At 32.4% G+C, this 71,217-nt stretch overlaps 1 protein-coding gene across 1 annotated transcript; it reads left to right on the forward strand.

Annotated features, from left to right (window-relative positions):
* The first annotated feature begins 16,778 nt into the window (after nucleotides 1-16,778).
* Nucleotides 16,779-42,341, forward strand: MS3_00004380 (uncharacterized protein). The gene is made up of 5 exons (XM_012942623.2): nucleotides 16,779-17,226; nucleotides 34,395-35,090; nucleotides 36,486-36,582; nucleotides 37,900-38,239; nucleotides 41,675-42,341. Exons 2-5 carry the CDS (start codon nucleotides 34,490-34,492, stop codon nucleotides 41,858-41,860), a joined length of 1,224 nt encoding a protein of 407 aa, XP_012798077.1. The 5' UTR covers nucleotides 16,779-17,226; nucleotides 34,395-34,489; the 3' UTR covers nucleotides 41,861-42,341.
* The last annotated feature ends 28,876 nt before the right edge of the window (nucleotides 42,342-71,217 follow it).

A 71,217-nucleotide genomic window follows, 5' to 3' on the forward strand; every position in this document is an offset into this window, starting at 1 on the left:
AGGCTAACATCTTTAAAACTCTTTGTCATATGACGTTATTTCCTTTATGTGTTTAGATCTGCAGTTGATATTTAATTTTAAAACATGATGTAGATAATTAATGTATTCTCAGACATGTTATTTGAACACATAAATATTGGTACAAGAGGGCACCAAATATATATGTGCCACACCATATTTGTGTGTGTTTGGGCTGTGATACTGCCCGGGTGCCCAGACCGAAGCAGGTGGTTTTCTTAGGGGGCCACACCCCGAGCCTTTGACCTAAAGGTTTGATCCACAAGGCAGTGGGGCATCGTAAGGAGATACAGTCCCGTGGTACCCGGTGACCAACAATTAGTTCATACGCCATTTGTTCCCTCAGGATACTAGAGCCCATTTGCACCATTGATTTCAGATCCGGTTAAAGCGCCGGACATTCACTTTTCGTCTTCTCATTTTCGTAAACAACACCTCTGCCACGAGAAGGCAGTGATTAGAACTTCCCTTGCAGAGGTTATATACGCATGGCTGTGTGAGAGTATTTTGAGAGGAAGGGCGGGTCCACCCCACTCTCTGCTATACCAGGGCATTTTGGGGCATTCTCAGACATATCATCTCAATGCATGTTAATCTATTAAGCTAGGTTAAAAATCCTTGTATAAAAGAATTGATTTGTGTACAGATCATAACTTGTTATGAAAGCGTCTAGTAACTCAGAATTTAAGTGTACTTACTTCTAAAACTAAAATAAAATTAAAACCTACTATAGTTGGTTAATGAGCAAAGCTTTTTATATGGCGGGTTAGTGTTACATTAACGAATTCATAAGTTCATTCTCCACTAATTCTAATGTGAAGAAATGTTTACACCTTGAAATGATGAATAATTATTTAATGTAGTTTAATAACTAGAAACGTATAGCATAAATTTCGTTTAGATCTAAGTAAATGCATTTCACATCATTCAATTGGGTTAAAAATATCAAAACAATATTTATCTGATTATATGCGTTGGAAAAATCAATATGAGGTTTGCACAAATAAACAATTATAATTACCATCCTTTATTTAGCAAAACACACTGATAAATAAATGTACACAATCCAAATATTCTTTACAATATATATATATATATATATTTGTAATGATACATTTTAAACAAAGATTTATTCACTAGTTGAATTCATGAGTCAATTGAAGCTAGATCACCATGGAAAATCTAGAAGCACTGGACGCCGTTTCGTCCTATTGTGGGATTCCTCAGCAGTCCCCACCACGATCCCGCCTCGCAAGATTCTAACCCAGGACCTGTCGAACGCACGAACGCTTAACCTCTAGACCACTGAGCCGGCATCCAACGGTGTTAGTGTTTAACTTCAACCAAACCATGAAATTGCGCCACCATCTCGAATCCCGCGAGTTGGGATCGTGCATGCACATTGCTGAAGAGTCCTGTACTAGGAGGAAACGTTTAGCTTCAATTAACTCATGAATTCAACTATTAAATTGCAATAATATTCACAAAACCACCTTCAGATTATAAAGATTTATTCTGCATCAAATTGATAATTAGTTTCACATAAGAATACAAAACAGTATGAACAAATTGGAATTAATATAAATTAAATCATGATATATTTAACAGAAGTTTGAGAATTAGATCGGACATAGATCTAGATAAGGGAGTTAAATGGGAAAAAATTTACTCTATGTTTCTATATGTGTTAATAAAGCATTTTGATCTTCATCAATAAAGCTTGTGTATACTAGACAATAAAGCATATCTACTATCTTTAAAAGAATTAAATGAAAAATATCCGTTAAACAACTAAATGATATTCAGTATATGTAACAATATTGTTTTAGAAAATATGTTTGTTTAATCTACGGTTAATATGACTTTATGCTTGTAAATGGATACTTCTGGATTTTTGTTGTTGACTAATTTCAGTTGTATACAAATGCTTTATAACAATAAACGTTTTATTCATCTCGAATGTTTTGGATAAAGTTTGAAAACCCTTAATCATAAATGACATGAATTAAATATTCATTTCTAGGTTACACTAAAACGAAATGTGGTTGGTTATTTAACAATTTCAAATACAATTGATTTGTATACAAATATTAGTAACGATCCAAGTATTCAACAAGATGGATACCAAAGACGGCAATTCACTAAAAAAAATTACGATTTAACTAGATTTGAATCACGACAAATTAGATAATTAAATAAGAAACTGCTTTATTTTCCTCTACTACGCTTGCTCTTACGATATATATATACAGAAGAATTGTATTCTTACGTAGATGAAATTACATTGAGGAAATTTATAGTTGAAATTTTCCAACTTTAAAAGGCTAGTCATGACGCATCAACGTTTACACAAATTATTCAATAAATAGAAGTTGAGATCGTATTAGTTAGGTTTCAGTGTTGCCTGAATTATACGTAATAGTAAACTCATCGTCAGTTCAAATCAATTGACGATGTGATGGATCTTTTTCAATACTGAACAGCTGTACTCTATTTATACGACAAATTACAGAACTAGGATTTAAGCATGTATTCGCATGAAAATAAGACTAATCTTCTGTGTCCAAGGAATTGATACTAAATGAATTAAAACCATGGGTAAGTTATGAATATATATAGAACCAAGAATCTAGTCAAATAAGATAATCAAAATAAATTTACAGACAATGACAGAACAAATGTCAGCAACATTCAGTCAACACAAATGTCGAAAAAACAAGCTATCGACTATATGTGGAGAAATGTGGACATCACACTTTCATCTGATCTCTGTACTGATAATGTTATCCAGAAGGACAATTAAAGCTCAGAGAACTGAACTTCATCAAAATGATTCACCTGAATTAAAATTCTCTTTTATAACCTTTTTCTTTGTTCTAAGCAAAGATGGATAGTGGCTAGCAGTGGAATACAGGATGCGCATTCCGTCCTATTTAGGACTCGTCAACTGAATGTACATGCATCACAGAGGTGATGTTTACTCTGGAACGTGAACTTAATATCGTTATGATCAATGAAGCATATGACAGATTCGAGCAAAAACGTTGATCGTTTGCACATCACTCTATGATTCGTTCTCCTCCCCATGTATATATATGTACTCATATCCTATTATCAGTCTTTGCTTTGCCTTGCTGCGCCCTTATGCGATTTGATTATAAAGTTTCCTATGTATTTGCTCGTATATACATATTCTTCTCTCTGCTTTAAATTCGCTTGATGTGCCTATATCTTTGTGATCTGCGCCACTCGCCGATAAACTGCAGTTGCCGATTCTCATTGCCTTCTGCTTTCAAACACCGTTGAAATTTACATAATAACGGTTATAAGGCTGATAGATTGACGAGGCAAAGCCACTACATATTTTCCTGCTGCATATTAAATATAAATAATATTTATAATGAACTAATTGTTTGATGGCTTCAGGATGTTATCAGAAGTTACAAAAATATATTTGCTTTCAGATTTAGTAAAAGAAATGGTTATATGACTAATTTGCTCTTCATAATTTATTTTATTCAATTCATCTAACTGGAGTGTTCTATTCGTGTATTTATCATTTTATAAGTACATATTGATTTAGCTCAATATCGATTCGATATGACTACCTCCCCTAAATTTTCCCCCGGTGAACAATGAGTATTTTAAAGTTATATGCCCAGTTTTTTCCAGTAAATATTAAAACAACATTTTTTCAACCCCAAGTCATTTACTACTCCTCACCATTAAATACAGAATATTTCAAAAATTCCAGAGAAATAGCAGTTTTCTTCATTCATTTCAAAGGAATTAGTACTGAGTTTTTTTCCCAATTGACAAAGTTAATTTGACAAATAAACTGACTGGCGTCATAATCATTTATTAATTTAACATTATAATGGTAGCCTATCTACGACATCGTTTTGACATTTCAGTCATATGAAAATTAGTACAGTCGTTTTTTTGTTGTTGAATAATTCACAGGAATACAGATTGTAGGAAGCAACAGCCTGAAGATCGAATGACTATTTATGTTAGATACATAAAAAAATTATCTAACTACTGCTAACTAAATGGTACAAAATAACTGCCAACCGATTAAAAAAACACTCATTTATCTCAGTAGTTGAAATCATGAGTCGATTGAAGCTAGACCACCATGGAAAACTTGGAAACACTGGATGGCCGTTTCGTCCTAGAATGGGACTCCTAAGCGGTGCGCATACACAATCTTCCTCGCGAGATTCGAACCCAGGACCTACTAGTCTCGAGTACGAGCGCTTAATCGTTAGACCACTGAGCCAGCATCCAACGGTGTGAATGTCTAACTTCAACCATTTATCTGTTCAAAACGATATTTAAAAAGTATATTTCAGTTATTTCTTTTTAAAATGGTTGTATAGAAATGAATGTAAACATTTTTCCTATTGAGTAATAAAGAAATGTTATAGAAAACAAAAACACAACCGAATCTCAACACGTGAGGTTTTCTATTGATCTACTTTTGTTCGAGTAAATAGTTAAATCATTTAAAAACCAATTCTACTTCGGCTTCAATAACATCAAATAAATTAAAACAGAAGATGATGTACTTATTGAATATTCAAGAGAATTTCAACAACCAAGTTTCTCTTAGTTCTACACTGTTGATTTAGTTTGTTGTTTTTTTTCCAAAATTTGATCGTGTCCATATCAACTTGATTATGATGATTGAATGATACTATATATTTCAACAATAACGTTTTAATGTAACTCAGCTCCAAATTAGAAAACAAAATATAGTTAAATCATTTATAAAGAAATAATTTATGAAATAATCTGATCTGTAATGTAAACTAACATGATATAAATGGGATAACATCAGTGAATTGGGTCAATATAGTAATTGTCAATGATTATAGAGCTCTACGTTGAAGATTACTCTTTAAATAATGTTTTACTATATATACCAATGGTCAGAATGAATAAACGGAATTAATTACTGACGATAAACAACATTAACAGTAATATCAGAAGTAAGAATGTTATCAGACTAATCAAGATTATTGGCTCCATAATATTGCCAATTAAAGTTATTAGAAAAAAGTAAAAACGTGTATATCACCGGGATACCATCGGTTTTTTCTAAATATATCAACATTTAAAAAGAATTTATATGAAATGTTCGTGCTGTTCAATAATTGACATACAATGTACAGAGCAATCTAGAAGAAAACAACCTAGATACTTTATTTCTTTAAGAATCTTGAAAAAAATATGAAATGGTCACAATGTAATATATAATTGCTTTTGAAATGTCTTTCCAATCATTCAAATGACTTTCAACAATAGTAGCCCATAATTCAAGTAAATAGTTTAGAATATTCTATTTCAACTTGTTTTTTTTTAATTTTTATAACATTTGCAGCAGCCTGATAATTCACCTCCACAAGAAATGCAGCATCTTTGACACTATATCCATCTTCAATAACTTTTTTATTGGGGTTGTGTCTCTTCTCATTTGAAATTAGATTGTTTTTTTTCTATTCATCTCTAACATGTAAAGATTATGACAAAATTTCGAAAAACGCGGACAAACTTTCTTTTAAAAAATAATGTTTCATTATTTTAAAAAACCCTATTGAAATTTAAAACAAAACGAGTTGAAATACTATAATGCAAAAAAAAATCATTTAATAATGTGCTTTCATGATTGTATTTTAGTATGTTGATCATTGAACGGATTGTTTGAAATGATTGAATAAGTGGTATAATTTGTTTTGTTTTGTTCGATATCATTTCCTACACATTGGGTGATTACAATTATATAATTCACCCTGTATTGTTCAGTTGTTTTAAATTATCAAGTCAAATTCCAAAAAAAAGTGTTACTTATAAAATGCTAAAACTGTTACCCTAGGATATAAACCACAAATACCACATTGAAATGTAAGACACATAGAATGTTATTGGAATAGATTATAAAATCATTTGTTGACTTTTTAATATCATATCATCTTTTAAAGTAAAATAAATTCCCATGGTAACATTAATGTACTATATGACTTCATCTATTAATACGTTCAATGAACCAGCTATTGAAATAAAACAGTATAATTAGATAATATGGTTCATTTATTGAACTGAAAATTTATTAGTTTATTTTACTAGTGACTATCATAAGTTTTAACCTTGTTAACATTGTATATCATAGCGGGTTTATTAAAACGTCATGTGTTCCTTCTCTCTCTATGGAGAATATAAAACATTTCCATAGTTTAATTGGTTGGATAGTGCCATATTGAAAATAATTATCAGGAATTACAAACAATTTACATCCTTCCGACTTATAATTTCTTACAGTTCACTGTCAACCACTTGCGAACTACTTACAAATAATTATCATTTGAATTTGAGTAGTTTTTGAGACAATTTTGATTGTAATATTCGTAAACGTACAGATGTTTTCTTGCTGAAAATTTTGTTATCTGCTTCCATTACAGTGATAAGTAAGCCACGCCAGCTTATAAACTGATATAAATTTAAGGGATAACATTCGAAAGAACAATTAAAATAGTCTTTGGTCATCTTAGAACATTAAATAGATCTTCATCACCGAATAATCTTTGAGTAGCGTTGATTGACATTTTTGTCAAGTCCTTAGTACTGATCGAGTTCTGTCGGTCAGGTTGAAGTTGGGTTACTAGTCTGTGATTCGATGTCATATGTAGGTAGTTAAAAATAGCCAGCAGGAACACCTAAGGATAGGTTTTCATTCTGTTACTATTTGTCAATGAGTCATACCTTCAATGTTGCGTAAAATAATGCTCATTTTGAGACTTGAACTAGCTGAAACGGCAGCCCTGAGCTGTTATTTATATACTCTGTTTTATAAACTGAGTCCGAAATGGTGTTCTACATATAAATACACGTATAAATATGAATAAAGGATATTAATAGTTTTGACTTGAATTACCTAGTTAAATATATTTATAGTTTCAATGGAATTTCCTCTTCAGAGTTGGATGGCTTCATTGTTCTTCTGGATAGCATTATCAGTATAAAAATCAGATGGAAGTGAGATATTCACATTTTTCCACATGTAACTGATAACTTGTCAACATTTGTGTTGACTGAATGTTGTTGACATATGTTCTGTCATTTTCTGCAAATTCCTATTAGACCTGATTTTTGACCTTTTAAAGTTGTATGCGTTTTTTTGCAATGATTGGTTCATTAAGCCGATCAACAGAACAAACTGCAACAAAATCCTCCATTTGATTAAGAAATCTTCGTCATCTTAAAATTATATTAACATTGTAAAACGCGTACTTTATTGAAGCTGTGGTTCTGATTATTTTAAACTAGCTCAAACGTTTCCTTCATACCAAAAATATTTCCCTATTTTATAACAATTCGCCTGCTAAGTTTTGTTGAGTAGAAATTACTTTTTCATTTACTTACTCACTTACCTACTTATTTATTTACTTACTTATGTATGTTACCTCAAGTGAATGAGCATGGACCGCACACCAGTATTCTCCATCGAACTCTGTCCTGGGCAATCCTTTCCAGTAGAAAATACAGACAATATAAAATGCATCTTTTCAGTCGTGAAACACGTATTTCTAGGGTAAGGATTAATTAACTAAATTTTCGAAATCATCGTTGAAATAGATAGAACCATATTGGTTCTATGATTCATCTTTCAGTTCTGCTGTTTATTTCAAAAACTGTCAACACTATTCAAGTCATCTATTTTTCGTCCCTATTTTCTTACTTTTTTGTGATCTTCTTTGTTTAGTAAACTAGCTGTTACTCTTTTTTATGCATATATGAAAAAAAGTACAGTATAAATCTGTTTTCAGAGTATGAGTAAGTAAAGTTTCTTCAGAAGAATTAGTGATTCACAATTTCAAATATTGACATCGTACGTTTCATGACAATTTTCAAAGAAAAAATGATGATGATCAAGAGAGCTGGAAAAAGTTATAAACTATATGAATGTAATAAGACAATTTCTTGAATATTGCGAAAACCGTAGATACCGCGAAAAGAAATATTCCTAACTGCAGTGAATGGTAGACATATAAGCAAAGTCGAATTAAACGTTGTCTTAATGCTTGATATTTTCTATTCATGAACATTTATCATCTTTGATTGCTGAAACAGTGAAGTAGGTGTTTTCTTTTTACACAATTTCATCCAGGCAATTGAAACCCGAGATGCAGACTAACAAAAGTTTGTAGAAAATTACATGGATCACTAATGTTTTTTTCTCTTGAGTCGATCACCCTTAAATGTAAAAATTTGTCATTCAATGTTTAAGTATCTTTGATTGATTTAATGAGCTCTGCTGACCAATCACATTTCTTTTGGTTTTTCAATAAGGTGGTTGATTTAGGAATAATACTGAACAAACGAACCTTTAAGTATTGGTAAAGAGCATAGAACGATCAAAGACAAAAGTTTACTTTTCAATTTATGTTAAATGCTTTCTTCAGACGAATGAATTTGACAAATATTTATTATTCTAAGTAAATACTCATAATGTCTTGTAACCACTACTATAATACTACTTATAGCATCAAATGCAATTTAAAAGAACTTATTTACTTACTTACTTACTTACTTACGCCTGTTATCACTCGTCGAAAAGGAGTATAGGCGTTCACCAGCACTCTCCATCCAACTCTGTCTTAGGCAATTATTTCCAGTTGCTACTCATCCTTTTCATATCTGCTTCCAATTCTCGACGCAGTATGCTCTTCGACCTTCCTCTTTTACGTTTCTCACTTTGATATTGGTTGACGGTTACTTTGAGTTGCATATGTTCTTCAATTGTAGGAATGCTGCCCTTGATTTGCCAATCCTCGCCTTTACATCTTCATCAGATCCTCCTTGTTCATCTGTGATGCTTCCCAGTTACGTGAAAGATTTCACATCTTTCAGAGCTTCTCCATCAAGTGTGAATTTAAGAGAACGTTTAGATTTTTTTTTAAATTTGAAAATAATTTTCATGTTATCAAGAATCAAGTAAATTTATTTCATTTACTAATTGATAACATCTTATAAACCGATAAGGTTGAATAAACTAGAATAATGGAATCAAAAACTTCAGCATATGACTAATCAAATAAATATTGTAAAAAGTGATTGTTTGTCAACATTCTTCAATTCATTTAAACACACCATAGAACTGTAGCGTAATAAGTAACGTTTATTTTCCAGATTATATTCTTGTTATTATGTTGACTATTAGTTGTTTTCTTTGAAATTTTGAAACAAGATGCTGAATTGTATATAGTGAAAAGGAAAGACAAATTAATTATTTAACATTCCTACGCATTGAAACAATCAAAAAGTCATGAAACTTTAGAAAACATTAGTTGCTAAGTGAATTTGTCTTAGTAACATAAATGAAAACTTCTTTGAAGTTTAAACGGATTATGACTGATGTAGTTGAGAGTTACTTAAATGATGTTTTATTCGGATATGCATTTTGTAAGGAAAAAAACTGACTTGAAAATAAAAAATTTTTTTCTAAAAAAATATTGAGAATAAACTCTCTACACGATTTTTTTATCTTCAATAACGATAAAAATCACAATAGATTTTATTTTGACCATCTATAGAGAATAACAAACCGGATAAATTATCTGAAAGATGAGATTATAGTTTACAAATGAAATGTTCAGCAACAAAAACAACAACAAGAAACAGGAAAAAAATTATAAGGAGTGCGATGGCAACATAACACAAATAGCAACAACGAAAAAAGAAACCACAACAAATGTCGCTCACTTTTAAACCAGATGAAAAGAGCTTATCTACAAAAATAATTTTTGTTTCTTGTCATAATATAAATTCTATAGAAAATTTAGGCTAGTAAATTTAAACTCATTAGGATATTTTTGTGTTCCCTCGTTTGTTTGTTTTTTGATGGAAAAGAAACATTAAAGTAGATAGCTGCATTATTTGAGTTTAAAAGGTGTGAAATTTATTTGGAAATCCTGTATACATATTTTCATTTTGTATCTATCTCTTAATGATATTTTGTTTGAGGTAAATGGTTTATTAAAGAATTTACTGTTAATGTAATATCAGATTATGGAATGTAACACAACCAAACAAATATTCAAATGAACTAAACGCCTTGTCTAACAGCTTGTCATTATGAATAAGTCCTCTAATTTAGAAATTATTTTCAATTGATTTCTTGTCTTACTTAATTATTTATACCTGTTACCACTCATGGAGAAGCATAAGCCGCCAATCAGCACTCTCCATCCAACCCTGTCCTGGGCAAGCAAAATATTTTAGGTTTATCAGGTAGACATTATACAGACTGCAGTGCTACACTGTACTTAGTTCTAAGTACTAAATGAATTCGAATTTTTAAAAATATGACTGAAATCTATTCACACTGACTTTGGTTTTGATTACTTACTTATTTACGTTTGTTACCCCTCGTCAAGAAGTATAGGCCGCCTATTAGTACTCTTCATCCAAACCTGCCCTGTAAAATCCTTTCCAGTTGCTATTTATCCTTTTGATATGTGCTTCCAATTCTCAACTCATTGTGTTCTTTAGTAGTCCTGTTTTCCGTTTTCCTTCAGGACTTCAAGGTAGTGTTTGCTTCGTGATACAGGTTGAGGATTTTCATAATGTATGTCCGATCCACATCCAGTGTCTTTTCTTGATTTCCTCCTTAGTCGGAAGTTGGTTTGTTCTCTTCTACAGTAGTCTGTCGCTGATGGTTTCCGGTCAATGCGCACTCAGTATCTTGTGTAGAAAATTGCTTATTAGTCCGTGTTCATTTTTGAAGATAATTGTGGTAGTTCTCTAAGTTTCCGTTCCGTACAGTATAACTAACTTCACGTTCGTATTGAAGATTGTGATTTTGATATTGTTTGACAGTTGTTTTGAGTTGCATATATTCTTCAATTGTAGGAATGTGGCCCTTGCTTTGCCGATCCTCGCCTTTACGTCTGCATCAGATTCTACTTGTTCATCGATGATACTTCTCATGATTTCTAGTGGTTAAATTCAAAAATTATTATTATTATTAATAATAACTAGACGATTACAAATAACTCGCGATTAGACCAAGTTATTTTGTTATATAACGCTACATTACGATTCATAATAGAATTAGCTTAAATTGATCAGGTCATAAATCTATAAGATAACAATCTTTTTCTAACTACTTCAACGATTTCTCAGTTTGCACAACTAAAAATTTATTGCATTATCACTAGTCTGAAATAAAACTCATTCTTAATAGAAATGTAGTATAACTATTCATAAATTTGAAGCTTTCTGAAACAATAATTAAATATATTTCATCTTCTTGTATTACATACGATTTAAAACATTTATGTTTAAGGATTTTATATGATGATTAATATTTTACTAACTCTATCACAAAGCCGGAATCATATTCACCCGTTTCTGTCCTCATAATCAATTCCAACAATAGTAGAATATAAATGACGTATCTACATGAAAGAATACAGATATGCTTAATTCATTCGTCAAAAACATTTTGTATTTCATTAATGTACATCTGTTGTTTGAATCTTCCCATTGATGTATACGACTGCAGTTGATGATATGGTACTGAATTTCAGTACCAAATCTGGAATCCTATCACTTTCAGCTGATGAGCCCTAAATAGGATATGACGAGCGGCCTGTATTCCATTGCTAACTACCGTACATCTGGTATATATAATCATCTATATATATTCATATGGTTAGCTTTAACGTCTTTACCTAACTTATTATCTTGTACGTGAACATTACTATTATATAAAATAAGTATTCTGTATAAATTTCAGTCCACTGATTCCCTAAAAAAACTGAACTAACCATAATCTGTTATTTGCTCTTTAGATGAATTCACATTTTTGCTTAGTTTTACTGTTATATGTTTCAACTCAAACATAGATTCAGATAAATCTATGTAGAATATTTTGGGTTTTTATTTACAGATGAAAGTGTACAATTATTATTCTATATGTTAACGAATGATTTGACTTTAGTTTTCTAAATTTTGCATCAAAGTTTCTTAAGCTTACCATACTTCAATTAACGAGTGATACTTACTTTATGTTTTGCAGTATTGATTTTCTGACATATTGAAATTATTTTATTTATTTATTTTAACACATAGATATTGGTACAAGGAGGCACCAAATACATATGCGCCACACAAATCTCATTCGATATGTGTGAGGGCTGCGATACTGCCTGGGTGCCCAAACCGAAGCAGGTGGTTTTCTTAGGGGGCCACTCCCCGAGCCTTTGACCTGAAGGTTTGATCCACAAGGCAGTGGAGCATCGTAAGGAGATGCAGTCCCATGGAAGCCGGTGACCAACAGTTGGTTCGTACGCCATTTGTTCCCGCAGGATACTAGAGCCCATTTGCACCATTGGTTTGGAATCCGGTTAAAGCGCCAGACATTCGCTTTTCGTCCTCTCATTTTCGTAAACAACACCTCTGCCACGAGAAGGCAGTGATTAGGACTTCCCTGGCAGAGGCTGTATACGCGTGGCCATGTGAGAGGATTTCGAGAGGAAGAGCGGACTCTCCCTACTCTCGGCCGTACCAGGGCATTTGGGGGCGACATATTGAAATATACAATGGGAAGATACGAGTAAAACAACACTAAGTGAATTCATACCTTTTTTAGTTTAATTTGGACAAAAACAACAGTAACTTCATAACTAATTTTTACCACACAACTTATTACATCACGAACATATTATTATATACCACGAAATATTACCAATTATCATAGAACTCTATTGGTAATAAGCCTTATTAAAAAAAAAAGTAAAAAAGTGTTTTTTTTTTAATCTAAAATAACTACTTCTGTTTCCACATGTACTCAACATTACTAAACACTTATCGTACGAATGAGATATTTGTCATTAAAATCAATTTGGTAGTTGTTTGGGGCTACATAGATTATTTATTTATTTATTTAAACTCATAAACATTGGTACAAGGAGGCACCAAACAGATATGCGCCACATAAATCATTAGATTTATTTGAGGACTGAGATACTGTCTGGGTGCTCAAACCGAAGCCTCTGGATAGACCAATCCATTCATTCTTTTCAAGCCACAACTTCATCTTGTCACTTATTTGCCTATAATCATTGACTGTTTTTATGTAAGCGTATATGTGCGCATTTCTTATCTTACTAATCACATTTCTGTAACTTATTTGTGTTTGACTATAAATATCGATTCACGCTTGGTTAAATCGAATTGGTTCACTCGTCTTCTCCACTGAGCGTCATTTGGTTACGGTTCTCTCCCTCCTCTTCGCTTCCTCTGCTCCGTCTCCCTGATTGTCTGTTCAGATCAACGATTGTGTGAAATATACTTATTCAGAATCCATTCACATATTTGACTTATTTTATCCCATTATTCACTAACGCTATTTAAATCGATGATCATATACGTTGATTGACGATATATATGAGTCTATCACAATAATCACACAATCAAATTGAAGTCACATATTCCAGGACCACTAATAGTTTATGCATATTACTAACTTCATTTATTAATGATAAAATTAATCAGTACGTCAAACAGACAAGTATTTTCGAACTATATCCAGGCCTAAATGACAAACGTGAGAAATAACTGCTTTTCAGTGTTGTAATAGTTATAAAAACAAGGTGTTTTTTTACCATCTGAAAATAAAATCAGATAAAAACAAGTAGAATAAATTTAACTCACTAGAAAATTTCCTTCCTCATAATATATTTATTACAAACCTTCAGTAAGATATTTATTTCTAAACACGATTAATCCTATAGATTGCGTCAATCTACGTAAATATAACATGCAAGCTTATGTAATCATTCTGAAAACTTTTAGACTTCAACAGTTTTTTTCTCCATGATCCATTTAATATTAACTGGATAACCTGATGTTAAGTATCACTTAATAAGTTACACATTTTTATAAGTGTATATATTAAACACCAGCGGAAATCAAATTCACCATGGTTTTAATTAAGGACTTTAAAATGATTGTTTCTTTTTTCTCCGTTGATTCATTTAATTGACGTAATGTAAAATATTTCATATTTATTCGTGTAATTCAAGATTATTCGCTTAGTTTTTCAGACAATCTGTTGTAGTGTCGGTTATTATGTTAAGCCTATATACCTTATTCTAGCTTTAGGACAGCCCAATCTTTTCATTTTACTTGAGTCACATTTTGACCTTGTTAATTATCCACTTATCAATGTTGACTGTTTTTATATGAGCGCATATATGAGTGTATATTTCTTATCCTATTCATCACATGTCTGTAACTTGTTTTTGCGTGCCTATAAATATTGATTAACGCTTGACTAAATGGAGTTGGCTTATTCGACATATTCACTAAGCGTCGTTTCTCTTCTCTCTATTCCATTCACTTCATATACAAAATATATGTATTCAAAAGTCCATTCTCGTTATTTGACTTATTTAATTCCGTTATTGACTAACGCGATTTAAGTCGATGGTTATATACGAGGATAGGCGATATATACATTTCGACAGCAATCATTCAATAACAATTATTCATACGATCAAATTGGAGTTAGATCCCTGGCCACTAAACTGTAATCGACAGAATATAAACAATAATTTAATTAATAAGAAATTTATTTTTTCCAAGATCTTTAGTAGTGAAAAAACAAAGACGATTCAAAATTATTTTAAAATTTCCGAGCTAATTTACGGATCTGTTTCGTCAAGATTTTTCAAAATAAAATGGATCAACTCTTATTGGAATTCATATATGCCGAAAGAAAGTCACTTCCAGTAATGCAGTACTCAAAATTTAAAAAAAAACGGATAGCTCAATTTCTTCACATTTACGTTATTTAATTACTATAGAAATAGATTAAAGATGTTATGATTTGAAACTATGCATCATAATTTAAGTCACAGTTCAGATGATGAGATAAATGAAACATAACCTCTTTATTCTACCGAAAAAGCATCTCCATGATATTAATAATGAACAATGGCCATTAAGTTATATAGTAAAGTCCAATCAATACAAATATCTGATTAACTGATGAACATTAAGTTGTCATTTACAAGTTGATAGATTTTCTTAAAAAAGGAAATCAACCTTACACTGATTAACCTGGAACAAATTAAAAATGAGGATTATACAGCAATCGTTCTGTTAATTGGGATGATTAAAACATTGTTTTTCAAATCAACTAGTTTCATTCATGTTTAGTTGGAACAATGAACTTTCTTCATCAGTTCGCTATCGAAAACAAAACAAAAATATCTTTTTCATTCTCATCATATAGTATTTGAACTGCTTCAATTTAAAATGAAACTTAAGAACAGGATCTATAATTTTAGCCAACATGAGCTGAACTGTGATATAACTACAACTGAAACACTGTTGACACATGAATATTTGTCTCACTATCCATCCATTATTAAAATATCTTTTCATTTAGTACTAACGAAATAAACTCATTTATACATAGATTTACTCCTATTAATCATTCCACAAAAAAGGCCACACTGTATTAAATATAAGAAACATAGTACCGAGATAATAACAAAGAGATGTTATATAAAAGAGTGTTATACTAATTAAAACTTCACACTAAAGTATCATTTGACATCATATTTAACGCCTGTCGGACACAAACACAGTTGCTGCTATACCAGTTAAAACTTGTTCAATGACTAATTAATCAAGTGCTTATTACATAGTGATAACCAGAAGTACTGCAGATGTGAGTGAAGATAAATCATGATTCATTAACGTAGTGAACCCACTTGTTTTAATTTCTCCATTTTGCCTTTTATAATGGAAACTTTCAAACTAATATTTTTCATTTGAATATCCCAACCGGTCATATGAAGTTCCGATGACATTTAATTTACAACTACACATTATTGAACTTTAATTAGAGCTACAGATATTAAGAATGACTTACGCTACTCCACGAGGAGTAACAGGTGTAACCAAGCTTGTAAGCAAGTATAAGTACAAAATTTACAAAAACCAAATCAATACCATGATAAGTTTCGTCTAACAGGGCAAACCACTGAAAGAAATCAACACCACAGATATCATTGTCGACTAGAATAAATACAGGTCTATTTTATTTAAATGGTATTTCAGGTAGACATTTTTTTGGAAAAGAAATCCATTCATCTGATAAGTATTTTCTTTTAGTCTTGGAATTCTATTTATTCAGCTTGATCTTCACTCATCCTATTTGAATATAATCAGCTGAAGTTATGCTTAAGTATTAGCAATAATTAAGAATAATTCGAAACCATTTATATTTGACAACATTTTGCTAAAACAAATATTGGTAGCGATCCGCATACTATTTTTTAATTAATGTTGTTTACCTTGTAAATTTTTCAGACGATTTTTTAAAAAAATAACATTTGATACTGATATGAAAAAGTATTCGATGGAGTGAATACCTAATTTCTATTGATAATGAACACAAAAAAAAGCTAAACACAACTGTAAACTAGAATGTACATTGACATTGAATAATTTTAATTAAACAGATATTGTTGTTTTTAAAATTTAGTGAAATCTTGAAAGCATGTGCATAAAGCATTTTCTAAGGATTGGAAACTTTTATGTGCATTTAAAGTGGAAATATCATAGCTTCTTTCTGATTGGTTCATTTAGAATAAAGGTCATAGAATTGATGTAAACCAATCATTTTATTTGTACAGTTTGATTATTAAAGTAAATAATAATCCCAATATCGTAAACAAGCGCTTGTTAACTTTATCGATAGTATAAAAACAATTCTATTTTGAAAACAATTGAAGTGTACATTAACATCGTTATAAATTCCGATCGTTCCTCAAATCTTTACAAAAATTCAACATCATTGTAATTTTCAATGTACATATGCAGCTGAGATGATAAAAAACCTAATCCCACATTGAAACAAAATAATGTTGAGCATATAAAAAACTGATATCTAAAGTATATATTCCTTAATTTAACACCAATGCACAAACTATGCAACAGTTAAGTATCAAACAGTCTAGTTGTGTTGGATTCCATATAAAATTACACATAAATGAGTAATTTATGAAACTCAAACAACCGTCAGTTAATAAGAAAACATTGACTTGACTGATACATTTATTAGCTTATGTTTTATTCCACGTGGATTCATAAAGTTTTTTTCCGTAACTAACACCTTTTTGGTGACTGGTGAGTTTCATCATGTAAACTTTTATTAACATGTTTTTTGCACAACTACAATATAATGTACTGTTGAACGCGTAACAAGTAGTTGGAGATCCATATTTATTCAAATTAGAAATACGAGAGATTTAACGCATCATTAATATCCTAAACATTTCAGAATCTTTGTAAACAGTTTAAAATAAATCCTACTTGGCTGTATTTCATGACTTTTGGAAATGTGAATATCTATAAAAATAGAACTCGTAAATCGATTTATTTTGTGATTTATCGGTCATGTCAAGTTATTTGAAAATAGGCATATAATCTGAAAATTATTTTAATGAAGCAACTCATAAATGAACTATAGTGAGTCTTTATACTATTGAGCTTGTTATTTACATGGTCATAAAGGTCTAGTGACATTTTCAAACAATAACTAATTTCTAATTTTTTTGAGTAGATATCTCCTTTAGTTAATCATAGATTTTACTCTCTAAAAGTATACCAGCGATCTACACTTGACTGTTCTTAATAACATGAATCAAGTTCATGTTACATTTACTTACTTACTTACGCCTGTTAGTCCTCGTGAAGGAACATAGGCCGCTCACCAGCATTCGCCATTCAACTTACTTATTTAGCTTCATAATAAAAAGAAGCCACATATAAATTGTACAAGCTGCAGAAAGCATTAGATTTTCTATTGAACATTAGCTATATCAATGAAGTGATCATGAAATGGAATTATATCTCACTTGATTTCCTAGTAAATAATATTTCTAATGTTTTCATAAGTGATCATATATGTTCTCATTATTATCATTTATAAATACACAAACATTTATGAATAAACTTTGTCACGAAACATTAGAAAATCTATTTTTTCTACTCATTGGAATATTACAAAATATATTATTTATTTATTTATTTTTATCAGAAGGGGTTTGTGGAGATTTCAGACATTTCACAGATTGAAATCATGAGTCAATTGAAGCTAGACCACCATGGAAAACCTGGAAGCACTGGACGGCCGTTTCGTCCTCAGCAGTTCGCATCCACGATCCCGCACCTCGCGAGATTCGAAACCAGGACCTATCAGTTTCGCGCCAGGCGCTTAACCAACTAGACGACTGAGACGGCATCCAATGGTGTTAATGTCTAACTTCAACCATACAAGGACGAAACGGCCATCCAGTGCTTCCAGGTTTTCCATGGCGGTCTAGCTTCAATTGCTGTATTTATTTATTTATGACAATCTATCCAATGCTCAATTTCTTGCACAATATCAAGTCAAACCTTGGTAATGATACCTACAAACTTTGATTTGGTCTATGAATTTGAACTAATTTCAATAATGTCATCAATAGACTTTATGATTATAAATTTGTAGTGTATTTTGATGACATGAGTGTAAACATTAGTGTAATAAGTAAACAAAAGTGGCTTCTTATAGAATACGGCTTAAATATATATCAAATATATAGTTAGTTCTTTTACTGGTCTCATTCTCATAATTATTAATTAATTATAGATAATAACAATATAGTAGTGAAATATTATTGTGAATATTTAACTACAATTTTCTTCAAAACATATGTGAATCCTTTAATAGTTTGACACCGATAGTGTTAATAGGCTAATTGTTATTGTAAAGATAATGAAAAGAATAGTGTAGATTTTAACGGTGGATATTAGAAACTGACTTAATGAAAACAATGGTTTATTCACTAAAAATATGATCTGATACTTTACTAATAATAATGTAAAAGGATGGTAAATCTTTTCTTCCAATAAAACCTGTCGTTTTATGTTGCTGATTTCTTTAAGTTATCTTTCACTGTTGTTCAAAACAGCATTATTATTGGAGCTCACTTCATACAGAAGTGAGCTTTCTAACTGTTCCATAACAGGTACATTAGTCTGTCCTGATAAACTTGTTTGTGATTGACATTCACTTTAGATTTTACCGTCTTCAGTTGTTTTTATAACTTTGTTAATGGTGTTTTTAGATCGACTTCTGATCATGCGACGTTTTTTAATCAAAGGAATCAAAACCAACATCAAAAGCATCTTCTATATCATTGAAAAAAGAAAAAACTTATCGTTTGTTTATTCATTTTTGTTTTGGTTGCTTAGATCTTCTCATTGGTATTTAGGACTGTAATTGATCAGTTTTTTTTAATTGGCATATGTACATCTTGTATGGATCACCTCTATATTATCTTCAGTCACATGCTTAACGTTTGTTATTCAAATCACTATGCTGAAATCTTTTTTTTTAATCATTCATATTTATGTTATAATTCGTGTTTATGTAGTACAGCTAACTCTTCAACATTATTCCACCTTATTAGTTTAATTATTATAAACAAATGCGTTCATTTCATCATAATAATTCCCGTTGATTTACTGATATATATTATGTTTTTCTAAAGATAATTATATACTGCACAACCTTTATAAGTCAATATGTCATTCATGAAATGTTATATATGCTTATAAGAGTATGGTTTAATTTAGACATTTTCGGTTGTTATTATTATTATTATTACTTTTCCATAATTCTTTTTCAATATCTCACAATATGATGTCTATTGAATCATAGATTGGAATCAAATATTCTATTTATTAATGTGTCAATATTTAGTCTATATATAAACAATATAAACATTTGTTTACTTTTATAAATATATTATCTCTAGGTGATTTTTTTGGTTGTTGAATTTATTCAATCTGTTAATATAATGTTTATAATACATAAACTGATAAAATGGGTTATAAACAAACAAATATAGTTAATCAATGATAACTACTCACATATATATCTATATATCTACGCTTTTATTTTATAATGTATATAAACATATTTGTTTATATATTGTATTTGAAGGGGGGAAAACATTGAGGGTGTGTGAGAGAGGGAGAACGGGAAAAAAATTAATCACTAGGTCAAATATTCGGAATATTGTAGACATTTAGCATGTTTTCAACCTTTTGTAAAGATTTATTTATATTGTGTAACATTTTATTTCTTTGTATTTATGTCTTTTTATCATATTGGCCACTTTATAGGATTATAGAAATTTTTTTTATTATTCATATGCAATTTAACAAATCTGTATTTTCAGAATAGGGTTTTGTGGAGATTTTAGTAATTGAATAGTTGAATTCATGAGTCAATTGAAGCTAGACCACCATGGAAACTCTGAAAACACTGGACGGACGTTTCGTCCCATCATGGGGCTCTCTAGTAGTGCGCACCCACGAACTGCCTCGCGAGATTTGAACCCTGGATCGATCAGTCTCGAGCACGAACGCTTAACCTCTAGACCACTGATCCGGAATCCAACGGTGTTATTATCTAACTTCAACCAATCCACGAAATTAAGTCACCGTCCGCCATTGTTTTTACTGAGTTACTACCTCACAACAGGTCCGGTTGAACTCCACTGGTGACTGCTCCTCACTAGAACTCCAGGAAATACCTCTTTAAGCCAGTCACTAGTGAGCATATGATTATTATCAGATAAGGTTTTGTGGAGGTTTTATTAGTTTTACAGTTGAATTCATCAGTCAATTGAAGCTAGACTATTATAAGAAACCTGTATTTGTGGAAATATTTAAAATAAATTGAAACATTTAGTAAGAAGTAAAGAAGTAAAATGTTGAGAGTAAGACGTTTATCATGTGAGGTTATCTTTTAACGTTCGATCACGTGTTATTTAGTTAAATGTTATTGAGCTTAATACTGTAACACTTATAATCAGCTTATTTATTTATTTGTAAACGAAAATATTGGTACAACGGGGCCCCGAATACATATGCGCCATACAAGTCACTTGATTTCTGTGTGGGCTGGGATACTGAACGGGTTCTCAGACCGAAGCAGGTGGTTTTCTTAGAGAGCCACGCTCGGGGCATTTGATCTAAAGGTCTGATTCACAAGGCAGTTGACCAACGTAAGGAGATGCATTCTCATAGTGGCCGGTGACCAACAGTTGGTTCTTACGTCATTTGTTTCTTCAGGATACTGGAGCCCATGTGCACTATTGGTTTTAGATTAGGATTTTCGAACTCCCCTTGGTGTACCCTCCGTGTCCACCGAGTTGCTTAAAGCGACGGACATTCGCTTTTTGTAAACCGCCACCCCCGCTGCGAGACGTCGGTGAGTAGGACTCCCCTGGTAGTGGCTGTATACGCGTGACCGTCTGAGAGCATTTCAAGGGAGAGAGCTGGCTCTTCCCACTCTCGGTCGTACCAGGGCATTTGAGGGCATAATTACACACATTACATAAAACTGTGTAATACACAACATAAAAAATAAACTTTGTTAATTTCACTGCATGTTAATTCAGACAAAAATAGAAATACATGGTTATCAAAGAAAATTTTGAAAATACATTTATGATAATCACTTCATTCTTGTGTACAACTTTCTGTTTATTTACAAAGGCAAAGTTAAGCATTTATTTCACTTATGTGTATCCGATTGATTTATGGCAGGAAGCCATGATACACTATGAATAGTTGGTGTCATATTTTATTAGGTGATTTCTGATAAGTTATGGTGACGACTATATAATAAATCAATTCATTAAGTACACTTGAAAATTACTTCGTAAATTAGAAACACATGAGCAGTTTTCTTATAGATACATTATTTGCTTACTAGCTATCTTGTTATGGATACTGACATGAAAAACTGAGGTGAATGGATGTAAATGACCGAATTACTTCAGCAACACAATATCATATGATTCAGTCAACAATATATCCACACGATATGCAGCCAGAACGTTCCGTAGTCTTACTGCGCCGACCATTCAAAATGCAGCAGTTAAAAGACTACCTTTTCATTCAGTATCAGACCAATAAATATCGGAGTCATTATTGGTAGGAATAAAGGATGCTTGTTCTCACTAATAGGACTTTAACACAAATAAATGTTTGTTCAGGTCATTTAAATGACTGAAAAATTGAAGATATTATGCTAAGCCTTGAATTTTACTAACTGTGTGTATCACAAAGTAGAATCTAGTGACAGTAGATATTTTTTTGAAGATAGAACGGTAAGACTGAGAATGACATGTCTTTAATTTTGGCGCAAAATGCAATCATCCATATGCACAAATATCATTTTGTCATTATAGGTAATGTCAGTTCGTGATGAACCGATCACAATGCTAACCACTCACACACACACACTCTCTAGTTGGTAGGTAATCTTCTCAATGTCACTTTTGGCATCCCTCAAAGGTCATCGATAAATTGTGGCCTTGCCAACAGGATTTTTAGATGTATTTGAATATGTGATTATGAAAATGAACAATCTGTTTTCTAACAATTTGAAGCTAAAGAAAAGGTTCTAAAAACAAGAATCATCCACGTAAACCATATTTTATATTAAGTTTGAAGTATTTTGAAAGAACGTTACTAATTACTAGTGTCAGATGAACTTTCTGATGACTTGCGTTTGATAACAAAATAAACGTGTGAAAAACAAATAACGTTGACAGTAAAGCTAGTAAATGTTGTTTGGTAAACTTTCTACTTATGGTTTGTATACACAACTTACTAAATTTAACTTTGTCCATAGCTAACTTTTACCCATGCATTATTTTGAAAATATTTTCCATTAGGTTGGTAGTAAATAACGCAGGATTGTACAATTTTAATATTATTAGTTATGATAATTTAAATGAAAAAATTCAATATAATAAATGGTGAATGTATCTCCTAATCCATTTAAGAGCATGTTGGAATGTAGTTAAAGTATAAACAACCAAACTCTTTGACTTAATCTGTTCAATATTGTTGAAATAGTTAGTAATTCCTTCTACAAATTATACAACATATCATTTGTACTATTATTGATTTTTGGTCTGATAATTATTTCTTTTTTCTTAAGAATAACTTGTTGGATGAACATTCCAATATTACTGAAGTTAAGAATGAATAACGCTACTTTAGACATCTTATTACATACTTAATAAGTTATATAATATACATTGCATATCAATATATGTGTAAATTTGACAATGCAACATAGTTAAAGTAATCACGTTTATACACATGCATTTGTATAACCTTTCCCTGTATAATTATAATATTGATTACTTTGCGATTTTTATTTAGCGTTTATAGTACCATGTAATAGCTGTAAGAAGTCAATATTCATTTCATGAATCGTAAATGACAAAGGCAATTTTTGATAGTATACATTTTAACCTCAGTGATTACTAGGGATCTCTTAAGGCAGGTTTCAATATGCATTCTCATTAAATTAGTTTAAACACAGAACAAGATTGTCTAATGATAGGAAGTTTATACCACTTTAACTTATGCAGACCAACCAGATCAATGTAAACCTTATGGAGAATTTTATGTGTGACTGAATTTATTCTTTCAGAGAGATATCACTATTGAGACAATAACCCTAACAGTTTGGTGAGGGATAATATGCCAATATTTCAAATTACAATAATTTATAAGTTTTCATACTTTTGTACGAAACAGTAATTTACTGGCATCATATGTGTTGTCCTAATGAACCTAGTCACTTTATGTATTTAAAATAAGCTATGATACCGAATGGCTGATAGTAGTATCCTGGTAGAAAGATTTTTTTATCTAAAGATGATCCTATCCAGGTACATAAATAATTAATAATTCCAATTAAACTCACAATATGAAGAGGAGTTAACTTTAAAAAAATTCGAGCAATGATTAGGCATAAACACGAAGTTTGATATAAGTCTGAAATATATACAGTATCAGATGTATAAACGAAACCAAAAGTCAACTCTATGTAACATCATCACTGAAGAATGTTTTAGAAGGTATTTTTTTCTACCAATGAACAGTTACTTTTGGTGCAGTAGCGAACATATAAAACTTTACTGTTTTACCACTAAGCTCAATATCGCATTCCGTATTCCAATTAATGTTATTCCTTTTATCTCGTTTAAAGCATAACTAAGAAAATTAGGAAATAGTTTTAGTTTCAACTTAGTTACCCAGCTCTTGTTAACAATCTGTTGTAATATGAAGATCATGGTTAGCGTTAACACATTGGTAAAAAACGTGGGAGATTAGTCAAAATTCTTACTTACAGTTTAAGATTTATGTAAACCCTAGGACACGTTTTGTATTTGTGTGTTGTTGACAAACATTCATGTTAATGATCTTTACACACTGATTTAACTTGATAATATTCACTTAAAATAACTAACCCCCTGTGAAAGAATGATAAAAATAACACCGTTATCCGATGTAAGATAAACTCTAGAGGTGGTGAATTCGATGTACTACTAGTCTAATATGAGGACCCATATTTGGCACAAATAATTAGCTTTCATGTTGTTTATAGAGAAGCAAAGGTTCTACTTTTTATTTCTCTAAGTTCGGATGTACTGTTTTCTGACTAGTGTACCACAAAATTCGTAAGTAGAATGACATACCTGGAATTTTCGATTGACATTAAGTTCATTTCCCTTTGTTTAGTAAAACTAATTTTTCATCATGGGGTTACGGAGATTATTGTATTTCATTGAAATCACGAACCATTCTAAGAATGAGGGGTCGTGGATGAACAATGCTGTGGAGTTACTAACGTTTAATATCAACCTATCAATCATCTCAGTTTCTATGTTTACCTGTTAACAAACAGAAATAAATCTTCATTATTAACGTAAGCAGCCTTGAGGAGTGAATATGTACTGAATAAGTTGAAATTATTTAGTTTTTTAATCAATGAAGTACATGTGTTTTGTTAGACTGATTAATAAATGTAATTGATTCCTCTTTGAACTTTATGTTTACATAGCAAGTATGAAACTACGAGAATAATTTAGTTATATTTTACATGTCATCTAGGTAAATTCGTTAGATCAAGTATAAACTATGCTGTTATTCATTTAACTCCATCATCCTGAACAAAACGATTTATTCTAAAAAGTTATGCCATTCTCGGAAATAGTTCTTATTTACTGAATTCGACAATAAAGTGAATGGATTAAAAAAGTACTTTAGAAAATGTACTTTTATCCACTATGTCTCTCTCTACTGCATAGTTTATTAACAATGAACACTATTAATATATGTAAAGCATCTCAACTTTTAACATAATAATAATAGTGACCTGACAGTTGTGAGTTTTAATGGCATCGACCAACTTTAATCCAGTGATTTGTAATCCAAAGTTCACAAACTCAATTTTTATAAAACAGAGATATACTATGCCCTAGTTATCAATGGTAATTGAGTAAGCGACAGTCTATGATGGAAACTACATTTAGATTGAATGAAATCATTTTGATTCACTTTTTAATTTGACGGTTACGGATGTGTTAACATTCAGCACAGTTCGCTTCAAACGCTATCGCGTTATCCACTTAGCTACTGAGTCCCGATAGACCACATGCTTGTGCGATGGAATGAATCTTAAATTCACTTGGCGTTGTTTCACTTGTATCTTATCATTACTATTTAGGACTGCGATTGATCAGTAAAACAGCTCCAACTGAATTTACTATGAATTATCTTTCATTATCTCTTATCTCTCATATTGAGCACATTATTTTTATATCATTCAAATGTGTTTTAGCAAGAAATATTATTCCAACGTTTTTATTGTGTGTATTTCTCGATTACTCGATTGCGTCATCATCGCTTACCAAAAGGATAATCAAACTGTTTAAAATTACAAGAGCTAAACCATTCCCTTTATTGATGTTTTTGTCTCGAAGTTCTAATGTGTTATTATTAAGATGTTTGGTAATTTTCAAGTAACTTGGGTTTCCACAGAATCAATTTAACGGAAAACCTATCGTGTCGAATCAACGAAAGTCTATATTGGTATATTATGTATGAAGTAGATGTTCATTATCTTTGTAACCACTCATCTCGAAGTTATTGTGATTTGTCTTATCTCATTCGTATTTCATCTCTGTAATTTGTTTTAGGAGAACAACTAAACGAACAATAGACAGTTCTAGGAGTAATTTATTTTATTAAGTAGATCACGTTTATTTAAGTCATTGAATGTATTGATTTTGTTTATGTTTTGATCAGTGATAACTAAACGTGAAACAACCTTGAGGTACACCACTGCACAGAGATTACTTTTCAAATGTCAGATCATTTGCGTTTGAAATGATGTTTAAATTAAGAGCGAATTAAATAAAAAAGCTCTTGATTCATGCTTCAAATTACTTTAGAAACATTTAGTGGCCCGTGGATCTGACTCCAAGATCGTACGAATGATTGTCATCGCCTATTCTCGTATATAATCGTCGACATAAATCGCGTTAGTCAATAACGGAATTAAATAAGTCGAATAACGAGAATTGACTTGTGAATACATATATTTCGTATATGAAGCGAATGAAACAGAGCAAAGCAAAATGACACGCAGGGAAGATGGCTGGGAAGCGAACTCCATTTTAGTCAAGCGTTACTCAATATTTATAGTCAGACAAAATAAAGCTACAGACATGTGATTAATGGAATAAGAAGGGCACACACATATACGCTCATATAAAAACAGTCTAGATTGATAAGCGAATAATTAAGAAGGTCAGAATGTGACTCAAGTAGAATGAATAGAATGGGCTGTCCGAAAGCTAGAATAAGGCATATGCGCTTAATATAATAACTGACACTACAGACATTCAAAACGACATTAAACATTGGGACTATTAATGTATCACGAGAGCGTCAGTTGACATTATTATTTTTCAAAATATATATTTAGGTAAAATAACTCATTTCTTCTACTTGACAAATTTGTACTGTAATTAATGGTAAGCACATCACTGGAAGGCATATTATGTACTACATGCCTATCTATAGAAAGCATTATCTCAGAAGAAACCTTTAAAGAACATTTAGTACAACATATGATCAGCGAAATAAACCAAGATAAAAAGTGATACTTTTTTTCTAAATTACTCAACGCTATATTGTTACTAAAAACTTGTTTAATAATCGACTGATAAAGACTATCGTCATAAGTTGCGTCTTCAATTCACAGTGAATCCATTAGGTGTGGAGTTCACGATAACCAATAGATGAATAAACAAGAAATCTATCACTCCTTTATAAGTTGAAAAAGTAAAGTATATGAAACTAAATATTCAATAAAATTGATTCCTACATAAATAGATGGTCAACCAAAGTGAAGCTATATTCGATACAACTAATTCAGGTAAGTAAATTCGTTGTATTGATCACCATGAGGATATCATTAAACTTCGTTCATATTTAGTAACACCAATCTTTAAAGATTACTAGTGTTCCTGAAATATAGCCTTCAATTAAGGATATATATACCCATATAAATAAAATTTACTATTTTGTCATGTTTACAATAAACAAACTAATACAAGTTAACATTGAATATAAATTTATTCAAAAAACAAAGTTATCTGAGTAAACATTCTCATGAAAAGTCAACATTCCTGTTTTAGTATGCACAGTTGTTATTTAGTTTCATATGAAAATGTCAATAAAATTGTTTTTCTATCACATGCCCTGGGTTAACTCAATGAAAAGTTGTTCTTCTTTTCTTTCATTTTTTTTGAATAAAAGCTTATAATTTTTAACAAACTATGATTGACATAAACAATATTGTTGTTCCTTTCGAATTCAATTTCATGTTATGCAAACAATGCATTATGTACATATTGTATTTAATAAAAGAATATTTTACTAAATGTTGAACTTATGAGAGAAAAAAAAAGGAATATTTTCACACATTTGAAATGAATGGAAAACATATTTTAAAAGAGAACTCTATTCTAAGTTATATATATATATATATATATATATATATATATATTTCTGTTTTCTAAGAGAAAGTTAAATAATATTAGTTACTAAGCCTATCTTTAAAATGTAAGATATAAGTTAGAAAGTGATTGGTTATTAGAAATAGTTTAGTAAAACAAAATTGATAAGCATATATTTCACTATATTTAAAGATAATCTAGAAAAGTATACATAATTAATTCTGAAATTTGATTGATCAACAGGCTAGGTTGGAGGTTTATGCTTTTTATGACATTCAATGCCAAGGGTTGTCTAATGTTCTTTGATGAGGTTCGTGATAGATTGATATCATTTATAGTACAATTTCAAACCTATGGAGAAATATGTATTGAGAAGGAAAAAAGAAACCAACAGTAAATAATACTAACTGTAATGATCTCTTTTATAGACAAATAGAGTTAAATTAATATAGGTATCATTATCAAGGTTTGATTTGATAATTTTGAATAAATTGTTGTAACGAGTGGACTGCAGGTTAGATACGCAGCGTTTATATCGATCGATTCAGTGACACGTTAACACGTAGTGAACGACCTAGAGCCCTGACTTGTCCCGCTCTCCTGTCTAGCCCAGCCAGCTGAGTCTAGAACGCAAGTCACAGCCTCTGAGTTATGAATCATTATATTTCAGCCATACTCTATTTATATACCAATCAACCAGACCACATCGTACCATAAAATAGAAAACAACATTTACACAATATTTAACGAGTGAAATAAATAACGGTCAATAGGAAATGTTCATTTAACGTCCAAGGACATCATTAGACTTAACATGATAATGATTGGCATATTATTCCTCAGCATCCATAACATAAATTGAGCATTGGGTAGATCGTTATAAATAAATAGTATATTTGTAATATCCCAATGAGTTCCGTTGTTCCGATGTACTTACACTAAGCCACGAAACGTCAGAAAATCTAATTTTTCTACTCATTGGGATATTACAAATATACTATTTATTTAAGTTAATATAGTTTAAAAAGAAACATATTTTGTTTCAATTCTTATCAATGAGATAGTTAGAATTCTTTTCTCAAAGATGCTTTTGTTTAGTTTTAGTTTATGGGCTAAATCTTATTTCATAATATGATATGATAAAACCTATTTCTTAGTGAACTGTTCATTGAAAATCTGTTTTTTATTTACCCATATACATTTTTCAATCTTTAAAAATCTTTTTATAAAATGAGACACAACTTGATAATCAACAGTTGTTGACATGAAATTCTTTCATGAAGATGTTATCCATAATGTTGATTGTAATCATAATACAGTTAACATTTTTTCTAACCCCATGAAGCCTGAATTCAATGCACCTATCAGACATTAAATGATAACTAATACCATTCAATTAATTTAATTCACTTAAGACATTGTATGAAATGCTTTTAAGTTTACACAACTTACTTTTACTTACTTACTTACACCTGTTACTCCTCGTGAAGGAGCATAGGTCGCTCACCAGCATTCTCCATCCAACCCTGTCCTGGGCAATCCTTTCCAGCTCCTTCCAGTTGTAATTCATCCTTTTCATATCTGCTTCTACATTCCGACGTAATGTGTTCTTTGGCCTTCCTCTTTTCCGCTTCCCTTCAGGATTCCAAGTTAGAGCTTGCCTCGTGATGCAGTTTGACGATTTGCGTAATGTATGTCCTATCCATTTCCATCGTCTTTTCCTAATTTCCTCTTCAGCTGGAAGTTGGTTTGTTCTCTCCCACACAAGGCTATTGCTGATGGTATCCGGCCAATGGATGTTGAGTATCTTGCGTAGACAGCTATTTATAAATACTTGTACTTTCTTGATTGTGGTTGTTGTAGTTCTCCAAGTTTCAGCTCCATACAGTAGAATTGCCTTGACGTTCGTATTGAAGATTCTCACTTTGATATTGGTTGAAAGTTGTTTTGAGTTCCATATGTTCTTCAACTGTAGGAATGCGGCCCTCGCTTTGCCAATCCTCGCCTTTACGTCTGCATCTGAACCTCCATGTCTATCGACGATGCTTCCCAGATATGTGAAGGATTCTACATCTTCCAGAGTTTCGCCATCAAGGGTGATTGGATTGCTGTTCTCCGCTTTGAATTTGAGGACCTTGGTTTTCCCTTTGTGTATGCTGAGGCCTACTGATGCAGAGACTCCTGCTACATTGGCTGTCTTTATCTGAATCTGTTCACGTGTACGTGATAGGAGGGCTAGGTCATCTGCGAAGTCCAAATCGTCTAATTGGTTCTGAGCTGTCCATTGTATTCCTGTTTTTTCCTTCAGATGTCGAGGTCTTCATAATCCAGTCGACCACCAGAAGAAAGAGGAATGGAGAGAGTAAACAGCCTTGTCTGACTCCGGTCCTTACTTGGAATGCATCTGTCAGCTGTCCTCCATGCACTACTTTGCACTGTAGTCCGTCGTATGAGTTCCGGATAATATTGACAATCTTCTCAGGAACTCCGTAGTGTCGAAGAAGTTTCCATAATGTCCTCCTATCTACACTGTCGAATGCCTTTTCATAATCAATGAAGTTGATGTATAGTGACGAGTTCCACTCAACTGATTGTTCGACGATGATCCGTAGTGTTGCAATTTGGTCTGTGCACGACCGATCCTTTCGGAATCCAGCTTGTTGATCTCGAAGTTGGGCATCTACTGCATCCTTCATCCGGTTCAGCAACACCCTGTTGAAGACTTTCCCTGGTATTGACAGTAGTGTAATGCCTCTGTAGTTTTCACATTTGCTCAGATCTCCTTTCTTTGGAATCTTGATGAGGTGTCCTTCTTTCCAGTCCATTGGCACTTGTTCCTCCTCCCAAATCTTTTTGAATAGAGGGTAAAGCATGCTTGTGGTTACTTCGACGTCTGATTTCAGTGCTTCAGCTGGTATGTTGTCGGGTCCTGCTGCTTTCCCGTTCTTGATTTGTCTGACGGCCATTCTAATTTCTTCCGTCGTTGGTGGGTTGACATCTATAGGAAGATCTGTGTGTGCTGCTTCGATGTTCGGTGGATTCATTGGAGCCGGCCTATTCAGGAGTTCCTCGAAGTATTCTACCCATCTGTTTCGCTGTTGTTGAATTTCAGTGATTGGCTTGCCTTCTTTGTCTTTGACCGGCCTCTCTGGTTTACTGTATTTCCCTGATAGTTTCTTCGTTGTATCGTAGAGCTGTTTCATATTTCCTTCTCTAGCAGCTTTTTCTGCCGTCGTTGCTAATTCTTCCACGTATTTCTTCCTGTCGGCTCTAATGCTCCTCTTCACTTGCTTGTTTGCTTCTATGTATTCAGCTTGTGCTTGGACTTTCTCTGCTCGTGTTCGGCTGTTGTTAATTGCTGTCTTCTTGTTCTTCCTTTCTTTGATCTTGTCCAGTGTTTCTATAGAGATCCATTCCTTATGATGGTGTTTCTTTAGGCCCAGAACCTCTTGACACGTTGAAGTCAATGTTTCTTTGATGCCTTTCCAGTTGTCCTCCATGGTAGTTTCTTCTTCCTTCAGTAGATCTTGAAAGGCTTGGAATCTGTTGTTGAGAGCTATCTTGAATTCATTGAGTTTGTCAGTATCTCGAAGGAAGGCTGTATGGAACCTTTGTATTGCTGTTTGTCCACTTGTCCAGTTCTTTTTTAGCTTCAGTTTTAAATTGGCTACAACTAGGTGGTGATCTGAAGCTACGTCAGCTCCTCTCCTGGTTCTCACATCTTCCATTGTCCTTCGGAATTTTTTTTTATGCAAATATGGTCTATCTGGCTCTCTGTAGTGTGGTCCGGTGAGATCCATGTAGCCTTGTGTATACGTTTGTGTGGAAATATTGTGCCTCCTATGACTAATTTGTTGAATGCACACAAATTTGCAAATCTTTCTCCATTTTCGTTCCTCTCTCCCAGTCCATTTCCTCCCATAATATCTTCATATCCAGTGTTGTCTATTCCGACCTTGGCATTTAGATCTCCCATCAGAATGGTGAGGTCCTTTCTTGAGCATTTCTCTATGATTGACTGCAGCCGCTCGTAGAATTGATCTTTAATGTCGTCGTTGTTATCATTGGTGGGTGCATAACATTGGATAATATTCATTAAGATCCCCTCCTTCTTTGTTTTGAATGATGCTTTGATGATTCTGGATCCGTGGGATTCCCATCCTACAAGTGCATTTCGTGCTACTTTGGACAGCATTAGAGCAACTCCCTGTGTGTGTGGAGCATTTTCCTCTTCGTGACCGGAGTATAGCAGCATCTCTCCCGTAGCTAGCCTTTTCTGTCCAGCTTGGGTCCAGTGGGTTTCGCTGATTCCCAGTACTGCCAAGTTGTATCTCCTCATTTCCGTTGCTATTTGGCTGGTCTTCCCGGTTTCCCACATTGTTCTAACGTTCCATGTACCTATAAAAATTTTTGCTCTGGTTGTTAGAAGGGGCATCGGCCTCGTGGCTTCCGAAGGAATTCGGCTTTCACCATGAAGCGTCATAATTCTTCTAAATGAAGACCTTCTAACTCTCAGGGCAGAGTTAAAATTGTTTGAATTATTTTTTCTGGTAAGCGTTTTTTAACGAGTTAGTTTTCTACGGGATGGGGACGCTAACCCCATGCCCAACCCTCCTCCTTTACCCGGGCTTGGGACCGGCAGTAACTCTAGAAGAGCTACAGGCGGAGTTAAGTTTACACAACTAATGTGTAATAATAGTTGCGATTTAAGTTCATATGAATTCTTATTTCATTTGTGTACATTTCATTTTTTTTAAATTTTTGATGTGGATTATTCTTCACTTAACTATTGTTTTACATTATTCTGTTTTATTTGTCAAACAACCAACTGTATGGTAATAATTTTCATTTAATTGATTGACATTATGGAAATTTATGAAATATTTACACCCTATATCATGCATACACAATATAGTACATCACTAACTCAAACATCCCTAAGAATTCCTCCTTAGATGATTCTATTACAATTAACTTTTGAAATACCATCGAACATTAAAATAGACGCCCTAATTTTGGTGATGCTTTTTTTTAGTTTGAAGCGCTAGATCACAGTAACTATAAACATTACATAGATTTTTTTTTCCTCACACATTATATAATTAAATGTAAAATTAGGTTGGATTAAGTTAATCTGAACATAAGATGAATGAATAAACTCCCAGCTATTGTTCTTTTGTTAATAAACCAAATTAAAGTGTTTAATACATTCATTAATTGAATTTCTAGAACGTTGAGGTCATTAATTCATGTAGTAATTACGTTCAAATACAACGTAAGACGAAATTGTCATAAATTCATGTATATTGATGAAGTAAATTTTGAGTAATATGATATTGTAACATACGTAGTTAATGTAAAACAACACACTTGTTCTACGAAATTGGGGGTTTGATTATTGATAGCAAATAGTGGGATATCTGGTACAATAGCTTTCAAATTTCATCAGTAGACAAAGACAGAATAGATTAATGGCCTATAAGAAGCTCATATTGTCAGTAACAAACTGCTTTATTATTTTAAAATCAAATATAATAATACCAATAATGTATATAATGCATGATCTCAAAGATTAGTTTCTATCATTACTTACATCTGCTATCTCTCGTGTAGCACATACCGCCGAACAGGATTCTCCGACCTAATCTGTCCTAGGCTCAACTTTCCATCTGTTTTCAAGTGCTACTCACTCTTTTGATATTTGCCTACGATTCCTAAGGCAACATGTCTTATAGTCTGCTCCTGTTTTCTTCAGAGGATCCCAAGTTAGTTTTCCAAGTTTCAACTCCATACAGTAGACATGTCTTGATGTTGGTTGACAGTTGTTTTGAGTTCCACATGTTTTCAATTGAAGAGATGCGGCGTCTGTTTTTTCTTAACTGTGCTTTTACATTTGCACCGGATTCTCCTTGTTGATCGATGATGCTGCCTACGTACGTGAACGTTCCCACCTCTTCCAGAGTTTTTATATCAAGTGTGACTGAGTTGGTGTTCTCTGTGTTGTATTTGGGGATGCTGCTTTTAACCTTGTTTATACTGAGGCCTACTGCTGCAGAGGCTGCTGCTACACTGTCAGTCTTGATCTGTAAATGTTGTTGTATATTTAATACAAGAGGTAGGTCGTCTGAAAAGTCCAGATCGTCTAGCCACCTTCAAGCAATTCACTGTGTTCCGTGTTTCTCCTGATATGTGGTGGTCTTCATAATCCAATCGACCTCCTGAAGCAACAGAATGGGTAGGAGTAAGCAGCCTTGTGTGACATGGGTTCTCACTTGAAATGCATCTAAGTTTTAATAAAAATAAACTAAAATTTGGTTCTTCATCTTAAAGTAACATTCAGATAATTTATGACACAAAATAATAAAACTGACGACTTCTGTTGGTTATTTAATTATTTTGTAGGTGAACGTTCACTGCAAACATGGAGTCAATATCAGTTAAAATTGAACTTGATTTTCAAAGTTAACTAGCATCCAAAAAAATCAATATTGAACAACATGAGAGTAAGGGAAAGATTTCAACAAGATTCATTCAAATTAAATTACAATTCTAAAACGATCAGTTTCACCAATTCACAATGGCTACAACAATTATTATCCATTGCAGTACGTTTAAATAATGCTACAAATATTCACGAAAACATATCACCTTCAGATAAAACTACCACTATTCACAACAATATTCATAGTAGTATTGACAATGGAATAGTACCAACCACCACTGGTTGTATTATATTAGAATTATATGATAAAAATCCTATATTTCTTTATGATCAAGAAGATTTTCATGATATTGATTATTCTGTATTAAAAATGCAAATTATTGTTTGGACACAAAAATATATAAAACCAGATGATTTATTTATGGATTGGTTTGAAACAGTCAATCGACAAATTCATTACAATAAAAAAGGTTATAACAAAAAAGAGAATTCAATAAATCGTGATCATGAATTATCAATTACTAATGTGACATATTGTACTGAAAATTTGAGAGGTTTAATGATTGATCATAATCATAATAACCATATATTTGATGGATTAAATAATTATGATTTAAATCATGATATGCAAAATGCCAAGAATGAAACAAAGTCTGGTAAGTTGTAAACAGAAGAAAATAGTGAGATTAGATGGTGGTTGCAGGTAGTTGACAGGAAACCCTGGACCTGGGTTTCGTGCTACTTGGCACTCGTCAGCAAGGTGTACCTGGCGGACTCGATCCCGTGTCACCCAGCTTCACAGTCAGAGACGTTACCACTGAGCTATCCAGGCTGCGATTGATCTCCTGACCTCCTGTTCTAGCTTACAGCGCCTATATTTAAAATGTCTGTGTTTTTTTAATGCTTGTAGAACAAGAAAGTTTATCTTAACTACAGATTCAGGAAAAAAATTTTATAACCAGGTATTAATAAGAACTAGTCAAAATATTAGTTTTAATGGTAGACAAGCTATGTATTATCAGCAAGTTAAAAGAACAGTAATTATTCACTGAAACTTGGCATCATTTTGTAATACATCTTTGACATTTTAAACCCAAATAGATTTTTTAAAATCATTCTAATATACTGTGCTGGAACTGCACCTGTATGAGACGTTCAATTTGAAAATATATACTGTAATCTCAAATGGAATGTTTTAATGTTATAGCAAAAGTAGTATATCGAAACACAACTTATTATCTACGAAACGTGGATATCGTTTCTGCTTCATAGGGTTCTAAGAGTAGAAGTGAAAATTTCTATCGTTACTCTTAACTTTTCCATAATCTATCGGTTAGTGGTATTTATGGTATTTATAAAAACATGTAAAATATTACTCATAGAACACAACAGTTTTCTTTTCCAATTCCAAAAAGAAACATACATCACAAGAAAAAAAATATTAATCAATTCGACAAACAATTTAGACAATTAAACTATTACACTAATAGCTTTTTCTCTCAAAGTCTATAGACAACTCAGTTAGTATAAAGGAAAACAAATACGATAACAATATATGAATAAAATTAAAGTTACTTCACTGATTAGCCTTTAAAGGTAGAATAACTTTCACGATATTCTAATCAGAAGCATTGGCACATAGAAGTAAAGTGATACCTTACGCATAATATTAAGTAACGATTTTTTTTAATATCACGAATTGTTTCAAGCTGTAATACCTAGGAAGCTTGAATTTCATCTTACTAAATTAGTAATATCTTTCTCTTCATTAGATTTGAACATCGTGTGTGACGTCATGTTTGTAGACCTGTGAAAGGACTCTTGGACAAAAGTGCCTAGGACTGCCTGGTATTAGTGGTCTTCTGGTTTAATTGAATTCCTGATGTAATTTATTTTCATTGAATTTCGTAGACATTGTTTTAATTTTTTTAAAAACAATTAAATCAAAAATAATAATAATGTCAAAATTATATCTAATAGCTATAACTACATTTTATATATTTCTGTAAATGAACCATAATGTTTTTACATCCTATTTTTTGACCTCATAGATAAATATGGTGGAAATGAAGTGCAAATTTTAATTGTGATTACTCTTTGTTCTGTGCTCATTATTTGCTTTCTGATGGCTGTTATTTTACGTATTAGGTAAGTAAAGTATTCTACATAGACAAGTAAAGATAGCTTTGTTTATTGTTTTATCAAGCACTTGGTTAAGACATTCGTACTGCGATAAAAATAGGTCATAATTTTGTCGATTGGATTGGTTTCAGTTTGAATTGTTGTACTTAGAAGTCGATTATCTCTTACAAGTTTACATATCAAGGAAAGTTTTACTTAAGTTGCTGACAATCTTAGAGGTTTAATCAATAAAAACTTTATATACTTTACTAATAACGAAACTGTTCTCTCTTCGTAGACCAGGATGAGAATATTACTATCAAATTCTTTTTGATAAGAAATATTATTTAATGCAAAGATTTTAAAAATATCAATTTAATGTAATCTACCAGTTCTATTTGCCGTCTAACTTATATTCAACTTAGAGATGATTAATTGTTTGATGTGGGAAACAAATAATTAAAAGCTCAGACCTCAGTAAGCTAAGAAGTTGCAACAGCTTACATATTGGCCATACGTTCCATCGCATGACTAATCAAGAGCTCGAAAATAATTGATATAATACTTATATTCAGAATTTGTACAATTTGAACAGGACAGCCTTAACTAAAAGATATTAGCTTCAAGCTTATTAGATATATTCCGTTTTTTTAAAAAAAAACTAGTCAAAATTCATTTTATCGCTACAGAAACATTCAAAAAATAAGAGTATTTGTTCACTTTGGTTTAGTTTTAGTGTCGAAGAAAGCAATTTCCAACCAATTACACGCTAAGAGGTTCAATTCACTTGGTGCTGTTTTACTTGTATCTTCCCAGTTATTTAGGATTGTAAATGATCAGTCTCTTATTGGCATATGGGCATCCTGTATGGATTGCCTCAATATAGCCTTAATTTACAAGCTTTTGAACAAAAGATGGATAGTGGCTAGCAGTGGAATCGAGGACGCGCGATGGCATTTGAAGCGAATTGTACTGGGTTCGAGTCCCAGAGTGAACATCAACTCAATGATGCGTGTACATCCAGCTGACGAATACTAAATAGGACGAAACGCTCGTCCTGTACTCCGCTTCTAGCCACTATCCATCTTTGCTTAAAAGGATCAACTCTAAATTTTCTTAAAAGACGATGTTTTCGTTTTGACACATCTTGAGAATATTGTATAAACGAGCTGTGAGCTTTCATTGAATTCTCATTCATTCTTATTTAATTTTATTGTACTGGTTTAGATATTTGTAAGACTATCTTTAATGACAATTGTTATACTTCCAGAAAAATTATGGTGACAAAAATCCATGATGAACGTTTTTTTTAAAAAAAATTTTTCATTTTCTTTTGATATATAGAAGCTTTTGTAAACGTCAAACAGAATCAAGAAAACAAATGCGTAACGATCGTGATTCAGCGTTACAAATCAATTTTCCATATGATGTTAATGAAATACAAGTTGCAGATAAACTACCTGTACCAAGTACAACATATGGCAGTAATACACATCCTGGACTAAGTAAAAAAAGAATTGGTATTTACAGATATAATCGTACACCACAACTACAATATAATTCAATGCAAAATTATAACAGAGTATTTAATGCTCAAACATATCAACCATCTACTGTTTTTCTGATCGACTGTCAAGACACCGATCATTTTAAAGAATCGCATAATAAATGGCTAACAAATCATGTGAGTGAAAAATATAAAAATAGTTGTTTTTTGGAATAATTTTCGGTTTGTGAGATCGTGTTTTTTCTATGAATTCTTGTTAATGTGTAACATTATTAAGAAAGAATTTTCCACATCTGTACGTATACAGTTTAAGTTTACTGTGTTCGTGCTTTGAATGATAGAAAATAATTACATTTGAGTCTTCAATACTTCTACATATATTTCCTCAGTCTCCTCATTCAATCTATCATAAATATTATATTTTCTGTATTAATTAGTTCATTATTTTGTCAGAAATTGTGTGGTACCTCTAAAGCAAGAATAGTATCTCGTTGTTTAGGTTTCACAATATTAAATATATATTTATAGGGTTTGTTACGATACTATAAACTATGATAGTTGTATGACTAATAAACAGAGATAATATTTCTGGAACGGTTACCATACTAATGCCAACTTTTGGTTTTCATTATTTTTCAGTATACTCATTGACTTCGATAACAGTATTGACGAAATTATGTTTTCTCATTATGTTATTTATGAATTTAACGAAATGCATGTTCAAAAGTGATGGAACAGTATGTTTAGGTTTAAAATATTTAAACTGATCAGTGTTAATTTAGAATCTATGAGAAATTTCATGTATTATTTCGTATAATTCAGTCAATATTCAGCTAGTCTTAAGCGAATGACGGAATTATGAAATATTCCCAAGGATGAAAGATTACGAAGAAATAAAATGTAAAGAAATTGACTAACGGTAGTATCTTTGAAAATGAAAAACCTGAACAGATGAATACAAAGACAACTAGATAATATTCTTATGCTCAGTGGTGAGTAACTCTAATGTAGTTTTCATAAATTTAGAGCGAAAATTCTGTTTTCCACTGAATTAGGTCATTAGCAGGGAAATTACTTACCTTGATGGTGTGATAATGTAATGCAGCGTATAAACTACAAATTCTATGTGCTAGACGCTATTCAAGATTATAAGCATAGACCTGTAAGAAATGGTGAAATTAGAACGAAGAAGTTGAGAAGTGTTTTTTGGCCTTTACCAGCAATATCAGACGGTGGGGAAAACGATTGTTAAACCGGATATATTTCTGCAAGCGCATTAAATGAAAATATAAGTGGGTGATATAAATATGTTTGACTATATACAAAATATTGTGTAAACTTAACATTTACGTTTAGATAAATTGTTGTGCAAATATTGTCACTAAAAGGTTGAAATCATCTTCTTTATCTTAAATGATCTGAAACATGTAACTAGATCTTCGTTGAACTTTTGTATTGCCTGATTGTTGTGTTGATAGCTAAACAAAATAGTACAGACAATGTGTATATTGAGATAATGGGTTGGATCTCATCTGGATATTGATTAGGTTAAACAGTGATAACCTTGAAGCAACTGAACGCGTTGACGAAAAGAACTGGAAATACTGATAATTATATAAAATCCACCTCTAGCCATCGAACAACAGAGAGTGATAGACGTCATGCCCCATTATTCAACCTAGTGACAAACTTGTTCGATTATCAATACTAGGTTACTAGACAAACAATGATCGTGATATTAATTACACACAGTGGTTTATAGGTGGAAACATTTCTTCATTTTTTAGTTGTCTTGTTACTGATATAAAAAATTATTGAAATCAGAGATCTTGGTAACCATTCACACTTCATCCTCTTCAATTCGAGTGTTTAGTTAATGATGCCTTGATTATGATACTGATGAACCATGTAGTCAATATTCTGGTCAAAACTTACGAAACCGGCAGTCTAACACTATAAAATTTTTATATAGAATTTAAAATTAATACAAATATATACACTTGTACAGTTTTGAAAATGAGCTTGATGAAAGGTATTCTTTAACTGGTCCATACATTTTATAATTAAACAGGATGTCTTTAAATTGATAAAATTCATGTATAAAATAATTGATATAGATAGAAAGTTTAATGTTGTTCTAAAATCCATAATATGCCAACAAGAGACTGATGAATTGCAGTCTTAAATAAGAATGAGAAGATACAAGTAAAACAACACCAAGTGAATTTAAACATCACTCGATTTCACAAGCAGGTGGCTATCAAGAATCTGTAGCTAAGTGGATAACTCGATGGCGTTTGAAACGAACGGTACTTGGTTTGAGTCCCGGAGTAAACATTAACTCTGCGATGCAGGTACATCCAACTGACGAGTCTCAAATAAAAATATTTTATTAAAACTGTTAACCGAGTAGAAATCAATAGTATTTTTTAATAAGAAAGGGTGGTAGTTTGAGGACCATTAGAAACTAGTGAAAATTCAATAAGTAATATTCTCTGCTCATATTTTTCCAGCAGTGAGCAAATGAAACTGTTGGCTGAGACAAACGGTTTATGTCAGCTACTTCCTGGCATTTCATTATAAAATAGTATATGATGGAAATAATTATTTGTGTTGTTGAAAATAGATTTGATATAAAGAAAGAAAAAGTCATTTGCTTTTGTTTACTAGAATGTTTTCATTGATCTTTAGGACTTCAATTGATCAGTTTGTTATTGACATATGTGGATACTGTGTGTATTGCCTTGCTATTACCTTAATTCACAAACATTCTAAGAAAAGATGGATAGTGGCTGACAGTGGAATCCAGAACACGCACTTCATTCTATTTGTGAACAAAGGTAATATCGAGGCAATACGCACAGTATGCACATATGCCAATAACAGACTGATCAATAGCAGTCTTAAACACCAAAGGGAAGATTCAAACAAATAATACCAAGTGAATTTAAACTTCACTGCATCGCAAAAGTAAGTGGCTATCAGGACTCAGTAACTGAGTGGATAATACGCTGATGTTTGAAATGAACGATACTGAGTTCACGTTCCAGAGTGATCATCAACTCTATGATGCATGTACTTTGAGTTGTCGAGTCCTAAATAGGACGGAATGTGCGTCCTGTATTCCACTGCTAACCACTATCCATCTTTGCATAGTACAAAGAAAAAGATTATGAAAGAGAATTTTAATTCAGATAAATGATTTTGATGAAATAAACAATACCGTATCATTGGTTGAAATCATGAGTCAATGAAAGCTAGACCACCATGGAAAACCTGGAAGCACTGGACGGCTCGTTAAGCGCCCGGCGCGAGACCGATTGGTCATGGGTTTGAATCTCGCGGGGGCGGGATCGAGGGTGCGCACTGCTGAAGAGTCACATACTAGGACGAAACGGCCGTCCAGTGCTTCCAGGTATCCATAGTGATCTAACTTCAACTGACTCATGATTTCAACCAGTGAAATTTCTAAAAAAAAGTCTCCACAAAACCCATTCTGAATACCATATCATATTTAAAATTTATACATTTTATAAAATTAACTCATTACAAATTTGATAACTTAATAAATCTACATTTTATATATTTTTTTATACTTTTAATCAATAACAGGAATTTCATCGTCAATATTTATTACATTCTAGAAAATCTGAAAATTTAATTGATCCATTTCAAATTCAAATTTCAAATTTCAAATCTCATTTAAAATCTTTTAAAAATTTAAATGAAAATCAAAATCAAACAAAAAAACAAGTTTATCATTTGAATAAATCAATTCAACGAACTAATAGTTTTTAATAATATTTTTTATGATATTTTAAATCATTATTTCAATGTTTTATTCATATACTACTTATATTTATATAAAAAGCAATATATTCAGTCTAAAAGTTAATGTTTAATAAGATGATTGAATGATTGATGGATTAGATAATATCATCATAAATCTATAATTAATTAGATAATGTAATCAAAGTAATACAAACTATAAAGAATATAATTAGTTTATAGAATATAAAGTATAAACTTATGAATAAATATATTTTGATTATTTAGGTTGAAATTATTTTATTCTGTAAAAAGTTTCTGTTACTATAACTACATATTATGTATTTTGAATATACTGTTTTAAACAATATATAGTCTTGTTGCTCGAATGTCCAGGTCATGGGCAAGTATAATCTATATGCATACTGCTTTCAAATAAGTTTTCACTGATACTTCTCTTGGTATACGTGTAGGTATACTTAACTCGTGAGGAAACATACGTTACATGCATACCGGTAATATATATGTATCATGCATTGCATAGTATACATTAGAGTTTATTCACCCATCTTGGAGGGTAGATGGTCAACGCTCCCTTTGGACTTATTTGCTAAAGTTGACTGTCATTTATGCATAACATGCATATTATTGATATAAAGGCTTTCACCCATGCACTTCATTATATACACATAAGTATAAGCAGTCTTTCAGGAGTGGTTTGATAGTTATCTTCCCCTAGTATTTGCTACCATATTTTTTAATATATCTTCGACCTAAAGGATTAGGCTGATGATTTTATTAGACATAGGAAAGACATTTTTGAGCTTACTTTCCTTGTGCTAACCCATGCGTGTACCCTTTGCATATACCTACAGACATAAACCATACAAACCGAAACTCATGCAACTTGTATATATGAACATACATATTAAGCAGCTGGCAAGATTCTTAGAGCTCCGAAGAAAGGAACCAAGTTAATCAGGTTTATAGCAGATTCGTTGAATAGACCGATATCCTTTTTGGTGGAGTTTTGTTCTCTGAGCTGGATGATTTGGTCGTGGAGCTTTCATCGTTCTTCTGAACGACATCATCAGCACAAACTTCCACGACCAAACCACCCAGCTCAGAGAACAAAACTCCACCAAAATCATCCACCTGAGCTACAAATCTTCTCCACCATCTCAAGACCGATATCCGCTATCGCTCTAGTTAGCCAACAAGGTTTCTTTCACTACCCATCGGCACCACAGGGATGCCTTAGGTCTGATTTTGCTGCCATCGTGAAGTAACGTTTATAATCCCAACAGAGTTGAAATTTAGATGGTGGTTGGAGGTAGTTGACAGGAAACCCTGGGCCCGGGTTTCGTGCCACTTGGCACTCGTCAGCAAGGTGTACCTGTAATCTTGAGGGAACTGGTGCTCCCTGGCGGATTCGATCTCGTGTCACCCAGCTTCACAGTCAGAGACGTTACCACTGAGCTATCCGAGCCGTGACTAACCTCCTGTAGGACTGAGATGTAATCACAATTGATTGATCACTGGGTGGTGATCAATCAATTGTGAGAGTTGAAACTGTAAGTCATAATTCGATTGTCAGAATTATTCACATGATAAAAATAATTAAATCGGGTTGCATTTCTTTCTTGAGATAATGTTCTATCTTTCTATTGATCACACCATAGAGTCCATTAACGTAACATGGATCCTTACCACAGTATCTGAATTACTACTCTAATAAATGTACTGTCTGACTTAAGTACATTTAATAACCTGATTGTTGTCAAAGTTAAGATGGGTACCTATTTTGTTGGAGAACTTGAATCAACAACTAAACTGAAATCCTCTTAACTTAGCTGCGAGATTCAGCTGCTCACTAAGTTTCCAGCACATTTTTGCTCAATTCTGTTAATGATTACGTTAGCTATACACTTAATTTGTCAGTTTGATTTCTGCATGTACGATAGTTCAAGTGCAGTTTTTGAATTGAACGGGTGTGTTCCGTCGGAAGAAGACAACATCAGGTTTCCTTGGGTTGAATTGTATTGGATCTCGTACGATCAGATCGTAATGACAGAACATCAGTTGAATGACCTCTTTCTAGTTCGATTATCGACTATTTCGCCTATATTTACATCAAGACTTGTGACTATTCAATTCACCAATTAACACACTAGCCGATAAACAACAACCAGGACGTTAATGCTTAACGGTCATCGAGCCCCTAACCTAGTGGCCAATCAGAAGATGAAGGTAGAAAACGCATAAGTTTTCTATTGTACTCAATCCAACAATCACTTAAAACTCATACAATAATATATATTAAAATCCTAACCACACAAGAAAACGATTAAGAAATTCAATAATGGCATAATTGCGTCATAATTTGAAGAAAAATGGGTAATAAGTCCTTAATAAATTAACAATAACTTAAGTAAGGTACAACATATGGCAACAGTTTATGCATCACGAGAAAGCTTAAAAGCAGGAAAATACAAATTATGATAATTATGGAATTAAATAATTAAAGAACATTAATAGACAGAATAACTTTAAGTAGGACAGTATCAAAAATTCAACTTTTCTAATACTCGTCTTGTCATAACATCTACCGCCCTCTTTTCGGAAGAACTGTAGGAAGGCGTTAAAATGATCTTCTTTGTACTCACCTAACTGCTAATTAGTTAAAATGAAGAACAACTATGATTAAATTTTGATAAAAACATTAGATAATTTCGATCAATAAATATTTCCTTGACAGAAATGTGTAGGATCTCTTAAACTCTTAGGGATTTAGACGATTTTGGCAATTAATTGAATCCTAGAGAACAGACTCTTGAGATCTCTAAGAAAAAATTTCTGTTCAGTTGAGCTTCGTATTGCCTTTTCTAATAAGCCCAAGTTGTATCTCCTCATTTCCGTTGCCACTTGACTGGTCCGCACGGTCTCCCACATTTTCCAAAAATTCCATGTACCCATATTAATTGTTGCTCTGTCTGTTAAAAGGGGCATTGGTCTCGCTACTTCTGAAGAAATTCGGCTTCCACCATGGGGCGTCATAATGCTTCTGAAAGAGGATCCTTCAATTCAGAGGGCTAAGTTTAATTGATTCTATTTTGTTATTCTGGTTAGAGATTTTTTGCAAGGTTGTTTTCTACGGGATGAGGTTGCCGACCCCCCGCTCAATCCTCCTTCTTTACCCGGTCTTGGGACCGATAGTAGCCCTAGAAGAGCAAAGTTTGGGAACATATTGCAGACATACAAATGGAAACTTAAGTTACAGCCAAACAGATCGAAGCATAATGTTCTTTTACAATTAGCATTCGATGTAGGCTTTACTATTATACATAAATATGCGTGTTTTCAAGAATAAGAAGTAAATGATATGAAGAAATGTAATGGTATCATTTACTTACTGATAGGTATCGATGTTCATCGTAAACTTAAATATCAAAAATGTTAAAATCAGTCTTACATTTAATCTATTCAAGGAAGTAGTACACGGAAACACGTACATTTCAATGAGCCAAAACGAATCATTTCCTCATTTTCTATTACATTTAACTAGAATAATTCCATTCTTTAAAAACATGATAAATAATTTTGAGATTGGATACATGTTAAACTAAAATCAATTAGGAAACAAGTAAAAGCACGTGTTAGTTGTTTTGTTCTACTTGGAGTCAAGTTGACAACACACAACGATGTCCTACTCCGAAAGAAATAGACATTGAAATCTCACAGAAAGCACTATGTTTAAATGACTAAACCAAGATATACTAGTCCATATTTTACAGATGCACTAAAGTTTTTACAGAGGACTGTATTTACCCAGTTTCACCCATGAGTTATTTCCCAATATTGACTTGATTTACAGGCTTTCATCACCATTCGATCAAGCTATCAGTAGTTAAGTTATGTAGTAACAGAAAATCAAAATCTCTAAAGTTGAAGTTTGAAGTGCTCATAGGTAAACGATACAAACTGTTCCTGATCAGTTCAAATTGTGATGTATATTTACACTGTACCAAATATCAATAAGGCTTTAATAGAATTACTCCTAGTATTTTCTAGTTATCATACAATGAAGTACGTTCTGCTTACCATTTTGGCAAATAATTAATTTTGCCTCAAAGGCAAAAAACCATAAAACGTTTTAAAAAGGATTTTGAGACTAAGAGAAAATAGGCCAGAAAATGTGTGAAAATGTTGAAGATCCGCTTATTATAATAATAATCTGAGTGTACTCAATAGCAAAATGAAAACAGTACATCTATTTGATCAATATTGATACTATTTACTTGTAATGAGAAGGCATCGTTCTATTCGTAACTGGACTGAAATAATGGAATAATTAAATAATATAGATTAAATTTTTTTAACCTTTTTTGTTCATAAAAATACAGTATTTACACAGTATCACATAAGATAGTGCAATTATTTGAGCCTAAGTGTGATTACAACTGAGCTAGATTTTACTATTTAAAATGTTTGACAGATAAACTTCGATTTATTTCGTAACTTGTTTACGTGAATTTGACATGAGGACCAACTACCTGAAATATTTCTGTCAGGTTGTCTAAAATATAGGTATATATATATAACAGATTCACTGAATTCAGATTTGTACATCATTAGACCCCGGTTTAATGGTCCAGAGGTTAACCCTTCGCGTGCGAGTCTCCCTGCGGTATATTTCTGGATCCACAATAAATGGGAGTTTTGTGGTAAAAAGAAACAGTCGTCCTGTGCTTCCAGATTTTCATTGGTTGTTTCGTGATTTCATTAATGTATATATCTGCTAAACAAAGATGTTCATAATTACTTATTTACTTTATATATTAACATAGGAAACCATAATTTCGTTTACTTCTCTAAATTTTCCACAAATTACACCAACTTAGCATGCAACTAATTGTATATTTCAAATAACATGAAAAAATAACCAACTTATACATTATAACAACAGATTTACTGAACATTTTTTTACAGTAGGTTGCTTAATTACGTATGTTATAATAAATAACAAGAAGAATATGAAGTTTCATTTGTACAAAATCTGTATGAAAATTTATGCCCATGAACAATCATTCATCATTGTAGAAGTAAAATGATTTCTGTAAAAAAAACGTTGAATACAAATCTGTATAGATTATAAATATTTAACACTGGAGCCAAAGCACAATACGAAGTATACAAAGAAACTATTTACGTTACAGTTTCTGGATGCATATATATATTAAACAATATAATAATAATATTTGTCAACATATCGGAAATGAATGTCATATTAACCTGATAAAATATTCCAACTCGGTCTCATGAATAAATGGAAGATTTGCAACTTGAAAAAGTTAAATGTATTTAGAATCTATCCGTTAACAATATTCACAGAAGAAGAAGAAGAAGAATGAATCCCAGATCAACACTAAGTCAAAGTTTCCTACAAAGAAACTAATATGTCATGGTGGTCTAGCTTCAATTGACTCATGATTTCAACAAGTGAAATTTATAAAAATCTGCCCAAAACCCATTCTGATATTAATAATCACCTGCTCACTAGTGACTGACTTCAAGAGATACTCCTGGAGTTCTAGTGAGAAGTCGTTACCAGTGGAGTTCAACCAGGTCTGTTGTGGAGGAGTCCCATACTAGGACGAAACGGCCGTCCAGTGCTTCCAAGTTTTCCATGGTGGTCTAGCTTCAGTTGACTCATGATTTCAACCAGTGTGATATGTCATATGTTAAGGTGAGCAAAGATTTAACTGAACACTTTAACTGTGTAAATTTTGTTCATCATTACTCCTTGTGTAGTATTACATTGTTTTTACTTCAGTATGATGTTTGTTTAATATAATATTCTTTGTACCAACTTAATGTGAACTTTTTTTCATTATGATATACAACATGTTTTTTATGGTAATTCTGTGCATTTTTCCTATGTGTAATATTTATTCACTAATCATCAAGTAAGAGTGAGTGTATTTTCTGTTAAAGTTATCGACTTTTTAGAAGTTCCATAAAAATGTTCAATGTACCAGTACTTGTGATTTTATTTGCGTTGAGAAGTTATTTCTAGTCTCAAGTGGATGAGTTTCCAGCGGTTACAACACGATGATTTGCATTATTTCGACTAATGGCTAAAATTACTCTCATCTACACACAACAATATCAATAAAAGTTAGGTTACTTTTATTCCGATGCATTTTATGTTGAAACAATTTCTTTTGTTAACATTGATCTATCATAAAAATGCTTTTGCTGTCCAAAAGAATATCATAACATTCTACAAAAGTAACATTTTCATCAAAATGTTCACACACAACCAAATGAAATTGTACTACACACACAAAATGAATGATGCTATAACCATACTTCAGCCGAATACCAAGTGATACTCATCAAACAAGTATCATGCATATAATTGTTTTTGAAAGCCGTCACCTGTACTTTTTTGATGATGGTTGTAGTAGTTCTCCAATTTTCAGTAGAACTGTTTTGACGTTCGTATTGAAGATTGTGATTTTGATATTGGTTGACAGTTGTTTTTAGGTCCATATGTTCTCCAACTATAGGAATACCGCCCTTGCTTTGCCAATCCTTGCCTTTACGTCTGCTTTAGATCTTCGTTCATCGATGATGCTGTCCAGAGCTGGTGGATAAAAAAAGATTTTGATGGTTTTTCATTCTTTAAACAAGATTTTTTGATCCAGTTCAATGAATGTATTCCCACTAAAAAGTTTAATTTTTGGTTAAGCTAACTACTCTTAAAGCAACTAGTAATTTTTAGAAGATATGTCAATATTATATATCCACCGAGCTTGAAACCTCAGTCAAACGTATTATCGAATAATTTATTAATTGATATCAAGGGTTTTGTTTTAATCTCAGTAGAAAAATCATTATGATAAGCAATAATAAAAAGTCACTGGTTATTTTTTTACATTTGGTTTATTTAATTATTGACTGTTTATCGCCATCTGTGTTATGACTGGTGTCAAACTATTATATATGTTATCCTATTATCGATGTGCATTTTTTATGCACTTTAATAGAATTATGGAACTTATTTCATTGTTATCAACAATTCCCAAATATCGGTATAGGGTTGTGGAGGATATTAAGTTTAAAATCGAGGTCCGGAACCTATCGGTGTTAGACCACCATCGAAAACCTTAAAATACTGGACGGTCGTTTCGTCCTAGTATGGGAAGCCACAGCAGTCCACACCACGATCCCTCACGCAGGACTCCAGCTCAAAACCCTTGGATGCCAGCTTAGTAGTCTAGAGGTTAGGCATTTGCGCAGCGGACCAAGGGTCCTGGGTTCGAATCCCATGTGCGGGATCGTGGGTGCGCACTTTCGAAGAGTTCCACTCTAGGACGAAACGGCCGTCCAATATTTTCAGGTTTTCAGTGGTGGTCTAACATGGATCGGTTGATGATCTCAACTAATTCTCAAATAACTTTGATTGGATCGAAAATTTTCATGTTCTAACATCAATTATCTATTAGTTTAACAGTATGACAAAAGTTGACTATTCTTTTAGTTAACAATGGCTATAATTCATTATTTATCATTCATAAATTCAGTATGTTGACGGTAATTCTATCTTTCGAAATCTTTCCAATTGATAAGTAAAGTTATCATCTCTACCATCGAATTTATTCTAACGGTTTTCTCGGTCATTTTAAACGGTATAACAAAAATAACACTCAGTTAATGCATATGAAGACATAAGGAATGTATTGTTCACTGTTTTTTTCAACGATTTTCATGCTTCATGTTTTGAGTAGAGTCTATAAGGATATTAAATATTTATTTATTTAAATAAACTAATTTTACTTGACTTTGTAAAAGTTCATTAATGATATCAACAATATTAATTTCCAATTGTAATTTCAATTTCAGTTTAGAAAAGACAGGAGCTTAGGTGACCTATGTTAATCCTGGCAATGGTGACCTCTCAGTTGATTCAATTTTCTTAAGAAAGCATTAACAGATGGAGTTTCAATCACATGTTAAGTTAATAAGTTCTATTATTTGATAGTTCGATAGGAAAGTCGATAGTTAGATGACAAGTAATTTGTTCTGCACTTGGGAACGTAATTAATTACAAAAATTAGTAATAATAAATATCTTGTTTTGCCTACATCTATTCAACTACTGTAAGGAACAGAAACTCGGAGTACTACGAAAGCCATCATCCAGAAGAAACAAGTGTTTATTAACAGTTGTCTACGCAAAATACTTCGGATCCGTTGGCCAGACACTATCAGCAACAACGTACTGTGGGAGAGAACAAACCAGATTTCAGCGGAGGGAGAAATCAGGAGTAAGCGCTGGAAGTGGATAGGAAACACATTAAGGAAAGCACCCAACTGCGTCACTTAGAATCCTCAAAGCCAAAAGAGAAGAGAATGACCAAAGAACACATTACGCGGAGAAATGGAGACAGACATGGGAAGAATGAACAAATATTGGATAGAAGTAGAAACAAAGGCCCAGGATAGAGTACGTTGGGAAATTCTGGTCGGTGACTTATGGTCCATTGTGAGTAAGTACATCTATTTATTGATAGTAGAACATTAAGAAAAATTCCTTTATTTTATGTTTAACATTACTTACTACTTAATTTCGTAAAACTTATCTAATGAATTCATTCGAAATGAATATGTCCAATCATATAAATTGGTTGTTTTCTCTCTATTAAGACTATGTGACTTCTAAATCGTCTTTTTAAAACAATGTTTAATTGAATTTTCATGTTTCGTATGATAAATTAACGCATGTACACAAATAAACAATAGATGTCTGTATTCATTAATTTGAATTTAATAAACATAATATAAATGGCTTTTTTTTTCTTTCTTATCGAAATAAGAAATTCATGAAAGTTGTCTGATGTTTTTCAATTAGAGAACTAATAAAATTCTCCTTAATAGTTAACATCCAAAGACTAACATCAATTCCATTCATAATTCTTAATATCTTTCATAGATTGCATTGTTATTAAACCACTCAATCTAAGTCTACTGTTTTTCATTTGAAAGTTCCATCAGTTATTAATTACTATTTATATATAAAATAAGAAAGGTTAGTTCAACGAAGAGTTCTCTTTTCGGCGAATTCATATTCAAACTTGCACAATTGCATATATATATATATACTTATTTTTACAGGATGATAATAATACTGATAATAAACTTCTGTTAGACATGGTGACAGTGAGGTTAAATAAACAAAGGTATTAAAAAACTTTTCTTAAACAAGGAAAGTTTAATAATCGTTCGATTGTTAATGGCTTAAGTATTCATCAAAAATAGGGAAATTATCAATGGGAAAGAATAGCTCAGCATGATAAGATAAAATGTTGAAATTGAGATTAAATGTAATCAGAATGATCGTGGAGATAAAAACAAATCAGTTGGGGTAGAAGATTTAAAGGGAAGATGGAAGGTGAAGCAGATGCCTGTAAATGAACAAGAGTATGAAAAAGAGAGAAAAGTGTTATTACATTAAGACCATGATAGGAGGAGGTTGTACCAGTCTCTTATGCACACACAATTCTGGTTTTTCCAGATGTGTGGCTAATGCTTCGGCAATGCAAAGAAGATGCAGTCTAATTGTCTTTGGAAGACTTCTACTTACCTTGTAGATGACTTTGAACCCAGAGTCTGTCCTGATTAAGTGACTTGTCATCACTAGGTGTTCGATTATTGAACTTCTTGTTGAGCCGTTTCCTCCTCTTTTTAGCAACGCCGGACAGTGATCTTGATTACTTTTGGATAAAGTACGCATCGAACAACTTATAAACCTAGCTCCACATGAGCAGGTAAATTGGTAAATGCACATTAAGTTGGTTTATTTAACCTCACTGTCACCACGTCTAACAGAAGTTTATTATCAGTAATATTATCATCCTGCATATATATGCATGCTATTGTAAAGCTTTAAAAATGAATTTTCCCGAAAGAGAACTTTTCGCTAAACTAATCTTTGTTACTTAATGTCTTATGGACTTAGGATACGCAGATGACATAGTCCAGTTTGGTGAGGATTCTGATAAAATGCAGAGTCTTCTGGTAGCACTAAGCAACAATGCCAGGATGTTTGGGATGCGCTTCTCTCCCTCCATATGCAAGCTGCTGCTTCAGGACTGGTCTGCGTCAACACCTGAACTAAGGATAGGGAGTGAAGTAGTCGAACGCGTTGACAACTTCACTTATCTTGGAAGTCTGATCAGCCCTAATGGGTTGGTGTCTGGCGAAATCTCAGCAAGGATTCGAAAAGCTCGCTTGGCTTTTGCCAACTTACGTCACCTATGGCGAAGGCGAGATATCCGTCTATTAATAAAAGGACGAGTATACTGCGCGGCTGTCCGTTCTGTTTTAATTTACGGCTGCGAAACATGGCCATTAAGAGTGGAAGATACTCGTAAGCTACTAGTATTTGACCATAGATGCCTTAGAAATATTGCTAGTGTCTGCTGGGATCACCGGGTAAGTAATAGTGAGGTTAGACGCAGGGTATTAGGGAATGATGGTAAATCAGTAGATGAGGTTGTGAATCTTCATCTACTGAGATAGTTGGGCCACGTGTTACGTATGCCTGAACACCGATTACCGCGACGTGCAATGCTAACCAGTGTAGGGGATGGTTGGAAGAAAGTAAGTGGCGGCCAAATCAAAACGTGGTATCAGTGCTTGAAATCACTAACTTCTAGTCTGAGCCATGTTGGTAGGTGCAGACTACCTGGTTGGGGTCCGCGTGACTATCGTAACCAATGGTTGGAGATTCTTGATGACATGGCTGAGAATCGATCACAATGGCGTCGGTGTATACACTCTCTATCTTCCCTTAAACTGAGAGATTAAGATCACTTCATATCATTCTTTCTACGAACAATTCTTTCTTCCTGTACTATATCCTCATATGCAATCTTTCTTCTATATATTACGACCAGTGTTCATCTTTTTGTATTGATGAGGTATGGCAACTTGGACCGATGCATATATGTGCCTGGTCCTACGTTGCAGCTGACTGACTATTTAATGTCTTAATGGGTGTATTCCGTTTACTAAAAAATATTCATATATAATCGATGATATTTCTCATTACCAATGTTCTTTTTTTCGACTAAATAGGTTAGTCTTTTGTTACATAACTATTCCTTGATATCATATATATTCTTAGATTCTTCTATTATACTTTAAACAGTAATAAGAAATCGAATTCACAATATACTTTTTGCTTTGTTTTAAACTTGTTATATATATATATATATATATATATATTTATATATATATATATATCATGAGTCAATTGAAGCTAGACTACCATGGAAAACCTAGAAGCACTGGACAGCTGTTTCGTCCTAGTTTTTCGATGGTGGTCTGACTTCAATTGACTCATGACTTCAACCAGTGAAATTTCTAAAGTCTCCACATAACCCATTCTGATTATACATATATATATATTCGATCCTTAAATTTGATAAATAACCACAAAACTGAGGTCAATACCAGTTACCAAGTAGTAAATACTATGTAAAACATTAACACTTAAATCCTACTAACAATCGTTGTCAAAAAATAATACAAACATATAGAAAACAAAATTATTTCTGATTATGTAATTTTATAGTCAATTTAATATCTAATAAAATTCAGCTTTATTTTTGCTTCATTTTGAAATTTTCCATTATTCAATAATAATTTGTTATTTTGTTTTGTTTTAAATTTATCTAAATCAGACATTGTTTATCTAAAGATTATTTATACTACTAAAATACACGAATTGAATAGTGTTACATTTCGAAAGATTGACATAATTCTATGTGTAATATAATGTAAAAATACATCTAAACAATATACCATAACATTATTATTGTTATTATTATTATTTAAATAAGAGTGATATAGGTGATAGAGGGATAGAAAGATTAGTCTAACAAGCCATAGAATCTTCTTATTGATCTTAGTTTTCACTTTGATTTATGTTTTAAATGAGTACGATTTTATCTGAATAATAAAAGAACATTTAATCAATAATTAGTGATATTTAAGGTAAATGATAATAGTAATGAGTGGTATCCAGTTGTATTTTTATATTTCATTATCATCAAACAGTATGTATTTGAACAGATGTAAATTACTTGATTCCATTTGAAAATGTTGTTATTAATATATATAGATCAAGTATTATATTTTGTATAGTTAGAATATAGTCTGAGATACTGAATTGCTGATTACTATGTGTACGCCAATGAAAGATGAGAGGTTGGATGAATCATTTCTGCACGCAAATTTCGGGCTTGAGATCGTGGATTGCCAATGCCTCAGCAATGCATAAAATATTGAATAGAGCAAGAACAAAGATTGGTGCAGAATAATATGAATTCATTTTATTTCGTTAGGTTCTCATCAGCTGCTTACAAACAATCAAACTCCAACCTTTTGAAATTCGCTGAAGCGTTAGCAATCAAACGTTTAAAACCAGATCTACGTATACAAAAAGAGACAGTAATAAATCTTTCTTTACCCTGGTAACAATAACCGCCACCCTTTCTATTCATTTGCTCCTATTTATTTATTTGTTGCGTCATTATTGCAACTCTTTCTGAAGTTTAAATTACATCATACATAAATGATTGATTTCAATTCATATTTTCTTTATTAGCATTAATCTATTTTCATGAGTTCTAATCACTATTTCAATGTTCCGGAACTTTACCTTTCAAACTTTATTTATTTATTCGAATCAAACATTTTATGAGCTCATTAACTCTATCAGAATCTTTGCTACATCATGATACACATGTATTGATCCTTCATCACACTCTTATGTATAAATATGCCAATATCTGTAATAACGTTGAATTTCAAATAATTTAGGTTGTAAGCAGCTGATGAGAACCTAACGAAATAAAATGAATTCATATTATTCTGCACCAATCTTTGTTCTTGCTCTATTTAAGATAATAAAGGGAACTATGTGTATGAAATTTCATAAAATATTGATTCGACGTCCTTTCGATCGAATTCCTTTGACTCTGTAGATTACTTTAAGAGAAGATTTATTTGGAGTGATGTGTCCACAATTGAGTAAATGCTCCTGTATAGAACTAGTAATTCTCTTTATTGTCATACACTTAGTAACCAGCAGTTTGTTAACCCTGATACTGTATTATCAACAGCAGAGCTCCTCATATACGGTTTTACTTCATTTATTGTATAAACAAACTATCGATATAGATTATTTTGTCAATGATCTATCCTAAGGAAACATTGTATCTACTCCTATTACCATCCTCATTTTTAAAATCATAATTTCTTCCGGTAACCTTTTAAGTCATTTTTTCAATCATACCGATAATGGTTATTTTGTATCTAAGATCAAGGAATTATGTTTTCTGATAGTAATAAAAAAAGTTATGTAAAACTGTGCTTTAAATTCATTTCACGTCAACATTGCTTTAAAATGACTTTCGATTGGTAATTACAGGTTTAGTTGATGAATAATTTAACCTAATAAGAATAAATTTGACCAAACGAAAATTATCTAACATTCATAATTGTATAGGATGGTCCAGGGAATGTTTCAAACCCTAAATAGAATGCTTAAGCCAATTTTATAAAACTGACAGGTTACAGACCACTGAGTTATTTTCAAACATTTAATCACCAGTTATTTTTCTTACTAGCTGGTCATTTTAAATAGATAGCATTCATTTTGAAATAGTTACTAATTAATGACAAAACTCCTCAGAGTCGTATGCTAATGACTTTATACTACATCTTCCTGAATCGTTCGAATCACGTAAATCAAACATGTAATTTAAAATATGGTTTTTGTTTTCAAATATATGTAGACATCTTTCGTTCATAAATCTTGTCTAACGTTTGGATTTTAATAGTTGAATTCATGAGTAGATTTAGCTAGACCAACACTGGAAATCTGTAAGCATTGGACGACCGTCTCACCCTAGTATAGGACTCCCCAGTAATACACATCAACGATCCCTCATGTGGGACGCGAACATAGGATCTTCAGTCTCGTGCTCGAACGCCTAACCTCTAGACCACTGAGCCAGCATTGATCCATGAACGGCTGTGCAACCATTCATCCATTGTCTGATACAGATTGAACTTCATTGCTCATGACTCGATGGTTTAGATGTTAAGCATTCGAGCGCGAGACAGAAGGTCTTGGGTTCGAGTCCCACACAAGGAACCGTGGATGTGCATTACTGAGGAGTCCCATACTAGGGAGAGACGGTCGTCCAACACTTCCAAGTTTCCAGTGTTGGTCTAGGTTAGATCGATTCATGAATTGAACTATTAAAATTACTACAATCCCTAAAAACCTCCATTCAGATAACATCTGGATTAGTGACGATTTTTATTGATTATCCATTTATCATTTAATTCTGTGTTACAACTGATTAAATCAAATGAATTTTTTATTAAAATCATTGTTGTATAGTTTGTATAGTTTGGAAGTGATTTTTAACATCAACTTCCTTCGTTTGACGTTAGTGTTGCTATGACTAGACTTTATATATATTTCTCAAAGTTCAGTAAGAATCAAACATTGATGTAGAGAGTTAGACAGTAATTTGTCGATCAGGATAATTGATGATTGTATCAAAATGTGAACCATTCGTTTCCACTTCACTAATTTAAAGGTATAGTGCTCACCACGGAAACTGAAGGTTGTAGATGTTAGCTAAAACCATTACTTACATGACCAATAATACTTTTCTTCAAACGCTCACTGCTTTAACTTATTCTAGTATTGATGTGACCTGACTTAATTTAACTACTCCTACAAGTACGACTAATTCTCGTAATTTATAATTTCATTACAAATTCGATTGTTATTCATTGTATATGTTTTACTTTCTTGTTTTTCTGATTGATTCTATCTAATAAACATAATAATCTACGACACCAAAAGAGTATGAAAAAAAACCAAGATTTACTTGTTTTAATCAAAGTTTCACCTTGATTCGAATTCAGCAGTGTTACAGAACTTGATTGAAAGAAAACATCTTTAGATATTTTTAAAAAAATTCAATATGGTGTGAGTTTGTGATTGTTCAATAATAATAATTTGTATGAAATAGAAATAAAACAGTTGACTTATGCTACTTGGTTTCCATTGAAGTGATGTACTTTCATGATGAATATACATATATAGTAAATACGTGACATTTTTTCTCTACCATCAGATTCATTCTCTTTTTATACATTAACATTTCATTTCGCTTGATGAATTAATATTCATAAACTATAATATATTTTTACAGTTGTATTATCCAACCATAATAATGTCAGATCATAAGATATAAATCCTTACTTACTTACTTACTTACTCACCTACTTACTTACTTACCTACCTACTTACATAATAACTTACCTGCCTACTTACTCACTTACTTACTTACTAACTTACCACCTACCTACCTGCTTACCTACTTACTTACTTAATAACTTACCTACCTACCTACTTACTTACCTACTTACTTACTTACTTGCTTACTTACTTACCTACTTACTTACTTGCTTACTTGCCTATTTACTTGCTTACTTACTTACTTCTGTTACTTTTCGTGGAGGAGCATAGGCCGCCCACCAGCACTTTCCATCCAACCCTGTCCAGAGCAGTTTTCCATTTATATATATATATATATATATATATATATATATATACGTAAATAAAAATACGAATAAATTTCATGAAATTAATGCGATAAACTATAGGAAGAAAACAATTAACATTTTCTGTACAAACAAATTACTATAACATCTGATCCAGGTGGAGATGTTAACAGAAAATATAGCACACTTGCACTTGACCTGTTTTATTTTTGTCACGTTTTCTTTTTTTGGGGGGAAAAAAAGGAACATTTTAAATTTACTCGATAGATTAAGAAATTTTATTAAAATGGTAAGGTCAATTTTACCAAACATTCATTTTTCTTAAACAATTATTTTACATCTGATGGAATGAAACACATGAATTGACCTAATTAGTTCTAATAGTGAGTTTTATATAAGGTCAAAATAAGGAATAATGAATATGAAAACAAACGATGGTTGTAAAATAGAATATATTGTTCATTCAATTAAAATAAATATTTTTTTATAGCTGAGATATGAATGTTAAATATTCTAAAATGTCAGATATGTGTCGTTGACAGATTGAAGTTAGACTTATACACCAAAGAATGTCAGGTCGGTGGTCTACAGGTTAAGCGTTCGCACACGAGACTGAAGGTCCTAGGTTCGATTGCCGTGTGTGAGGTCGTGAATATGTACTACTGAGAAGTCCTGTACTAGAACAAAACGGCCATATAGTGTTTCTGTGTTTTCAGTTGTGGCCACATTTACATTGATTCATAATTTTAGTAAGTAATGTTTGCCAGTAAGTGATGAAAAATAAAGATGTCAAAATTATTAGAAACAATAGATTAAAATGCTTTTAAAACAGTTGGTAATATGACACTAATGATTTAAGCAAATATAAACTTTTGATGTGATTTAGTAAATAATACCATTAGAAATCATAAATTTATCATATTAAATTTACCTATTTCTACAATTATGACGTTATCATCAATCTACTCTAATCAACACATTCATATGTCAGGTAAACTAGAGTAACAAATTAAGGTGATCTGGTTGAAAAGTAGACTGATGCTGTCCAAAGAAGCACGTAAAGCACTTATAGGATGTGAATTTTAAGGAGCCAGAATCATCGAAGCATCTTTCAGGACAAAGAAGGAGGAAAACGCAATGAATGTTATTCAACGTTATGCACCCACCAATTATAGCAACGACAAAGATGAAAGTCAGATTTACGAGTGGCTTCAATCAATCAGAGCGAAGCGCTCAGGAAAGGACCTGACCACCTTGATGGGATATCTAAATGCAAAAGTACCAATGGACAACACCGGATATGAAGATATCATGGGACGACATGGACTGACTGGGAGGAAGGAACGAGAAAGGCGACAGATTTGCAAATTTATGTGTATTCAACAAAATGGTCATAGGCGGCACAATATTCCCACACAAACGCATACACAAATCTAGCCACATGGGGCTCACTGGACCGGATTACACAAAACCAGATCGACCGTATTTGCATAACTAAAAAATTCAAAAGGTCGATAGAAGAAGTGAGAACCAGGACAGAAGCTGACATAACTACGTATCACCATCAATTGGTGGTTACCAAGATGAAACTGAGGCTAAAGGAGCACTGAACAACTGGGGAAACATAGTTCAATACAGCGTTTCTTAAGTATACTGTCAAACTCAAACAATTCAAGATAGCTGTCAACAACAGGTTTCAAACACTACAAGATCTACTGAAACGAGAAGAAATCACCATGGAAGATAACTGGAAAGGCATCAAAGAAGCGCTAACCGTTATGTTCCGATAAGCATAATGAATGGTAACTTTTTGGATCCACTTATGGACAAATACAATGCATACATTTTTATCATATAATTGTTAAATAACTAAATTATTCATATTCATGTCCCTTTTATTATGAGCTTTATTTTAACTTATGAACTATTATTCTAAGATTTACTATTCTTGAATTATGCCCTGTCTATTAATTACTACCCCCCACACTCACAGCTACATTTGGCCAAATTTTGTACAAAAGTTATTTCCTATTTTATGGTACGATGTGATCTGTTTGGTTTGTATATAAACCCCGTATGTTTGGAATACATGATTCATATTTCAATGACTGAGATTGATGTTCTGGACTTAACTTGCTGGGCTAGGCAGAAAGCAGAACCGATAAGGACTCTAGAGTGCTCGCATGAGTTTTAGGCGTCACTAGACCGATCAATAATTCACAATTCTCTAATTGGCTGTATCATCACGGTATACATTGATAGGGGCACAAATCCACAAGTAATAGCAATTGGCGACGGGAAGAAAACAAAAGCCAAGGACACAATACCACAAGTTATAGCATTAACTTCAACATGTCAGGAAGTGCTGAGCCACAACAAACATCATCATGAGGAACGGATCTCCATCGAAACCCCGGACAAGATTCAAGAAAGAGAGAACAAGAAGACAGCGAATAACAACAGCCGAATAAGAACAGAGCAAGTAAGGCACAAGCTGAATTCACTGAAGCAAACAAGCAATTGAGGAGGAGATTTAGAGCCGACAAGCAGAAATACGTAGAAGACCTAGCAATAGCTGCGGAAAAAGCTGCAACAGAAGGAAAAATCAAACAGCCATTTGACACGACGAAGAAACGAACGGGAAAACATAGCAAACCAGAGAGACTGGTCAAAGACAAAGAAGGCAAAACAATCACTGAGATTCAAGAATGCAGGAAAAGATGGGTAGAACACCGTGAGGAACTCCTGAGTAGGCCAGCTCCATTGAATCCACCGGACACCGGAGCAGCACACACACACACCTTCCTATAGATATCACTCCACCAACGATCAAAGAAATCAGAATGGCCACCAGACAAATCAGTTATGGGAAAGCAGCACGACCTGACAATATACCAGCTGAAGTCAGACAGAGAAGTAACTGCAAACATGTATTTTGAGTAAATAGTCATAAATTCTTATGAAGGAATTATTCATTTGCTTAAGTATAAATGAATGTCTACAATTTTTATTAAATGTACTAGATTAACAGACATCCAGATTTCCATCTAATTAACAATCCAAATATGTTACAGAATTCTGTCGGTTAACGCATAGATATATATAATCAATGTAATACAATTGTATCGCAAATCAGTTAAATTACTGTTAACCGTTGTATTAAATGGTTAGAGGTTAAAGATATCACAAGCATTTAGAGTTTGACAACATCTTAACAAATAACACCTCCTATAATCGAAATGTGCCAAACCAATGAAATCAAAAGTCAGATATGAAAAGGTTAGAAGATAATATTTGATAGAATATCAATATATTGACAAGCGACTAATCTAAGCTGGCTAGCGGTTGTAAGACAATTTGAGCATAGTGTACCAACTTGTGATCTAGTGCGGATTCATGATCAAGCGCCTTCAGCTAGTTGAGTCCATTAAATGTCAAAGACTTACAGAGTTATTGATTTTGAAGATTTATTTACCGTTACAAGTTAATCAACAGTAAGCTATGAACTAAAGATTCACGTTATAAAATAAGAAACAAATTTAATCTAGATAAAACTGATCTTCTATTTGTAATCTAAACCCTTGTTGTTGATTATCTTCTAGTAATTATCATCTAATATTTAATAAATTACACCATATTGTTCAAACTAGTTAGCCTTATTTCTATACCAAACAATAGCCAATAATATTCAATTTAATTGACATTGTAACCACTACAAATATATGAAGCAAACTTCTTATATCTCATCATTGATTGATAACTATAATTTATAACTAATTATGTCTATGATTTATAGATCCCGAAAAAATAACAAACAAACAAACAAACAAATAAAATAAACGATCATTTGTATTCGCTTTTGGTGGTAAGATATTTGTATAATTAAATTATCAATAAATATATCACCAAAAAAAGAAAGAAAAAAAGGGAAAAAAAAGTAATATTCATCAATAATTCAGCATAGTAACAAATAATTATTATATTATTAAAATAAAATAAAAATTATTTATTCATAATGAATATAATTCATGAACTTTTGGTTCATTATAAATTGAACTACATATATTTTATGCTTGATTATTATCATTATTCTTTTTAATTATTTATTATTTAAAATAAGTTGATGCATTACACATGAAGCAGATGTTACATAATTGATACAGGAAAAAAAACAACAAGCCCACAACAAAACAACATAATTTGTCCATAAATTCAGTTTACAATTTAAATCATTACTATTTTAAGCGAAACTTTAATGATGAATTTACCAGATTATTATTTGTTAATGATTTATAGAAAGATAGATTTGTATGTAGATTCTTTTTTGTTTGTTTGCAAATAAGTTATTAAATTAATTTGTGAGTTATTTGATAAAAGTTGTTTATATTTTTATACTTTGGTTATATAAACTTTAATAACTAGGAAGTAGTAAACAGATGTTTTGCTCTGGTATGGAATTTCTTACAAGTATGGATCCAGGATATTATTGGAGATCGGACCCAGAATCAGTTGATGAGGTTGTGAATCTACATCGACTGCGCTGGTTGGGGACACGTGTTACATATGCCTGAACACCGATTACCACAACGTGCAATGCTAACTGGTGTTCGGGATGGTTGGAAGAAAGTTAGGGGCGGCCAAATCAAAACGTGGTATCAGTGCTTGAAATCACTAACTTCTAGTCTGAGCCATGTTGGTAGGTGCAGACTACTTGGTTGTGGTCCGCGTGACTATCGTAACCAATGGTTAGAGATTCTTGATGACATGGCTGAGAATCGATCACAATGGCGTCGGTGTATACACTCTCTACCTTCCCTTAAACTGAGAGATTAAGATCACTTCATATCTTTCTTTCTACGAACAATTCTTTCTTCCTGTACTATATCCTCATATGCAATCTTTCTTTTATATATTACCACCACTAAATTAACTACTTTTATGAATCCAGTGTTCATCTTGTTGTGCCAGTGAGGTATGGCAACTTGGACCGATGCATATATGTGCCTGGTCCTACGTTGTAGCTGACTGATATATATATATATATATATATATATATATATATATATATATATATGGTTCACTTTTTTAATCCGAGAGATGTTGTTGTCCAGCAATTTCCCTTAAATGACACATTGGTTATCTTAAGAATCTCATGTAAATTGTTTGATGTATTTTTATGAAATTAAGATATTAAAGATCTACTCAATTAAAAAGTAATATAGAAATTCATTATTTAACTTATCCCGGATATGAATCATTCACCGTCAGCCAGTGAAAAATATTTAATTTGGAAGCTGGGTGCATTAGCTTTGCATGGTATTTGACTGAAGCACTACGTGTCCCACCAGTCAACGAACGTAAATAGCTTGAAGTATACGGAGGGTATTTACGATTTACGTGTATAAATTAAGACTGATTATAACCCATTGACGATAGTAAACGGTTATTTTTAAATGTATTAGCTCATATTTCTAAATGATTGAACCAATCGTTTTGATGCTTTTACACATTCGCGAAACTTGTCATGTAAATAGAATTTCAAGGCAAAATCCTAATTGCGTTGTATTGCGTTTTATGTTACTCATATCGACAGACAATCATTCCTTCATATATTACACCACTGAGTTAATTGCCTCTATGACTTTGGTGTTCACCTTGTTGTGATAGTTAGGTGTGGCAACTTGGACCGATGCACATATGTGCCTGGTCCTACTTTGCAACTGAATGACTGACTGACTTCGACTCTTTTTATATAAATGAGTCATCATTCCATGAGTGAATGATTTCAACAGATAATTCCTGGCATTCTAATAAGAAGCTCAAACAAATAGAGTTTAATCATTTCGAATGTGATACAGTTATCAACATATCACCTAAAAAAAATGAGTCTTAAACGGTATAAATTGATTGAAGCTAGGAACACGAATAATTACGTGCTGACTTAAAGGTTGTTTCCACACTACGAAACTTGAACGTCTAGCATTCAATGAAGTTGTGAGTGCATAATACTGAGAGGTTCCATGCTAGGACCAAATAGTACTTCCTGGTTTTCAGTGTTGTACGGATAGTGGCAATTCATGATATAAACGACAAAAATTCAGTAATTTCCACAAACCTTTTACACTAACAACAAATTTGTTTTGCGCAATGACAGAGTAATTATCTGCTGTGTTAATAAAATGATTTATAGGTGTTTACTGGTATCATGAAACAATTTACTCAAACTGATTTATTGGGTTTAATTATCATCATTGATATGACTTCATAAAGATAAGACGTTTATAAATACAATCTTCTTAAAATATATCTCAGATATTTCAATAGTTAAAATCATGAGACTATTGAAGCTAGACCAACATGAAAAACCTGGAAACATTGGACGGCCGTTTTGTTTTACTGTGGGACCCAGCAGTGCGCATCCACGATCCCGTCTCGCGAGATTCGAACGCAGGACCTATCGGTCTCGCGCACAAGCGCTTAACCTCTAGACCACTGAGCCGGTATCCAACGGTGTTAATGTGTAATTTCAACTGATCCACGAGATTGAGCGATACATCCACTGTTGTCTTCAGTGAGTTACCATCCCATAACAGACCCGGGTTTTCCATGACAGTCTAGTTTCAACTGACTCGTGATCTTAACTATTAAAATTATTATAATATACCTCAAACCCCTTCTGATATCTCAGATACAAATATACGAAGAACAGATGTGTCTCAATCGATTGAGTGACTAATGTTTAGTTAGAGTGAATTATTAGTGATAATTTTTGAATAACCTTGAGGTAATGACGATTTCAATGAATGTTACTGATGACAGTCCTACACTTTTCGGAGATATCATGTACTATCGCTGTAAGACTGACCACCTGATGTGAAGTGTGTAATTTTTTTACAATTTCGAAGTTAAATTGTTTAGAAATAAAAATCTAATGATTATTTTGATTATTACACACAGAGTCAAACCACTTAAGCAGCCTATATAGTATAAATTCATGTTGCAATATAGCATGATAGCTAACAAACGCAGGAAAGCATAACGAATAAAATATAATAATGAGTAAAATATATAATTTCATCCATAGAGCTAACACGTTTAGAATAAACTACAGTAAACCAGTAAATTAATATTTGCTAATAATCGCTTATTTAGAAAACCGTTCTACAGCTGACGAATTATGTGTTCCTTGATAACTACCAAGTTACCGGAACAGGTAAATTAAATCACTGTTATGTTATTAAATAAAATTTAATTACTGAAACTAGTATCCTTATTTCAGACAAGAACAGAATCAAGCTACATTAATTTCCGTAATTTTTCAGAGTAAATACAGAATTATGTGTACTTTGAATATAAAATTTATATACTATTTGAGAAGCTATTCTGTTCTCTAACATTAAATTGGCCTGTTATTTTATCTTATAGTTCATCTCAATAAAGGCAGCTACATTTAGATAGTCACCAATTGTTTATACTGTTCGGTTAAATATGATGATACTTTCTTGGTAAGTATATTCTCTTAATGTATCTTTAATAGTTAAAGTAATAGTGTAAATTAGATATATAAACAATAAGTTGACCATATTTGACTTTAAAATGAAATGTAACGTCAGTTTTTCTTATTTGAAAAGACAATGAAATGTCATCCAACTAATAAATTTTTGATATGAATCAAAAAACTTGTGAAAGGATTTACCATAAAAAAAACTTCTAGTCTATTCAGTTTAATTAACGTCAAATAGTCAACTACAATTTCTTTTTCAATGTGTAATTTCCTGGTTTCTAAACCTCGAACGTATAGAAACATGTTGAATTGAAACAACTGAACTAATTTTTTGAGATGAAATTTGTCACATGCAAAATTTAATATCGTTATACTTTCCGAATGTCAGAATGAAAACTAGTTAATGTGGATAATTCTTAACACTTACAATGAATATAATTTTTTGTAAAACACTATGACTGACAATATTCAACAACAGTGCGCATCCACGATCCCGCTCGCAGGATTCTAACCCAGGGCCTTTGCTCAATTTCGTAGATTGGTTGATGTTAGACACTATCACCATTGGATGCCGGCTCAGTGATCCAGTAGGTTAAGCGTCCGCGCGCGACACTGAAGGCTCTGGGTTCGAATCCCGCGAGCGAGTTCGTGGATGCGCACTGCTGAGGAGTCCCACAATAGGACGAAATGGCTGTCCAGTGCTTCCAGGTTTCCAAAGGTGGTCTAACATCAATTGGTTCGTGATCTCAATCAAAAACTTAATAATCTCCACAACCACTATGTTAGTAATATTCAACAATTTTGAACGTAAGCCAGTTATCACTAATCCAATCCACAAAGTTAGAAAATAAGGTCCTCTGGTTTAGACATAAAGGTGTTTTGCTTACTTTAGGATTTGAAGCTCCAAGATTTGATCTTATACTGTAAGATCAATAATCTACAATACTGAAAGTTCTCAGTCTACAACAAACAATCGTTCAGTGTTTAAAACCCTTATCAACAATTTATTACATGTCATTATATGTGAAAATTATATTTGAAATAATCTCAGCGATCGAAATTTAAATAAACCCTGAAGAAGTCCAGACAAGTTAGCTGGACGAAACGTTGAAATTATTTAAATTTCAATTGCTGAGATTATTTCAAATATAATATACACATATAATGACTTCTCTATACTCGGCGCCCGATTTCTGTCAAACTATTTGTTCCAATCTTGACGAATATTCGTATAAATTTATTATATGCTTTCATTTTCTGATGAACATTACTTATGATGTATTCCCACTTAATATGTATAATTCAATGATACATAGCATCGTTTAATTTGATACACTTATTCAAGTGATATATCACAACCTTATAAAATCTAATATACCACTCATTTTTATCAACGAATCTTTTTTCCCCTTACAAAAATACTCATTTCATTAGTTTTCTTCTTAACTAGTGAACAAAAAGAATAGATTATTCAATAAAAGAAATTCATTATACTCTACTACAACCATTGTATTTTAGAGTGGTTTGTTTATTCTATTGAACAATGTAAAAGAATTCTAAATCTAAACACATACACATCAATAACTTAAACGATGGTCATTTGTGTTCTTCATAGACTCTATTGAATAATAAATTTTTGTAATTATAAAAGTTTTTTTCAATATTGATAAACAGTTGAATCTTTTTTTCCATTTCTTTTCCCTTGTATATATGTGAAAAAAAGTATATGCAGTAGAATGTCAACTCAGCCTGGAGCACCTCTGGGGCTATTGCCAGTCCCAAGCCCGAGTAAAGGAGGAGGGTTGGACATGGGGTTAGCGACCCCATTCCGTAGCAAATTAACCTGCTGAAAAACACTAACCAGTAAAATGTCAATGGTTATTCTGTGAAGATTACTTGAAGTTGAGATTAGTTTCTCCCTTGAAATCCTATTAGTAGAGGAATGACTAAAAACTAAAAATAGCTATTTCGTTTTAGTATTAACATTGAATTATCTCGTAGTATATTGTAACTTAATAAAAGTTACAGTTATGGATAACATGATTTTGAATGGATATTTTAAAGATATGAAGGTCTTTGAATGGATCTTTGACAGAAGGGATCTGTTTTTTTTTCCTTTCAAGAATTATATACTTGGAAGAAATATCTGTCCAATTCTCTTGTAGTTTACATTAGTTCTATAAATCCAGTTTTAATATCATAAATAGTTTTTTATGAAAAATTATTTTTCACATTAAATATGCTCTAATTAAATCATAGATATGATATACATGTTCTTTTATTTAACACAACATAAAATTGTCATAGTAACTAAAAGGCGAGCGTTTTTTTCTTCATGTAACCTACTTAGTAGCTTTACATGTTAACTCAATAGGGCAACGTAACAAATGCATTTTTGTCAATAATTTGTGAGAAAAGAAGTAACGTGGTGTTGTTTACTGATATATGTTACTAGATCATAAATTATTCATGAATATTATTTGGAAATAAATATCTTAATGGATCAAGGTCACTATTAAACTAATGTGAGTTTTGACCTGATTTTTTACATTTAATTAACAATACAGAATAGAAACTGTATGAAATTGGTTTCCTTCATTCAAATGACCGAATAATTTCTGTGACATTGAGATAGAAAACAGTTACACGATCACTTCTGCTCTCTCACCTACAAAATTAACAAACAGTAGTGATGTCGGCTTGTGTGAGTGTGTATGTAGAGGGATAAATAGTGATCAGTTAGATGGTTTACTTACTCCCAACGTTTAACTTTCGTCATGAACAACATTTATTAAGAAATTCGACATTGAACAAAGCCAGAACGATAGTAATTGTAAAATATAATGAATTCATTGTATTTTGTTGCTTTCTCTTCAGCTATTGACACGCAAATAAGTTTGGTCATTTTTAACTATTAACATAATTTTGGGTTTGGAAAACATTGTTCAACGATAAAGAATAAAATTTAACATATTCCGAAATTGTTATTCCTTTGAGGATAAAATGTTCTTTGTAGTTCGATAACATGTTACTTAAATGAGACAATATATAAAGTGGATGTAATGAATGCGCTTAAGAAATCAATAAACAGTCACGCTCTACATTACCAAAATTTGCGGAAGCCATAAAAAATTAAGGACTTAAACTTGACCTTTGTATTCGAAAATATCAGAGATTAACGTTCATCTGCCTCATCAACCAAAAATGTCTCTTCCTGTTCTCATTTCTCATAAAAAGTAAATACAATGTCAGAAATAATATATTTGAGAGATCACTGAAAAACCAGAGGGCAATGATAAGTTATTTCATAATCATTGTGCATCGCTAGCTTATATATTGCCTAAATCAGGACATTTAAAACTCCCAACGATACTTTTAAAGTAGTAAGACTAAGCTTATAAATCAATGGAATTTTTGGAAATCTAGTTACGTTTGATTTATCAGGGTTTGTAAATTACTTGTTGCCTGAGAAATATCATTAAAGCCATAAATCGTAAACTATATATATAAACAAAAGCGAAGCTCTCAAATCGCTTTACAAGTAACTCTCGGTTAATTGCATGAAGTTACAGAAGAAATATAACAAAGAAGTACTGAAAAATATCGTTACCTAATCTTACTTCAGTTAATTAAGGTTTTCGAAAGTTTCGAAAATCATGTGAACAACACTGTACTGAAAGAGAAGCCAAGTGGCGAAGACCGACAGAATGTCTTCATAAAATATGAAAACCATACATTAAATGCTTCATTTGCGCATCATTCATCAACTGTCTCTTACAAGCTTCGTCGTCACTTCATTCCTGTTGTTATTACAATCGCTCTCTGTTTAAATTCCTATTCCCTTCTATTTGATCTTCCCAACCCTCTGCTGCCAGGCATTACACTCTAGATTGGTGTTACATACCACTTATGATCGTCGACATAGGTGAATTTTGCCACACTCCTCCCTCTTTAAACTGGCGCTCTTGCGGTTTTTCTACTCGTCATGCCACTACCTTCATTGCAACAGTCTGTACAACGCTCCTCGTCAAAATGTTGAGCCATCCCGCACGATGACCTCCGTAGTGATGTCGACTTGTCGGGCCATGTAAATCTAACGTCCACCTAGCACCAGGGACGCCAGACGTCTACTCTCCATTGGCAGCGACTGCTAGAGCCAGTTTCACCCCTTCAGAACACTCCACCTAACGTCACTTTTCTGCACTAGACCACCCAACAAGCATCATTTCTCCCGACTTAGCAACGGCGTCCTCAGAACTTCAATCTCTTTGCCTATCCTTAGACCTTGACACCAAATGTAGTGAACAAACACTCAGGTAGGAATACCAGTTTATTGTTTTATGCACAACCACACTATGGTTTATTAAAATGTGAAAATCCTACATCAAGTACTTCATTTACACATCTTCTTTGAATTGTCTCATAGAAGCTGTTGTGGAGATCCAGAAAATTTCAGCAAAAATACATGAGAAGAAAAATACAAAAATATGAAGGAAATTAGTATCATGACGATGAAGAACAAACTATTTTTGTAGATGCAGAGACTTGGTCTTACATCACGGTTATGTTAAAAGATCCAGAAAAATCTTCGAAAAAAAGCCAACAAATGCTCTGAAAACACTGAGAAGCATCTTATTCAATCAGCGTTCACTAGAAGTTTTGCCAGATACACTGTAGAATTATGGTCTACTATGATATTAGTACTGCTCTAATAATAGACCTAATCCTAAAACTGTAGATTTGTCATGATGTAACTGCCTAATCTATAAGATCTTACGTGGAAGTCACATCATTTTCTACACGGACTCATCGTACCGTAACAATTATCAATGTATGATGGAGAACACGTTCAGGCTGGAGATGGAACAATATATTTAATATGGGTAAAAGCAAGTTGTACAGATCGACCACGCCTGCATGGCCGAGCTAACCAATTCGAATTAACCCTATTCATTCTTCCCGCCTTCTCCATCGTTGGGTTTTTCTCCGTGTTAAATATTGAACATCTATATTCCCAGTTGTGTCGGGTTCAGCTTTAAGGATTGTGTGGTTAGGGCTCAATGCCACTACAACATCTAGAAAAGTGAAAAGTCACATATCGAGTTTCTATTGGATAATTACTCATAGTGCTATTATGTTTAGTAGCATTCCAGAATTTTCGGGAAACCCAAGGACATCTAAAACACTACAAAAACCCTAGATTTTCTGTACATAAACGAACCATTGGAATAAAATGTTTCTTCCACATTTCTCGCATTTTCTCTCATGTTCAAGTTGCCTTGTAAAATCTAGTCTGGGGAGTTACTAGAAGAGCTTAAGTACCGAATCTAGCATTGAATTCGAAGACTTATCACAAACTTTATTATATAATTCATTAAATACAAGCTTAAATCTCTGCTTTTAAGTAATTTTATTTATGTTGTATTAATTCAGTTATTTAAACTGAACCATTTAGATTAATTTTCTAATCTACTATTTACAGACAAAGTTTCAAAATCCATTTGGTATTGTTTTACTTGAATCTTCCCATTGATGTTTTAGGACTGAAATTGATCAGTCTCTTATTGGCATATATGCATATGAATTAAACTTCACCCCATTGCACAAGCAAGTGGCTATCAGGACTCAGTAGCTAATTGGATAACGCGATGGCGTTTGAAGCGAACGGTACTGAGTTCGAGTCCCAGAGTGAACACCAATTCTGAGATGCAGGTACATCCAGCTGACGAGTCCCAAACGGGACGAAACGCGCGCCCTGGATTCCACTACTAGCCACTATCCATCTTTGCTTGTAAAGTTTCAAGGGTTCAATTCGATCAATCAATTCATTTCATGTAATAATGAATTATTTTATTGTATACAAGAAAGAATCAGACTACATTGATTCATTAATTCATAATTGAATTACCTATTTAGTTGGTAAATTCATTTAGATATTTTTTGTGTTTGTAAAAGTTATTCATTTACACTAGATAATGAATGATCAACAGATTTTAATTTTAATTTAACTAATTCGGTTATATTTATAAACAAAAGTTGATGAAAATGAACAAATGCTTCAAATGAAACAGGTGAAAAGTAAATATAAAACAATCACTCAGTAACTTTCTTTACTTTAATAATAATTTATCAATTTTATATCGTATAAATGATTGTATCATATTGCATTACGTTTATTAATATTCTTATGGGTAGAAACATTGGGTCAGAAAGAAAGATAT

This window comes from Schistosoma haematobium, chromosome ZW (genome assembly GCF_000699445.3).
Source record: "Schistosoma haematobium chromosome ZW, whole genome shotgun sequence".
NCBI classification, from domain to species: domain Eukaryota; kingdom Metazoa; phylum Platyhelminthes; class Trematoda; order Strigeidida; family Schistosomatidae; genus Schistosoma; species Schistosoma haematobium.

What these genes read in the sequence shown, in the direction of transcription:
- MS3_00004380 (XM_012942623.2), top strand. Translation starts at nt 34,490, where the DNA reads ATGAGAGTAAGGGAAAGATTTCAACAAGATTCATTCAAATTAAATTAC. An exon ending in GCTGTTATTTTACGTATTAG is followed by an intron (nt 36,583 to 37,899) that starts GTAAGTAAAGTA and finishes TTTGATATATAG; the next exon opens with AAGCTTTTGTAAACGTCAAA. An exon ending in ATAAATGGCTAACAAATCAT is followed by an intron (nt 38,240 to 41,674) that starts GTGAGTGAAAAA and finishes AATCAATAACAG; the next exon opens with GAATTTCATCGTCAATATTT.